General features: G+C 39.0%; 2 protein-coding genes across 2 annotated transcripts; one reads left to right on the top strand and one right to left on the bottom strand.

Moving 5' to 3' along the window:
* Nucleotides 1-7,321: 7,321 nt before the first annotated feature.
* Nucleotides 7,322-11,801, bottom strand: LOC127619817 (CMP-N-acetylneuraminate-beta-galactosamide-alpha-2,3-sialyltransferase 1-like). The gene is made up of 7 exons (XM_052092821.1): nucleotides 11,437-11,801; nucleotides 10,590-10,909; nucleotides 9,897-10,090; nucleotides 8,516-8,698; nucleotides 8,313-8,358; nucleotides 8,020-8,139; nucleotides 7,322-7,701 (listed from the first exon to the last, which is right to left on the bottom strand). Exons 2-7 carry the CDS (start codon nucleotides 10,860-10,862, stop codon nucleotides 7,534-7,536), a joined length of 984 nt encoding a protein of 327 aa, XP_051948781.1. The 5' UTR covers nucleotides 10,863-10,909; nucleotides 11,437-11,801; the 3' UTR covers nucleotides 7,322-7,533.
* An 11,199-nt stretch (nucleotides 11,802-23,000) lies between these two features.
* On the top strand, nucleotides 23,001-38,513 carry LOC127619816 (CMP-N-acetylneuraminate-beta-galactosamide-alpha-2,3-sialyltransferase 1). The gene is made up of 7 exons (XM_052092819.1): nucleotides 23,001-23,112; nucleotides 30,363-30,755; nucleotides 32,553-32,746; nucleotides 32,835-33,014; nucleotides 34,696-34,741; nucleotides 35,346-35,471; nucleotides 37,592-38,513. The coding sequence occupies exons 2-7, from the start codon at nucleotides 30,474-30,476 to the stop codon at nucleotides 37,757-37,759; spliced, it is 996 nt and encodes a 331-aa protein (XP_051948779.1). The 5' UTR covers nucleotides 23,001-23,112; nucleotides 30,363-30,473; the 3' UTR covers nucleotides 37,760-38,513.
* Nucleotides 38,514-72,089: the final 33,576 nt, after the last annotated feature.

Here is a 72,089-nt window from a genome sequence, read left to right as displayed (position 1 = left end):
AAATTCTCTCATGATTTACTCGCCCTCATACCATCCCGGATTTGTATGACTTTCTTTCTTCTGTTGAACACAAACAAAGATTTTTAGAAGAATGTCTCAGCTCTGCAGGTCCATACAATGCAAGTGAATGGTGGCCAGAACTTTGAAGCTCCAAAAGCACATAAAGGCAGCATATAAAGTAATCAATTTACAGTAAAAAAAAAAAGGATTGAAATATTGATCTGTTTCTCACCCACACCTATCATATCACTTTTGAAGACATGGATTTAAACACTGGAGGTTTATGGATTACTTTTATGCTACCTTTATATAATTTTTGGAGATTAAGAATTTTGGTACTCATTCACTTGCATTGCATGAACCTACAGAGCTGAAATATTCTACAAAAATATTTGTTTGTGTTCAGCAGAAAAAAAATAAAGCTACACACATCTGGGATGGAATGAGGTAGAATAAATGTAATTTTTTGGGTGAACTATACCTTTAAGATTCACCATTATGTTTATGCTTAGCATAAATAATATATGACTTATAATCCAAACAATATACTGTTTAACAATTCCATAACAAAATTTCAAATTGAATTGTGTAGTGTTTAAAAAATAATAATATTGTAAGTCTTATTCATTACATGTTGTTAATTTTATTTATTAAAGATTAGGGTACAATGGTATTGGGGAGGTCAGCAGGGGGGGCTTAAGCTGCGGTCTGTGTGGGTCCTAATGCCCCAGTATAGTGACAGGGTCAGTAAACTGTAAAAAAAGCACTGTCTTACAGATGAGATGTTAAACCGAGGTCCTGACACTATGTGGTCATTAAAAATCCTAGGGCACACCTTGTAAAGAGTAGGGGTGTACCCTGGTGTCCTAGCCAAAATTTCCCCCATTGGCCCTTATCTATCATGGCCTCCCAATTATCCCCATACCTGAATTGGATACATCAATCTTCTCTCCTCTCTACCAATAGCTGTAGTGTGGTGAGTGTAATGCGTACTATGGCTGCCGTTGCATCATCCAGGCGGATGCAGCACACTGGTGGTTGGAGGTTGAGGATTGTAAGGTCTGGACGTAACATTAGGAAGGAAGTAACAAGAGCTGGATCTAGGTTCAATGAATTATGGGAAGTGAAGTCCAGGGGGAACAGATGACAGGGGAGAAACACAAGGCAAACAACAGTGAATCATGACAGAACCCCCCCTCTAATAGGTGGCTCCTGAAGCCCAAAGAAGGCTGGCCAGGGATGCAGGGGCAAGATGGAGCCAGAGATCAAGGATACCAGAGCAGATCAGGTGGATGGCCAAGAGACCAGGGAGACCAGAACAGATCAGGCAGATGGTCAGGAGACTCAGATAACCAGAGCAGATAAGGCAGACGGCCAGAAGATCCAGGAGACCAGAGTATATCAGGCGGATGGCCAGGAGACCAAGGATACCAGAGCAGATCAGGTGGACAGCCATGAGACCCAGAAGACCACCTCAGAGTAGGGACTGTATCAGGAGGCCTGGTTGGCAACCACAGGGCTGAAACAGTGTCAGTAGGCCTGGGAGGTGGCCACAGACAAGAGACTAGAGCCGTGGAAGTCTCTGAGGGTGGAACCGTGGAAGGCAGAGCTGTAGTAGGTTCGTGGGGCGAAACTGTGGCAGGCTCGAGGGGGTGAAGCAGTGGAAGGCGGAGCCATGGGAGGCTCGTGGTGTGAAGCCATAGAAGGCGGAGCCATGAGAGGCTCGAGGGGTGAAGTCGTAGAGGGCGGAGCCATAGCATTCTTGAAGGACGAAGCCGTGGAAGGCTCCGGGGCAAAGCCGTAGAAGGTGGAGCCATGGCAGGCTTGAGGCGCGAAGCCGTAGAATGTAGATCTATGGCAGGCTCAAGGGGCAAAGCCATAGAAGGCAGAGCCGTGGCAGGCTCGAGGCTAAGGGTCCAGGATGACTGGGCATGAGCAGAGTCTCGGGAGCAACCTCTGTGGTCGTGAACATGAGCAGAGTCTTGGGAGCAACCTCTGTGGTCGTGGGCATGGACTGAGACTCAGGAACGACCTCTGTGGTCATGGGCGTTGACAGAGACTCGGGTACGACCGCTGTGGTCGTGGGCATTGACAGAGACTCAGGAATGACCTCTATGGTTGTGGGCATGGACTGAGACTCAGAAATTACCTCTGTGGTGTTGAACATGGGCAGAGACTTAGAAATGACCTTTGTGCTCGTGAACATGGGCAAAGACTTGGAAACAACCTCCGTGGTGTGGGCATTGGGTCGTTGGCCGTGGCAGGTGTGGGCATTGGCTCATTGGCCGTGGCCGCCGTGGACATTGGCATGTGTGGGCATTGGCTTGTTGCCTGTGGCCAATATGGCCAGTGGCTCATTATCCGTGGCTGCCGTTGGCCCGTTGGCCATGACAGGTGTGGACATTGGCTCATTGGCCGGCGTGGCCATCGGCTTGTTTGTATTAAGTCTTGTATTAAAGACTTATTTAAATAGACTACATATATTCTACATATAGTCTGGATCAAAACTCATAAGCTAAAATGCTCTCAGGATTTGGCTTCACAATTTTCAGATCTGATTTGAGTTTCAGATGCTTTAGTAGACAATATATCTTCTTGAGCTGCTAGAGCGTATGTGACCGCCTGGCCATTTCCATTCAACAGTTTTAATAATAAGTTAGCTACATAGAAATAGGATGTTAATTATGAAACGGATAGTTCAAGTCCTAGATGCTGATTGATTTGTAGCTACAGTATACAGCGCAGTGCCGGTCCTAGCCTTTTGGTGGGCCCTAAGCAAAAATGTGTTTGGGGGCCCCCTGTCAGTATGTTCGTAAAACTACTTATAATGTCATTGATGGTGTGGGGGCCCCCTGGCAGATCGGAAGCCCTAAGCAACTTGCTTAGTTTGCCTATTGGGAGGACCAGCACTAACACAGCGTTCCAGCTGTAACCGATAGGCCAAATTACTTTGCTGTACAGCCTATTTTACTGAGGATCACAACCTGAATAACATTCTGTTTTGTACATTTACAGAAATAAGTCTTATAATTATTTTATTTAATAAAATAAACTTTTTAATGATTTATTTTTAATAATAATTTGATGAAAGAAATAATAAAATAAACATTTTATTAAAGAAAAAGCTAAGGTCAAATTAATTCAAATCAGGGTGAGGCAAGATTGAACTTGATCTCTTTTTATCCAAACACTGATGTGATGGAACACATATGGAATGCAGAAATCAAAAGACTGTAGTGGTTGTTTAAATGAAAGCACTGAAGGGATTTGAACATACCTGTTAACTGAAGAGACTTGCTGGGGTGTTGTCACATCTGCTGTTGTCCAAGCACTTATGACTACAGAGAACCTCACCTGCATACCTCAAGTTCCTCTGAAATGACCTTTGCTCCTGAGTTATTGCACACCCAGCTTTGTTGGATCATAGATAAAGCAGATGTATCATAAATGTTGTCATCCTGTTAATGTTTACAGTAGAAACGTCTAGGTTACAGATGTAACCTCCATTCCCTGATGAAAGGAACGAGACGATGTGTCGAAGAAGTGACCCTAGGGGTCTCCCTTGAGAGCCTTTCGTATCTCTGATCTATGAGAAAAGGCCAATGAGAAATTGGCAGACAGAATTATGTTCCACCCCCAGACATACAGGTATAAAGGGAGGGAAATTAATCTGTTTCATTCAGGATTTTTCTGAGGAGCCGACAATGAGGTTCGGCCGCAATAGTGGCTCGGTTCAGCGACGTGGCCGGGAGGACACAACGTCTTGTTCCCTCCATCAGGGAATGGATGTTACATCCGTAACCTAGACGTTCCCCGTCTGTCGCTCACTTTCACGTTGTGTCAAAAAAGCGACACTAGTGGTCCAATTTAAATCATGCCAAGTCGTGTACGTGTACTGCTGACACAGGAGCGGTCAGGTATTTTACGTGCCAAAGTGACCGGCTGTGTCAGACTGCACGTACCCTTACCCAACGCCCCATAAAGTTGTCAAAGCCTTCTGGTTCTTTACCCCTGACAGGGGGGAACAAGGCGAAGTTCCAAGCATGGGAGCAGGGTGCGCCAGCCGCGCCTTTTCTCTCTCTATGTTTCTCTTATAGAGATAAAGTGGCTGGGGCCATCTTAATGCTATCATACGCATTGGGCAATCTTTCCCAGTTCCTATTCTTTCAGGGGGAAAAGACCATGCGGAGACTGGGGGAGGTAAAGCGTGGTGAATGCATCACAGGGGTTTTTAGGTCACATGTGGAAAGTGGCACGGTAGTAGATCCTGCCTCATTGGGAGGGAGGAGTTGCAACAGACACGGTGACCAGGGGGCAGTGGGAACTGCCCAAGGGAGATGCGGGTCCGCTCACAAGGGGACCATACCGTGGGAAATACACACAGGGAGATAAGTCCACGTAGGTGCCCGTCCTGTGGAGCACCTATTCCAGTACAGGTTAGATTGAGTGCCCACATTGGATTTGGTCGGTCAATTCTTCCGCTGAATTCACAGACCAGAGGGCTCGGGAAGAGTCATCCAGGGATCTGAGTTAGTGGGATCTCCTGGGATAAGAGTGCACGGTTTTACCTCAGCAGAGGGAAAGGGAGCTAGGTGCAAGCGGTCCACCCGGTCAGTTTGTCAGCATGTACTGAGTTCTACTGGCTCAGACCTGAGAAGTACGGGATGAAACAGATTCAACCCTGAGATTGTAAAATCTTACAAAGGTATTGGGTGTTGCCCAACCCGCTGCTCTGCATGTGTCTGCTAGGGAGGTGCCCTTGGCCAGTGCCCATGAGGACACAACACTTCTTGTTGAGTGTGCTTGGACCCGCAAGGGGGGGGGACACATCCTGGGCGTGATAGACCAATGTAATGGCGTCCACTACCCAGTGGGAAAGCCTCTGTTTGGAAACAGCATTCCCTATCCGCTGTCCACCAAATTAGACAAAGAGCTGCTCAGAACATCTAAAGCTCTGCATGCGGTCCAAGTAGATACACAAAGCACGTACCGGACACAGCAACGGAGGGGCTGGGCCAGCCTCCTCCCGGAGCAGTGCTTGGAACCTTGGGCAAGTAGCCCGGTCGCGGTCTTAGGATCACATGAGTGTCTGCCGGACCGAACTCCAGGCAGGTGTCGCTGACAGAGAACGCTTCTAGGTCCCTGACCCTTTTGATGGAGGAGAGCGCGATCAGGAGGACCGTCTTCAGGGAGAAGGCCCTGAGTCCGACTGATTCTAGCGGCTCGAAGGGGGGTCTCTGAAGGCCCGAGAGGACCATTGAGAGATCCCAGGAGGGGAACAGGCTTGGCCTGTCGGGAGGGATTTAATCTCCGGGCACCTCTTAGGAACCTGATAATTAAGTTGTGCTTACCCAAAGACTTGCCGTCTACTGTGTTGTGGAGGGCCGCGATAGCAGCTAAATACACTTTCAAGGTGGAGAGGGACAGCCTCCACTCCAACCTCTCCTGCAGGAATGAAAGCACTGATCTAACTGCGTACCTCTGTGGGTCTTCAGCCCTGGATGAATACGAATTTGCGAACAAGCGCAACTTCAGGGCGTAAAGTTGCCTGGTAGAGGGAGCTCTGGCTTGGTTGATCGTGTTTATGACAGCAGGTGGTAGATCAGCTAGATCTTCCACATCCTGTCCAGGGCCCAGACATGGAGGTTCCAGAGGTCTGGGTGCGGATGCCAGAGCGTACCCTGTCCCTGAAAAAGAAGGTCCTTCCTTAGGGGAATTTGACATAGAGGAGTACGAGATCCGAGAACCAAGTCCGAGTGGGCCAATAGGGAGCCACTAGAGTGACTTGTTCCCCGTCCTCCCTGACCTTGCACAGCACCTGTGCAAGCAGGCTCACTGGGGGAACTGCGTACTTGCGCAGCCCCATGAGCCAGCTATGTGCCAGCGCATCTGCCCCGAGGGGAGCCTCTGTTCGGGCGTACCAGAGCGGGCAGTGGGAGGTCTTTCTCACACCCGGCAGGGGGCAGGTTAGTGACAGAGGAGGAGATCCCGTGGAGACGTCCTCTGGACTCGTCAGAACCTGCCGGCCGGGGAACATTCGTGGGGATGAAGGCGAGAGATCTTCGTCCAGCATGCCGGAACTGTTGAGGTGTGGCGGCAGAGTGCCGTGAGAATGGCATTTGCAGGCCAGGTGACACAGAGACAAAGTAAATAGCTCTTTTTTGAGAATGTGGGTACTGCAGCAATGCTGTGGGGAGAACGGAGGGTTCAAGCATGTCGGACATCATGTAGGAAACAGACGCATTTAATGGTGTAACTGAGTCAGGTTTGTTCCTTGCTCGCACATGTTTTTTTCAGTTCTGCCCACAAATTTTAAATCATATTGAGGTCAGGGCTTTGTATTGGCCACTCCAATACCTTGACTTTGTTGTCATTAAGCAATTTTGCCACAACTTTCTAGGTATGCTTGGGGTCATTGTCCATTTGGGGGACCTATTTGTGACCGAACTTTAACTTCATGGATAATGTCTTGAGATATTGCTTCAATACATCCACATCATTTTCCATCGTGATGCCCTCTATTTTGTGAAGTGCACCAGTCCCTCCTGCAGCAAAGTACCCCATAACATGATGCTGCCACCCCCATGCATTTATTTACATTTACATGTACATTTACAAGATCTTTGTCCCCATGTGCATTTGCAAACTGTTGCGGGCTTTTTTTATGGTGGTTTTGGAGCATTGGATTCTTCCTTGCTGAGTAGCCATTCAGGTTATTTTGGTATGGGACTTGTTTTACTGTAGCTATAGATACTTGTCTACCTGTTTCCTTCAGCATCTTCACAAGGTCCTTTGCTGTTGTTCTGGAATTGATTTGCAATATTTTAATCAAACAACGTTCATTTCTAGGAGACAGAATGTGTCTCCTACCTGAGCGATATGATGGCTGCGTGGTCCCATGGTGTTTATAACTACGAAGTATTGTTTATACAGGTGAATGTGGTATCTTCAGGCATTTGGAAATTGCTCCCAATAATGACATGTGGAGGTCCACAATTTGTTTTCTGAAGTCTTGGCTGATTTATTTGCTTGGCTGTTTTTCCCAAAGAGGCACTGAGTTTGAAGGTAGGCCTTAAAAGCTACACCTCCAATTCAGTACAGCTTCTATCAGAAGCTAATTGGCTAATTGTCTAAAAGCTTGACATCATTTTCTGGAATTTTCCTTAAAGGCACAGTTAACTTGTAAGCATGTAAACTTTTGACCCACTGAAATTGTGATATAGTCAATTAAAAGCGAAACAATCAGACTGTAAACAATTGTTGGAAAAATTACTCACATTACCATATTCAAGAAAAACACGATTTTCTCATAATATAAATACTTTATTTAAATAGATCAAAAATGCTTTATATAACCTTCAACATTCCAGATGAAATCAGATTATACAGAAATTAATATAGGTCATTATCATTATATATAAAACAGTGGGGTCTTTGTTAGCCTTCATTCACTCACCTATTAAAATCATTTGCATTTGTATACTGAATCCATATGGCATGTTTTCATTAAAGGTAAACATTGTTTACCCTTCTTTAACCATATCCTTTATATATTGAAATTTTATTTCTCTGCACAAGTTCATGCATTGTATTGTTTTCAAAGTCTCCACCATGAGGGCCTCCTTTGTAGTGAGTGCGAGATCTGTCAAAGTAATGATGCCAGGTTCCATCGCTTTTTGCACCAAACCCAAAAACATTCACCTGTGTGAGAGACAGAGCAATCCATTTTTGTCATTGCGATACTCAGGATTAAACAGATACAATTGTAATAAATATTTTGCTATTGTAATTGCTTCTCATAGATAAATATTGTACCTCCTCTAACACTTTTTTCATGGTTAAGTGTAATTTTTGCACCACTATAGCATGATCAAACAGAATTGCGAAAACAATGATTGTCTCTTGAACACTCCCCCATCTGACATTGGTTGAAAACAAATTGGCAAAACAGATAGCCAGCCCCAAACGAGCACCACTCAAACAAACAAAGCAATGCACAGTTTTATTAGCACAGCTTACCTCATCACAGATGTGTAGGGCAAATATTAATGTAATGAAGCCAGTGGATGGATATCTTCCATGTCTCTGCAACCAGCTATCATAGACGTATTTAATAAATGCAGGATGGAGGATCATCACCTAGACAAAAACAAACCACACAAAAATCTGATGAAATACACTAATTCTATTCTAATGTAAATTGAATTATTTTCACTGTTGGGACAGTAATCTACCCATTGTAATTAATGTTTTATTCTTAAAGTTAATATTCATTGATTCATTAATTCAATTATATGGTCTGGTCGACTCACCTTATTCTCGTCAGCATTTATTGAAGATTTTACTCGTGTATATGTTCTGAGAAACAAAAAGACGAGAAACAAATTATACTCATTATGACTTTAAAAATGTATTTAAAGTTTCAATACTTTGTACATCAAATCTAAAACACATTCCACACAACTCATACAGTTGCATACAGGTACTTGAACTATATTAATTAAACAATGCTCACTTTGTGATGTGCTTGATGGTGAAGGCACTAATGAGCCACTGCATGTCCAGAAGCTTAAAGGGAAAAAGTACCAAGTGAGTTTTGTTGTTGTCCAAGTCCACAGCACTCTCAGGATAGAGAATGCGGTGTGTGGTCTTAGAACCCACATCCTTCTCAAAACCTTTTGTGGGACCTTTATTTATCCTGTAAGAAAAACACACAGGTATTAGGTGTTAAAACGTTGAAGACTGTTCCCCAAAGATATATGGCAAGAATAATACAGGAATCGAATAATGTTGCACCATAAAGGAGTTCATAGTGGCAAAATAATATGGAGATGACTGATGTAGTACTCTGTTGGCTGCATTTACATTTATGCATTTGGCAGACGCTTTTATCCAAAGCGACTTACAGTGCACTTTTTACAGGGACAATACTCCTGGAGCAACCTGGAGTTAAGTGCCTTGCTCAAGGGCCCAAAAGTGGCATCTTGGTGGTGCTGGGGCTTGAACCCCCCCAACCTTCTGGTCAGTAACCCTGAGCCTCAACCACTGAGCCACCACTGCCCCCTGGCTATATAAGCTATATAAGCTATATAGCTATATGTGAAGGGTCTCATAGCCAACTAAATACATATATCATCAATAAGAACCCCTACGTCCAGGGTAAACTAATGTAATCTCACTTAACATCAACGAGCCTTCTCACTTTTTAGTTCTTGAGCATATCTTTTCATCACTTATGTCTTTAGAATTAATTGGATTTCATGGCACCTGAGATGCACAATTTTAATGATGTACTACTAATGCAATCTGCTAAAGTAATTCAATTAATCCAATCGCTTTTCAACAATAAGCACTAATAGGGAATTTTGACGATACAGTAACAATGGGGCGGGGCTTAGTGAGGAATAGTCTTATCTTATCATTTGCCTTAACTCTTAAGACTAACAGTAAGCTTGCCACATGCTTGCCACTGAATACGGTCCCAGCAATTTCTACTTAACAGATATTTGCACTATCTTTTAAGATGTTTTGATTGCATTTGCTACAGTAAGAGCATAAATGTAAACGTAAGCCTTAAACCAAGCCATGATGCTTGGGTGTTGCCATTGGTTGCCGATGCTATGCCATTGTTAAGGTGTTCTGAGGTGTTTTTGGCAAATTGCATTTTGCGGAAACAAGCCAAAAGAGCCCACCTTCAAGTCTCTAAAATGTTCTGGTGTCTAGAAATGGCTTGGGTATCTTGAGATATCTTACATGTTTGTATCACAAATGGTGAGGGACGAGTTGATTAGTGGTTTATATATGTCCTTACCCTACAGTATGGTGCTTGGCTTCACAAGAACCACAAAATTTTACATGCAATTTATACGAGACGTAGACATAATTTGTTGGATTACCTAATGACAATTTCATGGAAATCAATGAGAGACCCATAGTTGGATCCAAGGAGATTTCCAGAGTTTCCCACCACAGCACAGGTTCGGCAGCGATCTGGACCACCATCCGAGTAGTGATCTTCATCAGGGAAGAGAGAAAACAGCTGGTCCACCACCTCTGTGTAGTTAACTTTGAGTGATGTATGTTGTAGACCCTGTACAAACATTCAGAAAGTTCAATATTACACTAAAGAAAACAAATATTCTTAGTTTGCTTGCTTGCATGCTTGTGGATTGGTTTAGGATAATCAAGATAAATTCTTGATTTGCATCCACATTTTAACATTTTGGAGCTCAACTGGACTCAGGAGCTTCTCGCCAGACTGCTTAACCAATGTTACTAAACATGTTTTGTTTCATAAATTATAACATATTTACATAATTATAACATATGGTAAATGGTAAATGGTCTGCACTTATATAGCGACTTTTTAAGCCTTAACGGTATTAAAAGGGCTTTACACTGTGACTCATTCACCCATTCACACACACATTCATACACCAATGACGACAGAGCTGCTATGTAAGGCGTAATAGGCCTATACCGCCCACGGCTATAGGTATATTATATTTACCAAGTTTGAACACACCTATTCATTCCTAGAGGGCATCATAGTAGTTAACAAAGTTGTATTATCATTGTGGTGGACTTACATTCCACCATCTGTAGGTGTCTCCAGGTAGCATACTGTTTTTTCTGTTGAGGAGAGTTGGAACGGTGGGGTTGTAACGATAAACGAACCAGTCATCCTCCATCAAGCCCATTACACAAGTCTTGCAAGAGCATGTATTTTCCCAGGATGAATCATAGAAATAATCCACAGTGAAACCCATTGGTGAGGTTTTGGTGTACAGAAACAGACCAATTGTCACAGAGCTCAAAAACAAGGTGATGGAGCGAAGTCGCAGTCTATTGATGCCATTCATCTTTGCACCCGTAATGTTCCCGGATAAATAGCTTATATTTGTTGTTACTAAAAGAGAAGAAAATGTGTTAGTATTTCATTTCAATAACTAACTGAATTATTTCAGCATGGATGTTAAATTTGACGTGCTTTATAATCAGATATAGGTAAAATATTTAAAAGTGATATAAAACATTCAACTAGACAGTATTATGAATGAACGAAAAAAAGAAAAGGAAAAATAATATAAATTAAAAACAGTGTTTAGCTAATATGAGGAAAATGATGAGAAGAACAAATTTAGTTTTGTATTTGCCAGTGGTTAAAATTAGTAAAAAAAAAAAAAAAATTTTTAAATCATTTTATGTTAAAAATTCATCGAGTGGACAACAGTAAGTTTACACTGATTTAATTTTAACAATAAAAAAATACAAAATAAAAAAAAAAATAATAAAAAGGTTACAGAACATTATTAGTCTATACACAATGTCTTATTAATAATAATGTATAAAAATAGCCTTAATATACTATTCTGAACATTTGATCCGAATTTTAATAAAAGTTCCCAAAATACCGAATGTTAAATGTGCACCTACCCCCGGTCGGATCACCAGTTTGACAGTTTCCCTAGTTCTTGCCGTTTTATTTATTTTCTATCAGGGTCCAAGAAAGGATCCTTCCTTGTTGGCATCTGACTCCTCAAAACATCCGACTCCTCCACGCAAATACAATGTCCATCACTCATCAAGTTAGACCGGTTTTAGACAATCCCTTCAGCAGCTGATGCTGGCAACATGCGGTTGTCACTGTTATTAAAGAATTAGACCCCCATCCAACCACATCTAATTATCTCAATTGTTTCTGGAATTAAAAATCAAATAATTGCGATCTCTCACAGAAACTGTGTTAGTAGCCTATACACACGTCATTGAAAGTGGATTGTAGCCTGTAGTGAATGTGTCACACTCTTCTCAACTCCAACCCACTTTCCGTCAAACCTCTTTGTCGTGAATATCATAATTCTTCATGGGAGGTTGACTGACGTGCCTTGTGGCTTAAAAATGTCCAGGTGAGGCTATTTTGCTTATAGCTCAATCGACAGCAGTTGTGGCTAAATGTTGATTAGACTACAGACACATTAACTTCGACTCATCCATCCTTTTCTTTAAAAGAAATCGAAGTTGCGGTGAGACACTTAAAGCATCTGGAAGTGCATTTTTGGAAGGTTTACAGGCAAAAATGTGACATTTCTTTTTTAAAGCACTTGCATTAATTCTTCGAATAAAACTCATGCATGATTTGAGCTATAAGGTTGTTTAGTCATCTATACAGTCATTTGACACTTTTAGGGTTTGTTGACATTGGCATGGGAATGAAGTTGTAAAATTGGCTATAAATGTACACATTTTACTACACATACATTTCCAACACTAACATCATGTTAGCACACAAATTGTCTTGTATACATTTGAAACCGTGGGAAGGCTCTTTAAACGTTTCCGTCTTGGCGCCATTCACTTCCATTGTAAGTGCCTCCGGCCACTGTAACCCATAGGCTAGCTATTCTTGCTTTTTTTAAAAAATTTTATGAAGGGCAAGATTAAATTATTTTGTGTGGTTATCAATATTATAGGCATAAATGCTGTCGATTGAGCGTACCTTGTATTGAACCCAGCATATTCCTTTAATGATTAGGCGAGGTGCATCTCATCTCAGAGACATGAAATAACAACATATTAAATAATAACGGACCTTATTATAACTAATTCAAAACCTTTTTAAAATGGCTATTCTGTTTAAAAATAAATAGCAAAACCCCAGTTACTCCAAGCAGATGAATAAATAGGCTACATAATGACCGTTGGCTTAAAAAACAAGGGAAAAATAGATTAAATAATAATAATAATAATAAATATTAAACTATGTTACTGGCACCAAAAGTATTTATGTTGTTATACAAACTGGCTCAAGCCTATTACAATATATATATATATATATATATATATATATATATATATAGGCCTATATATATATATTATAAATATTATAACCTAATGGTTTATTATATTTTATTACAAGAACTTAGGCTAATAAGAATAAGAGACTAAGACAAAATAAATTCAGCCAAGTGTGTCCAAACTTTTGACTGATTGTGTACATACTAGATTCGATTGTAAAATATCTGAGAACATATTAACCTTTGTGCGTCAATAAACAAAAAGTTGCACAGGAGAAAAATTGCGCCATCTGGTGGAAAACATCAAATGTAAATGTTGGAGCCAGGGCTCTGTAATGAAAGCATAATATCATAGAATTTATGATTTTAGTGTAACTATTTTGTGTACACAGTTTATTATAGATGTATTTTAGGAACGGAGGTTGAAATATCAAAATTTCCCCAAAAATGCACACCTTTCCAGGGCTGGACTGGGAAGAGAAATCGGCCTACCCCAATCGGTCGGATCACCAGTTTGACAGTTTCCCCAGTTCTTGCCGTTTTATTTATTTTCTATCGTTTAAATTTTACAGTGTTATTTGGTGGGAGGTAGGCCCTACTACACTGTTACAGGAAGTACCCCCTTTTTATTATTTCTGGTTCACTCCCCTTGTCCCCTCCCTCATCCAGGTGGAAGGGGATGACCTGCCAGCAGACAGGGCTTCAGGCATGCCCTCCCCCAGGGAAGGGGGGGTGGGGGGGGGGTGTACGTCATGCCAGGGGCTCCCCTGCCTGAGAGAATGTGGCAGAGTGGGGGGCAGCGCCGGGTCGTGATTCTACACATCCGGTCCCTTATCAGGCTAATCAAGCCTCAGAGAGGGATAAAGGCCGACTGCGGAGAATTGTGCGGAAGAGAGAGATCATTTACAGACATGTCCATTATGTGTGTGTTTAAGTTTATGTTCTGTTTAAGTTTATTATTAAAATAGAATTTATATTGTTAAGCTGGTTCTCGCCTCCTCCTTTCCATTGAACAACGTTACACTGTGTTTTACACCTGTCATTGAAAGTGGATTGTAGCCTGTGATTAATGTGTCACACTCTTCTCAACTCCAACCCACTTTCTGTCAAACCTCTTTGTCGTGCATATAATAATTCTTCATGGGAGGTTGATTGATGTGCCTTGTGGCTTTAAAATGTCCAGGAGAGGCTAATGCACGTTTTATCAGCTTTAAAGGAATATTTCAAACTCAATACAAGTTAGCTCAATCGACAGCACTTGTGGCAAAATGTTGATTAGACTACAGACACATTAACTTCGACTCATCCATCCTTTTCTTTAAAAGAAATCGAAGTTGCAGTGAGACACTTAAAGCAACTGGAAGTGTATTTTTGGAGGGACGTTATTACAACTAGGTTCGCCCCTGATCGGCCCCAAAGTGCGTCGGAAATACATCAGTGATGAAAATAAATTCAAATTATAGTCGTTTTTTTCTTTGATACAGCACAAAAAAATGATATTAATTAAAAAAAAAAATAAATGACGACTAAACAGGCCAATTGCTAGCAATGTAGACTTAGTCTTGTACTGTGTGACTTTCTGTGTGAAAAAAAACCCAAACATTTTAAAACCAAAAATTATACATTTTTTGAGCTTTATCGCATTTAAAGCCTTTATTCAGAAAATTATTTTATTCAGAGCATTTACTATTTTAAAGGATTAAAGAGAACAATTATATTTGTGACCTCAACAAACATGACCCCACATGACATGAGTCAACGTCAGAGTAAAGGTTAACACGCCCGTTTCTCCGCTCTAACCAGTTCAACGATATTTCAAACTCCCTTAAACATTCTTGAGGTAATCAGATCTGTGATCACAGACGTCCAGACCGCACCGGATCCATAGCAAAGCTGGACTGTTTTATTTCACGGCAAAGGGGCTTTCTGAAAAGTGAGTTTATCCTTCTTCCTTTCATCCATCTCAGTAAATGCAGTGATAATTCAGTAGATTTTTTTCCACTTATGAATGTTGCTTCGGTCGCCTTGAGTAATCACAGTAATAATAATAATAATAATAATAAATGACCATGCACCCTTTCCTGAAACGTGATTTTATGCTTAGTGTTATTGCTATAATGGTTTGTGATACAATTTTAAGATTTGATTAAGAGCACTGTTTTACATAGGTTACAGAATTAATAAGAAGATTCTACTATGAGACCCGAAGATTTGATTAGGTGTTAATGTAATGTATTTGTTTGGAAGGGAAACTTCCTTAGCTACAACAGACCACCTTTGCCTATTCCTCTTGGTCTCCTTCTCTTTTACCACTGTCTCATTATTTTTATTATACAGAATTAAATAGTTGTATTATAATACATGAAAATACAACATTGAAATGAAAGGCAGAGGAAGCTTGTTGCTCAACTGTTCAAACCAGATGGCTATATCTTCATATCAGACCTGTTTTACTTACTGATATACATCACACAGGAATATCATATGACATTTGGAGTGCTTTCTTGTTTTTAAACTGAAAATTGAATAATTACTGTCGTCAATAACATTTGACAAATGATGATGATATACAGAACACAATGTAAACTAAAATACCATTCAACTTTGATTAATTTAGCCTAAGATTTCAATGCACTTGAAATAGGCCTATATAACCTGTTAAGTATCTTCATGATTCATGCCCTATATGAAATATGCCCTTAAGCGTTCGTTTTGTTTGACAGCTGTGGAAAAAAATAAAACCTTCCACTTAATGATCTTAAGTTATTGTCAACAGAGCTCATTTCAGTTTGACTAATGGACTCAGGATTTTGTACTTCATGATTTTAGGACCTGTTGGAATGCATGATGGGAGAGGGACCGACTGGTCTGAATAACTCGCCCCTGCACGCGCTGCATTGTCTGTCCGTGCACCGTCAGTGTCCTCCTCTTTGCTCAGCGACTTATCAGTGCATGAGAAAAGGGACGTGTGGCGCGAGAACAGTGTAAATTGCGTGAGTCTCACGCTCAGTGCATGAGACTTGGCAGCCCTGTATGCTTTGGTCTATAACCTAGAAAATGACTGTTTTAGGCTAGGTATGCCATTTTTAATCTGCTGATTAAGAAGGCTATATTCAACGAGGTGCCGACTGCTTAACTATCTGTTATTCACATCATGTTTAGAATATATTAGGTTTATTGTAGGGTACATCACAGGGCTTTTTTTTCTGATCCTATAGCTACGTATGTATTTATGTATTTATTTTACATCGTAACTGTTATTGGTTAATGTTCTTTACCAACCGGCGTAGATTTGGTTTAGCCTACCTGTTCAACAATGTGACTGTTTTAATATGTTAAGTAACTTTAACTTTTTTTTTAATTCCATTTAGAGCAAAATGGGTTGATCTATTGGTCATGCACTATTCATTCTGTTGTTTTCAATACACATGCCTGTTAAAAATTAGCTAAGTTTGATTCAGTGAATGCATGTCATGCTCTATATTTTATGTAATGTAATTTTAAACGGGTCGCACAAACAATTTTCTTGGGACTTTTTTTTTTTAGAAAGGTTGATTTCTTTTTAGACTAGTCAACTTCCAAATTTTCGTTTAAATGTCATGTGAAATGAGTTGTTCCGCACATCCCTACCCGGCACCAGCTGCGGTAAGGAGGTGATTGGTGTTTGTCGATGTGTGCGTGCCGTGGCAGCCCATTGAGCAGATCCGTGAAGAATCCTCTGTGAAGTGTGTGTTCGTACGCTGTAAAAAATGTCTTTAAATTTACTGCCAAATTCCTGCAGCAATCTACTGTGATTCATAAATACAATAGTTTGCTGTTAAAATATTTTAATTCTGGGAGATCAAGAGCAAGCTCACTGTTAAGCAAGCTCACTAGTTTTATGGTAAATAGCTGTTGTATGCAAGAAACTATGGGAAAATTAACATTTAAAATCATGATATCGTCTTGGCGAAAGCTAGTGACATTTTGAAACTTATATTTTATAGACCCCCTCCCCCCCCCCCAAGTAAATGTTAGTTTTTGGCACATGGTTATTGTTCATGATGTTTCTGACCAACTCCTCTGTTCTTTATCATCTCACATCAGCCTTCACTTGTCTGTCTAATGAGAAGTCAAATAGTAAAACAAAAATGTACGTTTGAAGCAATGTACATGTTAAATGTACAATGTTGCCACGATTGATCAGTATATTTTTTTTTAATTACAAAACAACAACAGCATGCGCATAGTAAAATAACAGTATAGAACTGCATTGTGGGTTATAATGGTGAAATACCGATGAAGAACCGACAAACTCACTGGGACCGTGGCAGTAACCGATAAACCCCAGGAACGGAACCGACTGTGCATGAAAAGTGCACTTCTCCGCCTTGACGAACAGCCGATTCTAGCAGTCGCTGAAGCACCTGAGAAATCCATGGTCTCCCGACCAGCATGGGCTCTGCGTCGGACCATGATTCCGGTGACCTGGCCGAAACTGTGGACTGGGTATGATGGCCAGCTGCCCAGGTAGGTAGAGAGCGGCGGTGACAGCGACGGCATATGGCCTGACGTTGATCCACTCAGTTGGCCAGGTCCACCAAGTCATCGAAGCGGAAAGGCAGATCCAAGGATGATAACGTCCTGAATGTCGTCGGAAAGCCCATGCAGAAACCGGTCCTACGTGTCATGATTGTTCAACTCACAAGATGCAGCAAGGGTGCTAACTCGAAAGCATAGTCTCCAACCCCCCCGAGCTCCCTGAGACAATCTGGATAAAACTCTCGCCACCTCACAACCTTGAGCCGAGCGATCAAACACTCGGCGGAGCTCCGTGGCAAATGCGTGAAATTAAGTGCAACAGGGATGTCTGTTGTTCCACATGGCGGTTCCCCATTCACCGATAACACATGCCACCTTCATTGTCTCTGACGTGAAGAACAAGGAACATTGTGAAAGTAAAGTTCTGCATGACCCCGCCTCACCTGAGAACGGGGCTGGAGAATTGATACGAGCCTCTGAGCATCCAGAAATGTGGGGAAATGCCGGAGAAGGTGAGGGTGCTTTCTTGGTGGGACCGGCATTGGGAGGCTGGTGGAGATGTTGAATGACAGAGGTGAGCTCAGTGAGCTGCGATGCCATCATCTCCAGCGCCCGGTTAGAAGCGGAGATTTGATCATGCTGACGTCCCAGTAAAGCTCCCTTCTGAGACCGGGTGTAGCGAAGAGTGGATTCCTCTGCTGGGTCCATAATGGCTAGATTGTTCTGTCAGAGAGCGAGACAAAGAGACCCAAGAGCAGAGGATAAATTATAACTTCAAATGGGCTGGTGATGTGTGGAGAACCCAGCACCAGCTGCAGTAAAAAGGTGATTGGTGTTTATCAATGTGTGCATAATTAAATTGTATTTAATTATGTTCAAAATATACTTTAAGATCTGGCTGAAGAACAAATATGACATTACATCCTCAACTAACAAATAAGTTTTGATTAGCATTACTTACTCAGGGCTCCACCTCTCGAGCCTTCCAGGGCTCCGCCCCTCAAGCCTCTCGAGCCTTTCAGAGCTCCGCCTCTCGAGCCCCGGACCTCGGTGACCTCATAGCTGATTATTGCCATGGTTGTGGTAGTCAAGAGCAAATCCATTAGGGATCCACTGTTGAAGAGTCGTGGGTGCAGAGAAGAAGCGCACAGCAAACAGGAAGGTAACCACACTCCCAGAGATAAAACATACTCTGAGACTGAACTGGGGCTAAACATTTTTTATCAGTATTTATCTTACCTAACAGTTTTATTGTAACTAACATGTTAACATGTATAACAAAATGGATAATTATGTGTTTATTTACATTAAAATTGTATTTAATTATGTTCAACATATACTTTAAGATCTGGCTGAAGAACAAATATGACATTACATCCTCAACTAACAAATAAGTTTTGATTAGCATTACTTTGAAAATAAAAATTACATAAAAAGAAGGGTTATTGTTTATGAAAAACTGAAAAAGAATATTTAGATCAGCTAAAGTCAGTATCTTTGTCAGAATCAACATACATAAAAGAACAATGGCAATCTAATGTAGAACTGTCTTTTACCACATTATAAATGTCTGTTGTTCCTTTTTTTTCATTTTTATTATCCTCCCATTCAGTGAGGGCAAATCTGCCTTCCTTATCCTGCACACAATAATTTGCACACAGGAGCCAGATACATGTGCAGATAATAATCATTAGAAATAGTGAACAAACTGATTTGATGATGTTATCCAAGTAAGAAAGTATCCAATTAAAATAGTACTCAAGTAGTGAGTAACTCATTACTTACACAAATAACATAATAGATGTGTACTCTCCTATATTCCATTATATAATACACATTGAACATGTATTACAGAATTATTATTATTATTATTAATGGCAATTCTGTCATCATTCTCCATCATGTTGTTCCAAACCTGTATGACTTTCTTTCTTCCATGCAACACAATAAGGAGATATTAGAGATGTTTGCCTGAGTCACTATTTACTTTCAGTGACTATTATATATATATATATATATATATAGAGAAAGTGAATGGTGACCGAGACTGTCAGTCCCTAACATTCTGTCTAACATATTTTGTGTTCATATAACAAAGCCTCACACTGGTTTGGAACAACATCAGGGTAGAGAAATGATGACAGAATATTAAATTATCACTTTAAAGAGATAGTTTACCCAGAAATGAAAATTCTCTCATCATCTACTCACCCTCATGCCATCCCAGATGAGTATGACTTCATTTTTTCTGAAGAACACAAATACAGATTTTTTAAAGATTATTTTAGCTCTGTAGGTCAACATTTTGAAGGTCCAAAAAGCACATAAAGGCAGTGTAAAAGTAATCCATACAACTCCAGTGGTTTAATCCATGTCTTCAGAAGTAATATGATAGGTGTGGGTGAGAATTAGATCATTATTGTAATGTTTTGCTAGACAGCAGGGGGCGATATGAGGGGAAGAATGTGAATCAAAAACACAAGAATGCGAAAGTGATCTGTTTGTCTGTTTCTCCTCCACACCTATCACATCACTTCTGAAGATACTGATTTAACCACTAGAGTTTTATGGATTAGTTTTATGCTGACTTGTGTTTGTTTGTTTAGCTTTAAAATGTTGCTACCCATTCACTTGCATTGTATGGACCTACAGAGCTGAGAAATTCTTCTAAAAATCTTCATTTGAGTTCAGCAGATGAAAGAAAGCCATACACATAATTTTTGGGTGAACTATCCCTTTAAGGGCTCTTGTCAGATCTGGATGAACTTGTCAATAAGAAGAGAGGTTTGGAAACATTTCTAGTAATTATTACAGTGAAAACGTGAAAATGTCCAAGGACATTTTATATAATGCTGAAATATAATGCCTTCTTTTGCTTTCTGTCCTGTGTGGATTCATTTTTCAGTGTCGTAAGTATTTCAATTGTTAGTTCTGTACTGTAGTACCGCCGCTCTCTAAATGCAGAGTACACAACCTACGTAGGGCACCAACCCTGATCGTGGAAAACTCGCTGTGTCTGAAACCGCCCCCTATCCACTATAAAGTGCACTATTTCAAGTTTTCGCTATTTTGTAGGAGTGTCTGAATTTTGTGTGAGCCACTCATTCCCTACTTTTGTTCACGCATTCTTACCCACAATGCACTCTTATTTCAAGTGTACATTTCAAGTAGACTCGATGACGGTTAATTTCCCACAATCCACCATGGGGAAGACATACGAGCGGGGAGTTTATGGCTTCCTTCACTCCTGCAATGTTTTATTTCATGCTGAATGTAGTTAATAACTTTTTGACAAATCATTACTGGATTAAAATAACATAATAACATATATAGAGAAAACATACAGATACATTTTAAAATGTACTCTTTATTTGATCAAATGTGTTTACTATTTATATTAACACACAGTACATATTAAAAATGACAAACAGAATGAACATTTATTGTATTAATGTATTATTTAATAAGAATAACAAATAAGCAGGGTCGGCCCTAGGGGGCCTAAACAAAAATAGTGTATCGGGCCCTACGGGTTTCTGAACCTAGCATGATATGCACGAAGCACAAATCATGCCCACAATGATGGGACGATCCAGCACAAATTAAGCCCTAGAGTACAACAAAACATGATACCCCCTGCCCCCCATTGCCTATTAATAGAATATGTTTGCAGTGGATTAAAGAAAAAGCCATTGTTTTAGGGAACATGATTATTTATTTAAAAATATAGTAAAAAATATTTATATCTAGATAAAGCAGATTTAACAAAGTGCAAAGACCAACAGGCTATAAATCAAATGATTAAGTCCAAATACAAAAGTGCAATAAAAGAATAAACTCTTAAGATAAACTATAATACAAATGTGCAATAAAAGTACAATAAGAGATAAAAGACTTAAGACCTCAGAACTTCTGCTTCCTTGTCTTTCTAGAGGCACAGTCATCTATAAATGCATCATAACGCATTTGGTTGCCAACTTCTTGGTGTAACGAATGCGGGAAGCAGGAGAAGGCAGACAGGGGTTGCGGATCCAAGAGCAGGTTTTACTTAACAAACTAGCAAAACAAACAAACACAAGAACAAAAGAACAGTCCACGATGGGAAAAACTTAACTAAACACAAACGAACACACAGCGGGAAGAATGAACACGAAGGGCAGGAAACAAGGGCAAATGCACCACAGGAAACCAGACATGAACATTCAACAATCGACAGGGAGTGAACAAAAAGCAGGGCTTAAATACACAGGGAGTGATGACTGGATTAGACACAGGTGAGAACAATGAACCAAAATGGCAGTGCTGATGGCAGGTGGATAGTGGGAAATGTAGTTTTAGACAAGGACAGTGAAACACAGGGCGGACAACAAGGAAAACGTGACACGGAGCGTGAACGGTGACGGGTGAAATGGAAAACACGGAGCAGACAAGGAAACATGACATGAACGTGAATAGTGAGACACAGAACACAGGGTAGACAACAGAGGAACGTGATACTTGGTTGATGCTAAAAATAGCCAGTCCACTTAGGCGCTCCTGAGCCATGGATGACCCCAGGTAGGTGATGCGACAGTGACTGGAAGACTACATGCTATTCTCAGCGCTATCCAGAGGTTTGGGAACAATTCGGACAGCTCCTTTTGGTGGATAAAGGAAAGCAGCTCCATTGCTGTCATTTCTGTTTTTGGATGGTCGGGAAGGCTCAGGATCTCCCTCACTAGCTCTCTCACCATCAAGGTCAGCTGCATCTCCACATGTGAGTGTCTCAAGCTCTGCACACTGGTTTCCAAGGATGGTGTCATCAAGATGTTGGAAGTTCAGGAGCACACCAAATTTATCTCTGACTTCTCCTAGAGACTGGAAATGGTCATCCAAAGACTGGATGCCACTGTCCACCACAACATTGAAGTAGGCCGTTTCCAGTTTCTTCATGGCATAAGCCACTGGTTCATCAGCTGCCTCATAGGCTAAATGCCTCTTTGTGCTTCTCAACCTCTTTTGTTGAAGCACTGTCTCCACATTCATTGTTTTACAGAGATCTTTTGCTGTGGTCTGAGCATCTCTGAAGCCAGTGGCCCTGTAATTCACAAGTGATGCTCTGGTTTTGTCTATTAGACTGACCGCAATGTCCAGCTGCATGTTCACAGATTGAAGAAGCTTACTTGTAATAGTAATCTTGCTCAAAATGTCATACCAGACAACGGTGCATATTTGGAAACGAAATGATCCTATTTCTTCAGCTCGAGAGAGAGGGCCTCATGTCTCACAGATGGATCTTTTGCCTCATCTCTGACCTCAAGTAAGGCATCCCTGACTTTGTATGAATGGAAGCGTAAAGGCACAATGCTATTTAGCCATCTTTCCCACCTCTGCACCCAGCAGCTAAGTGACTGTGTGACTTTCTGTGTGAAAAAAAAACCAAACATTTTAAAACCAAAAATTATAAATTTTTTGAGCTTTATCGCATTTAAAGCCTTTATTCAGAAAATTATTTTATTCAGAGCATTTACTATTTTAAAGGACTAAAGAGAACAATTATGCATTTACTATTTTAAAGGACTAAAGAGAACAATTATATTTGTGACCTCAACAAACATGACCCCACATGACATGAGTCAACGTCAGAGTAAAGGTTAACACGCCCGTTTCTCCGCTCTAACCAGTTCAACGATATTTCAAACTCCCTTAAACATTCTTGAGGTAATCAGATCTGTGATCACAGACGTCCAGACCGCACCGGATCCATAGCAAAGCTGGACTGTTTTATTTCACGGCAAAAGGGGCTTTCTGAAAAGTGAGTTTATCCTTCTTCCTTTCATCCTTCTCAGTAAATGCAGTGATAATTCAGTAGATTTTTTTCCACTTATGAATGTTGCTTCGGTCGCCTTGAGTAATCACAGTAATAATAGTAATAATAATAAATGACCATGCACCCTTTCCTGAAACGTGATTTTATGCTTAGTGTTATTGCTATAATGGTTTGTGATACAATTTTAAGATTTGATTAAGAGCACTGTTTTATATAGGTTACAGAATTAATAAGAAGATTCTACTATGAGACCCGAAGATTTGATTAGGTGTTAATGTAATGTATTTGTTTGGAAGGGAAACTTCCTTAGCTACAACAGACCACCTTTGCCTATTCCTCTTGGTCTCCTTCTCTTTTACCGCTGTCTCATTATTTTTATTATACAGAATTAAATAGTTGTATTATAATACATGAAAATACAACATTGAAATGAAAGGCAGAGGAAGCTTGTTGCTCAACTGTTCAAACTAGATGGCTATATCTTGATATCAGACCTGTTTTACTTACTGATATACATCACACAGGAATATCATATGACATTTGGAGTGCTTTCTTGTTTTTAAACTGAAAATTGAATAATTACTGTCGTCAATAACATTTGACAAATGATGATGATATACAGAACACAATGTAAACTAAAATACCATTCAACTTTGATTAATTTAGCCTAAGATTTCAATGCACTTGAAATAGGCCTATATAACCTGTTAAGTATCTTCATGATTCATGCCCTATATGAAATATGCCCTTAAGCGTTCGTTTTGTTTGACAGCTGTGGAAAAAAATAAAACCTTCCACTTAATGATCTTAAGTTATTGTCAACAGAGCTCATTGTCAGTTTGACTAATGGACTCAGGATTTTGTACTTCATGATTTTAGGACCTGTTGGAATGCATGATGGGAGAGGGACCGACTGGTCTGAATAACTCGCCCCTGCACGCGCTGCATTGTCTGTCCGTGCACCGTCAGTGTCCTCCTCTTTGCTCAGCGACTTATCAGTGCATGAGAAAAGGGACGTGTGGCGCGAGAACAGTGTAAATTGCGTGAGTCTCACGCTCAGTGCATGAGACTTGGCAGCCCTGTATGCTTTGGTCTATAACCTAGAAAATGACTGTTTTAGGCTAGGTATGCCATTTTTAATCTGCTGATTAAGAAGGCTATATTCAATGAGGTGCCGACTGCTTAACTATCTGTTATTCACATCATGTTTAGAATATATTAGGTTTATTGTAGGGTACATCACAGGGCTTTTTTTTCTGATCCTATAGCTACTTATGTATTTATGTATTTATTTTAAAAAGAAGGGTTATTGTTTATGAAAAACTGAAAAAGAATATTTAGATCAGCTAAAGTCAGTATCTTTGTCAGAATCAACATACATAAAAGAACAATGGCAATCTAATGTAGAACTGTCTTTTACCACATTATAAATGTCTGTTGTTCCTTTGTTTTTCATTTTTATTATCCTCCCATTCAGTGAGGGCAAATCTGCCTTCCTTATCCTGCACACAATAATTTGCACACAGGAGCCAGATACATGTGCAGATAATAATCATTAGAAATAGTGAACAAACTGATTTGATGATGTTATCCAAGTAAGAAAGTATCCAATTAAAATAGTACTCAAGTAGTGAGTAACTCATTACTTACACAAATAACATAATAGATGTGTACTCTCCTATATTCCATTATATAATACACATTTAACATGTATTACAGAATTATTATTATTATTATTAATGGCAATTCTGTCATCATTCTCCATCATGTTGTTCCAAACCTGTATGACTTTCTTTCTTCCATGCAACACAATAAGGAGATATTAGAGATGTTTGCCTGAGTCACTATTTACTTTCAGTGAATATTATATATATATATATATATATATATATATATATATATATATATATATATATATATATATAGATAGAAAGTGAATGGTGACCGAGACTGTCAGTCCCTAACATTCTGTCTAACATATTTTGTGTTCCATATAACAAAGCCTCACACTGGTTTGGAACAACATCAGGGTAGAGAAATGATGACAGAATATTAAATTATCACTTTAAAGAGATAGGTTACCCAGAAATGAAAATTCTCTCATCATCTACTCACCCTCATGCCATCCCAGATGAGTATGACTTCATTTTTCTGAAGAACACAAATACAGATTTTTAAAAGATTATTTTAGCTCTGTAGGTCAACATTTTGAAGGTCCAAAAAGCACATAAAGGCAGTGTAAAAGTAATCCATACAACTCCAGTGGTTTAATCCATGTCTTCAGAAGTGATATGATAGGTGTGGGTGAGAAACAGATCAATATTTGTAATGTTTTGCTAGACAGCAGGGGGCGATATGAGGGGAAGAATGTGAATCAAAAACACAAGAAGAATGTGAAAGTGATCTGTTTGTCTGTTTCTCCTCCACACCTATCACATCACTTCTGAAGATACTGATTTAACCACTAGAGTTTTATGGATTAGTTTTATGCTGACTTGTGTTTGTTTGTTTAGCTTTAAAATGTTGCTACCCATTCACTTGCATTGTATGGACCTACAGAGCTGAGAAATTCTTCTAAAAATCTTCATTTGAGTTCAGCAGATGAAAGAAAGTCATACACATAATTTTTGGATGAACTATCCCTTTAAGGGCTCTTGTCAGATCTGGATGAACTTGTCAATAAGAAGAGAGGTTTGGAAACATGTCTAGTAATTATTACAGTGAAAACGTGAAAATGTCCAAGGACATTTTATATAATGCTGAAATATAATGCCTTCTTTTACTTTCTGTCCTGTTTGGATTCATTTTTCAGTGTCGTAAGTATTTCAATTGTTAGTTCTGTACTGTAGTACCGCCGCTCTCTAAATGCAGAGTACACAACCTATGTAGGGCACCAACCCTGATCGTGGAAAACTCGCTGTGTCTGAAACCGCCCCCTATCCACTATAAAGTGCACTATTTCAAGTTTTCGCTATTTTGTAGGAGTGTCTGAATTTTGTGTGAGCCACTCATTCCCTACTTTTTTCAGGCATTCTTACCCACAATGCACTCTTATTTCAAGTGTACAGTTCAAGTAGACTCGATGACGGTTAATTTCCCACAATCCACCATGGGGAAGACATACGAGCGGGGAGTTTATGGCTTCCTTCACTCCTGCAATGTTTTATTTCATGCTGAATGTAGTTAATAACTTTTTGACAAATCATTACTGGATTAAAATAACATAATAACATATATAGAGAAAACATACAGATACATTTTAAAATGTACTCTTTATTTGATCAAATGTGTTTACTATTTATATTAACACACAGTACATATTAAAAATGACAAACAGAATGAAGATTTATTGTATTAATGTATTATTTAATAAGAATAACAAATAAGCAGGGTCGGCCCTAGGGGGCCTAAACAAAAATAGTGTATCGGGCCCTACGGGTTTCTGAACCTAGCATGATATGCACGAAGCACAAATCATGCCCACAATGATGGGACGATCCAGCACAAATTAAGCCCTAGAGTACAACAAAACATGATACCCCTGCCCCCATTGCCTATTAATAGAATATGTTTGCAGTGGATTAAAGAAAAAGCCATTGTTTTAGGGAACATGATTATTTATTTAAAAATATAGTAAAAAATATTTATATCTAGATAAAGCAGATTTAACAAATTCAAAGAGCAGATTTAACAAAGTGCAAAGAACAACAGGCTATAAATCAAATGATTAAGTCCAAATACAAAAGTGCAATAAAAGAATAAACTCTTAAGATAAACTATAATACAAACGTGCAATAAAAAGTACAATAAGAGATAAAAGACTTAAGTCATAACCATGGGTTGGCTGGTGAGGTTTTCACACTGCACAGCTATCTACCAGCTGGCTCCTGTTACACTCACCCCCCTAAACCTCACTCCCATCCGGGTCACGGCACCAATGTAACTCTCTTGTTCAACCCGCTCCATACGGGACTCGAACCTAGGTCTCTGGCGTGGGAGGTGGGTGCTCTAACAAGGAGGCTAAAGGCTACAGCTGGCTCCCGTTACATAAGCGTTTACACTCATTTTAAAGCATTAGTTCACCCCAAAATGAAAATGTAGTAATTGTTAACCTGTGTTGTTATTACCATATTTGACTTTCTCTCTTTTTCTTAACACAAAGGGAGAAATTGTGAAAAAGTGTTCAATGATGATATACAATGGCATTTTATAGTGACTACCTCTTCAAGCTTCAGAAGCAGAAGTATAATTCAGAAGTCTAACAAATTATCCCATGAGACTCATGATTTTCATGAAAGCATATTTTTAACTTTGGTGAGAAGCAAACCAAAATCTAATGTATTATTTAGTGAAGATGTTCACTCACCATTGATCACCTGTGTTGTTCATGACAGGGCACCAAGCAACAGTTCAACTGCCCCCTTGCAACATTGGGGCTTTCAAGCGAAAACCTGTTTTGCTTATTTAAAAACAGGTCCACGACAGTGACAACAGAACAAAGCACAGCTGCACAGAAAACAGAGAACATAGCTTTCTAAACATGTCTGAAAAGTTTGTAGTAGAAGAATTGATGTATTTCTATGCCGAGCCTTTATTTTTAAAAAAGTGTTTGGACCGGTGCCAGTTCACAGTGGTCAGAGTGACCACATGCAGGGCCACTTATTTTGATTGAATCAAAACAAGCAAGTATACCTCCCCCCAACCCTCCAATGTTCAAGACAAACCAACGCTTTGACCATGTGATGCCGAATATTGAAAATAAGTTCTGTTTTCTGTTTTGTGTGAAGCTGTGTTGCGTTCTGTTGTCGCTATCGCTGTGGAGGATCTGTTTTTAGAAAAATTAGTTTTTGTTTAAATGCCCCAGTGTCACAAGGGGGCTGGGGGAACTGTTGCTCTCATGCCCTATCATGAATGCACACAGGAGATTAACGGTCAGTCCACAATTTCACTAAATAATGCATTAAATTTAGTTTTGTTTCTCACCAAACCTTATCGTTTGCTTTCATAATAATAGATGTAGTATAAATTATGTATAGATGTCTTTTATCAAAGAACCAGTTGACTATCTGATTTGTTAGCAACCATGATATATACAATAATATGGGGGCCTGGGTAGCTCAGCAATTAAATACACTGACTTCCACACCTGGAGTCGCAAGTTCGAATCCAGAGCGTACCGAGTGACTTTCTAAGCAACCAATTGGCCCGGTTAATAGGGTGGGTAGAGTCACATTGGATTAACCTCCACGTGGTTGCTCTAATGTGGTTCTTACTCTCGGTGGGGCACGTGGTGAGTTCTGTGCTGGATCTAGTGGCGCTGGAGCACTGTGTTAACTGGCAACCAAAAGAGATGGCTGAGGGGCCCAGTGCTATTGCCTGGTGTCGCAGACAGAAGAAGTACAGTGAGCTGAGGGCCAGTTGATGCTGTGCCCGGGGCTGGCAAGCCTGTCTCTCTCTCCTCCCTCTTCTTTCTCCTCACTCTTTCTATTCTTCCATACCTCGCCTCTCCCTCGTCCTGTTCCCACTCCCAGGCACGTGTGGGTCAGACCCAGAGACCATGCTGATGTACCAATGCTCCCTCCCTAGAAATGGTGGAGGGGAGTCACAGGTCGGCGAATTCCCCGAACTGAGTGTGGCGATAGGTTTATGGGTGTTCCAGTGAGGGGTCGAGGGAGTATTTAAGGAGAGGAGACAGTGGTAGATGAGAGAGAGAGAGACACACTGTGTGTTTGCTGAAAAGCAGAGTATGAGTTGGGGACCACTGAAAAGCAAAACTTTTGTGTGTGACACTGAAACACTCTGACAGTGTGATCTCAGTATGGGATAGGTGATTGTTATCATATTTCTGAAATGTACATTTACATTTACAGTTATGCATTTGGCAGATGCTTTTATCCAAAGTGACTTACAGTGCACTTATTACAGGGACAATCCCCCCAGAGCAACAGGGAGTTAAGTGTCTTGCTCAAGGACACAGTGGTGGTGGCTGTGGGGATCAAACCAGCGACCTTCTGATTAACAATTATGTGCCTTAGCCCACTACGCCACCACCACTAAATATATCTAAAATATCTAAATATACTAAATATCTAAAACACGTGTTTATATTAAATTAAAATGGATGGAAAGACACATCTTATGGGTGAAATTATATAACAGGTACATTGAGTGTCTTGTTCATCATCCATCCATCCATCCATCCATCCATCTTCAACTGCTTATCCGAAGTCGGGTCGCTGGGGCAGCTGCTCCAGCAGGGGGCCCCAAACTTCCCTATCCCGAGCCACATTAACCAGCTCTGACTGGGGGACCCCGAGGCGTTCCCAGGCCAGTGTGGAGATGTAATCTCTCCACCTAATCCTGGGTCTTCCCCGAGGCCTCCTCCCAGCTGGACGTGCCTGAAACACCTCCCTAGGGAGGCGGCCAGGGGGCATCCTTACCAGATGCCCAAACCACCTCAACTGACTCCTTTCGACGCAAAGGAGCAGTGGCTCTACTCCGATCTCCTCATGGATGACTGAGCTCCTCACCCTATCTCTAAGGGAGAAGCCTGCCACCCTTCTGAGGAAGCCCATTTCGGCCGCTTGTACTCGTGACCTATATCTCTCGGTCATGACCCAGCCTTCATGACCATAGGTGAGGGTAGGAACAAAAATTGACCGGTAGATCGAGAGCTTTGCCTTCCGGCTCAGCTCTCTTTTCGTGACAACGGTGCGATAGAGCGAGTGCAATACCGCCCCCGCTGCCCCGATTCTCCGGCCAACCTCCCGCTCCATTGTCCCCTCACTCGTGAACAAGACCCCGAGGTACTTGAACTCCTTCACTTGGGGCAATACCTCCTTCCTATAATACCTCTTGTTCATCATATTTATTTTAATTTAAAAGCAACAGTATTTTAATTATATACACTTATCTGCAATAAAGCACATAAATGTGAATCACGTGATATACCTATGAGATATAGGGTGGATATCACGTGATTCACATTTGTCACCTGACTGATCCACTACGAGAAGTGAGAACTGTCAGACTCGACAGTCTCTCATTCCTCCCCTGCATCTACTTAATTTATTTAAACTGATTTGTATAATTTAAGTTACCCTACTCAAAAAAATTCATTATTTTGAGCATTAAGGTTTACAGCGTTCATCTTGACAACGTTACCCATCTAGTTGTTCATTGTTAAATACTGTTATTGTAATTGTTTATATTGTTGATTTTTTTTAATTTTTCAGATTCTCAAAGCTGATCTCGTGATAAGGAGTACAAAGGTACCAGACGAATCAACGTATGCTTCTAAACGGATCCTAAACATCCATCCAACCAGCCTAACATCAGATTTCAAAATGCGGATTTTTAAACAAAAGAAGTTTTACATTGTGGTTCTGCTGAGCTTAATCTGCATTTGTACTGTGACTATACCTAAAGAATCTTATGAAAATATCATTGATTTTATGAACAATACCATGGCGGAGCGTATCTTTCATAAAGAACCCTGTGCATGTATGGAAAGATGTTTGACGGCAAATGATGATGAGTGGTTTATGGAAGTCTTCAGAAAAGATATTCCACCCCTTCTCTCTCTTGAAAACAGCGAGCTGCCTGACGACATATTTAAGTGGTGGCAGGTAGGCTATATAGTACATTCCAAACATTTTATACTCACATGTTGGTGTGGGTCAATTTCATTTTAAATGGACTGTTGTAAAGTTGTAATCGTAATATGACACTGCCAAAGACAAAAAGAGTAAATGAAGTGATCTAGCACAATGTCTTTCTGTCTTGGTAATACATTCAGGATGTGGTAGATAATCCTAGATTTTTACTTGATGAACCATAAGATGACATTGTTAACTTAATAAAAAAGATGTATTTACTATTACCTGGTAATCTGAACCTGCAACACATCGCGAAAGTTATGATAGCAAATTATATCAGCTTGGTTTGCATTGATTACACATTACTACATATGTCACTGGTCCTACTTGACCCACATTAGAGTCATACGTGCTTACAAGGAGTCTATAAAAGCCATGTCCTCTAGCCTCGGTTGCTAGTGCATCTCTTAAAGACGGAGTAAGTAATTTTAATCCAATACACTTTTTGTCAAATTTCACGAATATCTCTTCATGGTCCGCTAGCTGTCCGTTCTGTGTGTGCGCTGAACACAAATCTTGTGTTTGTACACAGCCCTGGCTCTGTAAATAGGAAAATAAACAAAGTGGATCGGACCAATCCACTCAACACTAATGTGTGGCATGAATTTGGGGGACGAGCTTCTGAAGGAGCACTGGGTGTGTTTGTTTGGCTGTTGAGTTCAAACATCTCAGGAATCGCTTACTCCACCTTTAAGGCTAGGAATGTGAGGTTTACATAATGCACAAATATCACGTACCAGCTGGATGCATTACACATGCATCATACATCAGTTGATGTCCAGACAGAAGATCTGTGACAGATCTTCAACAATGTGCTAAATAGTTGCTAAATAATGACTACAACTACCACAAGCAAGTATGAGTATGTGCCTGACAAAGAGGAAAACTGTTGTGGTCCTTAAATAGCAATTTAGTTTTACTTGAGGATTTTGACTATGGAGTCTACAATAGTTTGGTTTAGAAGAATAATGATACTTGCCAGAAAATAAGACTTATTTAGCTTGTTTATGCAGCGACAAGCATTTGCAACAAAACTACATTTCCCATGTGGTCTTAAAAGAATAATAAAATCGGTAGATAAAGCATTAATTAAACACCTAATGCATGGTTTTGCTTTTCATTTTGTTGCATTGGCGCTTAAAAAGCTTTCTGCCTACGCTAATATGTAAAAAAAATATATTTTTTTTGCAATTGCAAAGCAGGACTAAAATCACTTCAACACATATCACATCGTATTTACAATTTCCGATCTCATAAGTTGAACTTCCCTGCAGGATTTAAACACACCACACAACCTGAACAGCTCAATGTCGTGACGGAGCGAGAGTCTCCTAGGTGGCAGACGAAGTGTGAGAAATTATAATACAAATAGTTTAAAATGATAGAAAACTGACTGTTTGTATTGAAATCAGATGGAAAAACAAGTCTCTAGGAGTATCAGGAACTGTCAGTTTATATGTTGTAGGTCTACATCATGATTTTAAATAATTTTAGCATTTCAATAAAGTTATCACATTTTAATCTAACTTATTTGTAATAATTTGTAGTCATCTTGAGGCCCCTTGGAAGTTGGCTTTGGCCCCCTAGTGGGCTTCGGCCCCCATATAAGTCACCAGCCTACATAGTCAGGAGACAGCAAGGGAGCTCACTATGTTTTGGAACATACCAAAAGTGTTACCTGTGATTTTCAAATCTCCTTCTTACAATTATTTATTTGGTGATGATTTCTCAATCAGGACATCAGAGTCAATTTTTATCCATTTGCAGCGTTTACAGTCAACCAAGAGCAAGGCTAAATACTCTGACGTAATTAAGGAGCTGTTTGCAGTCATTCCTGGAGAAGGACACTACAGAGATGCCGGTCCAGATCGCTGCAGAACCTGTGCTGTGGTGGGAAACTCTGGCAACCTTTTAGGGTCACACTATGGTCCTCTTATAGACAACAATGATTTTGTTATCAGGTAAACTCTCACAAAAAGTAAGGAAGAAGTTAACTATTATAGATAATGTGGTAAGCACATTCAAGCATTACAATCCCCTTTTCGTCAGGATGAATAAGGCACCAATTGAAGGCTTTGAGAATGACGTGGGGTTCAAGACTACCCACCGGATCATGTACCCAGAAAGCGCCACCCATCTGGACAACACCACCCACCTGGTGCTATTGCCCTTTAAAACACTGGATATCCAGTGGGTCGCCAGTGCTCTATCCACTGGAACTATCAAACGGTCAGTGAGCAAACACACACGTATATCTAAATATAATAGATACAAATTCATACAATGAGATGTTCCTGATAATTTCGAATCTTTCATGAACATACAGCGGCAAGAAAAATGATGTTTTACCTGTATTACCTGAATTTATGTATAAGTTTGTCATAACATCTGGTTTGACCTTTATCTAAGTTACAATATTGAACAAGCACAATCTGTTTTAATTAATAAAACACAAATTATTGTATTGTTCTTGTACATATTAAATACATCATTCAAACATTCACAGTGAAGGTTTGGAAAAAGTATGCGAACCTCTAGGCTAATGACATCAACAAAAGCTAATTCGAGTCAGGAGTTGGCAAACCTGGCATCCAATTAATGAAACTAGTTTGGAGGTGTGGGTTGGAGCTACTTTGACTTTTAAAAAGCACTCAAACATTTAGAGCTTGCTATTCACATGAGGCATCTGCTCAGAAGACCTACGATCAAGAATTGTTGCTTTGCATAATGCTGGAAAGGGTAACGCTGTTGTTTTCGAAGAGCTTAGATGTTCATCTGTTCACAATTACACAGTCTGTTTATAAATGGAGATGATTTAGTACTGTAGATACTCTCCTTAGAAGTGACCGTCCAGCCAAGATGACTCATCACACAATGCTCAATGATGTAAAAAATTACCCTATGTGACAGCTAAAGGCTTGAAGGAATCATTGGAACTGGTTAACAGTTCTGTTCATGAGTCTACTATATGAAAAAATTAAACAGGCATGGTGTCCATGGCAGGACACGATGAAGGAATGCTTTCCAACTAAAACACTGCTGCGTGCCTGAGGTCTGCCAAAGACCACATTGACACTCCACAACTCTACTGGGAAAATGTTTTGTGGACTGATGAAACTAAGGTTGAATTGTTTGGGAAGAACAGGCAACACTACATATGGCGTAAAAATGGCGCCATATGTGGAATGACCTCAAGAGAGCTCTTCACACCAGATGTCCTAAAAATATGGCTGAGCTGAAGCAGGTCTGTAAGGAAGAATGGTCCAAAATTCCTTCTGAAAATTGTGTAGATGTTCTACATCTACCATAAACCCTTAGTTGAGGATATTGCTGCCAAAGGAGAATTGATCAGTTATTATATCCAAGGGTTCACTTACTTTTTCCAATGCACTGTGAATGTTTACTGGGATGTGTTTAATAATTGTTAGTGTGTTGTTAGCTTAAGCACATTGTGTTTGTCTGTACTTGTGACTTTGATGAAGATTATATTCTTGCTACCCAAAAGTATTTGGACACTTCAACAACACTTGAAAACTATGAATGCCATTGCATTAGATAACACAATATTTAAAAGCAAGTTGCGTTTATTTTAAAGAAAGCATTTGGACACATGTCCATAGTTAATGTGTTGAACTCCATCTGCTGCTAGCATACCTGTGTGAAAGTTTTACGAGGACTGACTTAATACATCCACTAAAAATGAATGAGGGAGGTGAAGTCTGAAAAGGTTTTGTGTTTGCAGATGCCCCTTGCTTTATATTTTACATCTGATATATCTAATGCAATGAAAACAATTTATTTTCAAGTGTATCCAAGTGTCCAAATACTTCTGAGGGACACTGTATATTGTCCACTTGTTGTACAGCAAGGAATGCTTTGACCCTTTTTTCTTTTTTCTATTTCTCAACAGAACCAGATTTAAGGTTATAGACAAGATACAAGCCAACAAGGACAATGTAAGATCACACAATATCTTTATTTCAACAATAAACAATTTCAATGTAATTAATAAAAAAAAAATACACCTACTGAACAGCAGGCAGGTCATGAGCCTTAAGGCTAAAGTTCCTCTTTAAAAGAGTTTTAAATCTTATTTTAGTATTTTATTTCCACATACTTTGTCTTTGGGTATGTTTGAGTAGTTTTAAGCAGAATTCCATAAAAAAAAAAAAAAAACATCCTTTGTCACTTGTAATAAATCTTAAGAAGAGCATGCTATAGACATGTCAGCCAGGGGCATAGATTTGAGGGAATGAAGTATTGAAGTATTGTGCTTTGTGTCACTGCTTAAAGGCTGCACCCTGGAGACATAATGTAATAATTCCATTGTAAAACTTGTTGCTATGGGAAGCTTTTAGCAACACAAAAGTACTTTATGGGTAGTTCACCCAACAATGAAAATTCAGTCATTGTTTACTCATCCTTATATTGTTATAACCCCTAATTACTTTTAATTTTTCTTAACATAGCCGGAAACGATTTGCTAGATATATGATTCTGAAGTGTGTTCAAGGTTCACTCAGTAAATTTTGGTTGATGTTGTGTAAAACTTTCTTTTAGGCGATGGTTATTCACCCTGCTTTTATGCGTTACGTGCACAATACGTGGCTGCACATCAAGTCTCCAAGATCTTATCCATCCACAGGTTTCCTTGTGCTGATGTTTGCCTTACACATCTGTGATGAGGTAAATCTTTTAATTCATTAATGCCCAAATTTGTAGCCAGAGATGTCTTAATTGGAATTATTTCCACAGTCGTTCAGACAATGATGTTGCAAAGTTTATGCAGCTTTGTATTTTATAAAGTGTTCTTTTCATTTAAAGAAAATACAAATTCTGTCATAATTTACTCGTTTAGTTCCAATGCCGTATGGCTTTTTTCTTACATGGAACACAAAAGGAGATGTCAAGCAGCATGTTAGCCTCAGTCACCATTTGCTTTCTTTGTATGGAAAATGATGCAGTGACTACATTTACATGGACACCAGAAAGCGGCTTGTTGCAAGAAAGCAGGTTATTCTGAGAAGGCAATGTTCCGGTGTACATGTGCCATACTCTTTACTCCCGTACATATGTGTCTCAGTCAGTAAGCAGCTTTCTACACAGCAATGTAATTTCCCTGCAACGCTTGTGTAAATAATAGGGCTGTCAATCGATTAAAATTTTGAATCGAATTAATTACACGGTGTCCCGATTAATTAATCACGATTAATCACATTTAATTGCACATACAAATATTTGCTGATAAAGCCCCTCACATAACAATAATTCAATATACAATGTTGAAATATTTATACATAGTTATCTATAAATATTTAAGAATGATAATTATATAAATAATATTTATTTATGTATAAATATATATATATATATATATATATATATATATATATATATATATATATATATATATATATATATATATATATATATAATAAAAATATTCAGATAATTAAAATGCTTTACATTCTTGTGGCAGAAGAGTTAATCATTGATAAGACAATACAAAAAGTGTCTTTAGAATACAATGTGTTGTTTACTATCATATTATTGATCATAAGTCAATCATTGCCACACAGTTCACAGCAATCATTACACAAGTGAATTTGTCAATCAGTTGGAGATTTATTATGAGGGCTTGTTTAAGGACCCGTCAATGTACACCTGCGTCAGACATGCTTGTGTAACGTCTCGGGTGCGTCGCGTCATAAACTTAACATTTTATGTCACTGTGTCAAGTTAAATATAGTTTAATACTTAGAACACATCTTGAGATCAATTAAAGTTCGGATTTGCACTCCAGCATATGTTTCGAACGCAAGAATGTAACGCATGTTTGTGTTGTGTGTCTGCTGTAGTGTTGTTTTCTTCACTGTATAAACTATGTGTTGCCACACAGCTGAAATTTCAATTACTGCCCTCTGGAGTAAACAGGTGGTACTACAAGCTTGCATTTCTCAGGAATCTTCCTTATTATGGTCCGGGGGCATTGCGATTAATTGCGTAAAATTTTTTAACACGTATGATTATAAGAAAAAAAATCATCACACTGAATTAACGTGTTAAATCGTCAGCCCTAGTAAATAACAAACATGGTATCCATATCTGTATTCTCTATTGCTTTGCTTTATTTACAGATATTTCAGAGTTGTTCCTGTGTTTGTTTCCTTAACTTTCCATTGCGATATGCAGCAGAATTGCACTGTAAAAGTGCTTACATAAAACTCTGGGATTCCCCCAATGTATGAGCGCATATAAGCGAACATGAGGGACCATCAAAATGTTACATTGGTGTGTGTAAATGGATATAGTTTATAGTGTATGTGCATTTCCCACTGCAGTCTCAGAAATGCTTACTTCTTTCCACTGTGTTGACATGTTTTTGGCTCCATCTTTGATCTGATCCACGCACATGCACACTCTTCAAAAACCCCTTAGAACAGCGCTCATGTGTTTACATGGCCACATTAAGCCGCATTCGCCGGGAGAAACATAAGTGTGTTAAACTGCTTTATCTTAAGTCCATAAATGATGTAAGGAAATCTCCATTCTGGTTTACATGATGTTTCAGAATGACACTTTCTACAAAAACCCTGGAATAAACATGTTTTCTTAAGTGCATGCAAACGTGGTCATTTAAAGAGAACGGTGACTGAGGCTAACATTCTGTCTAACATCTCCTTTTGGGGTCCACTAAAGAAATTAAGTCATACGAGTTTGGATCGACATGAGGGCTAGTAAATGATAACATTGTGCTGTGTACTAATGTCAGTTATTCTTTTGTGGATTGTTTTTCTTCTGATTAGGTCAATGTGTTTGGGTTTGGCGCAAACAGTAAAGGGACTTGGCACCACTATTTCGAGAAGTTGCCCAAGAATTTCAAACGCACTGGAAAACACAATGGAAACTCAGAGTACAAAATTATCTTGGATCTTCACAAAAAGAACATAATTACTCTTTACCCTGGATGGTGAGAAGGACTATATGAGTCTGAGTCTGGCCAGTAATATGAATGTGTAATTAAATTAACTTGAACTCTATTTATGTCATTGAATGTTCTGTTGTTTCTTTCTTTCTTTCTTTCTTTCTTTCTTTCTTTCTTTCTTTCTTTCTTTCTTTCTTTCTTTCTTTCTTTCTATCTATCTGTCTGTCTGTCTGTCTGTCTGTCTGTCTGTATAAATATATATGGTGTCAAATTTCATAGTCAAAATCTGTGATTAATCGCGATTAACTACAAGAAATATGCGATTAATCATGATTTTAAAAAGCCATAATATATGCTGTATATATATATATATATATATATATATATATATATATAAAATTATAAAAAGAAATGCAAATGGTAGACCGGTCAGTGCAAATGACTTAATAGTATAAACAGAAAATACAGAAGGTGCTTAACAATGAATGAGGTAGAAATGGCAGGTAATTATTACAGTGCAAATGATTTGTAATAAATGTCTGAATATGTACAATGGTCATGCAATGTTGAAACATACAGCAATGATAGGGAAAAAAGCATGTTTAAGAGTCAAGTATAACAGAAGTAGTACAGTAATGAAATATAGTGTAATAAGTTTTTAAATGTGCAGTTTATTTTTTTTTCTTTTTTTTTTTTTTTTCAGTTTTCCCTCTTTGGGTTGTAATGTTGCCTCAGGCTGACAGCTGAGGGGGGAAATCGGTTTATGAGTCTGCTGGTTCACAGTGGAGACTCCTGTAGTGTTTTCCAGATAAAATAAAAATGTATGCTTACATTAAACATACAGTACTGTAGCACCATTTTTAAATGACACAATGTTGTCCAAACTGTGATATCTGTCTAAAAAGAACAATAGGAAACAATTTCAGCTGTTACCTTGACATCAAAGACACTGTTCAGATGGCAAGGCTTCTGATAATATTTCAAATTAAGTAAACTAATGTACTTTATTCATACTAATTTTTTTAATTATACTCGAATAAAACCAGTTAGGTCACCAAAACTGAAAATTAGGTGAGATGTTATGCTCAGTCAGCATTCACATACATAACATATTTTTTAAGTGAATGGTGACTGATTCTGTCAATCAACATCTCCTTGTATGTCCAATGGATGAAAGTCTTACAGGTGTAGAACAACATGAGGCTGAGTAAATAATGACAGAATTTTCAATTTAGGCTGAACTATCCCTTTAATTTTATATTTGATAAATTACATAAAATAGTGTAGGTGGCAATCTTTTGATCATATGAAGTTATCAGCTTTGTTTACTTTAAACATTCAGAACAGTTTTTAGGGAGTGTCTGTCATATTTTGTTTTTATAAGCGCTCTCACCTTTCTCCAGATTTTAACTGCTGACACTCAGTGAGGTTGGTGCATTACAGCATACTTGTGTAATAGACAGCATACTTGTGAATTACAGCATTGATATAAAATTATGAACTGAAATGTGAGATTACACAATATAATTTTATGATCTTCCCTATTGAGCATTTACATTTAATCATTTAGCAAATGCTTCTGTCCAAAGTAACTAACAAGTGAAGAAAAATGTGCATAATTTTGATAATACAGAGTCCAAGAGTGTTATTACCAAATTTCAAGAGTAAAATTGAATAAAGAAGAAACACATAAAGTCTGAACAAATGTCTTAATGTATAGAATAAAAAATGTGTTTACAATCTGATACTGTTGAAGAAGCTTTTAATATCCACAAATAACTTTTTATTGTCTAGATCTTTAGAAAAGATTAGAAAAACATTTCTATTAGGAAGACTAGGAGACTTGAGTGAGATTTAAGATGACATTTATTTGATGAATATAAAACAGAAATGTAATGTCTCTCTTCTTCTGGCGGCCCGAAGAAGTTGTACTCGGAACCATCGTATCCTGCCGGAGATAGGAGGCAGGGGCGATGAGCCTAACCCCATGCAGGATGGGACTCAACTGGTGGTGGTGGGGTGGTGGAGGTTGCCTGTGTTAGTGCACTGACACATCAATGTGATAGATTGTGAGCAGACTTATAAAGCAATGGCTTACATATGATTGGCTAGGAATTACCCAGCTAATGGTGCAATGATGTACAGCTGCTAGTCTTCCCGCTAGAACTACGCTGCATGTACATATCTGTACTGCTACTGCTACTTTTTAATAAAAAAAAAATAAAAATAAATAAAAAAAGTACATCATAAAATTAAGGTTCTTTTGGTGAATCTAATAAGGTGCTACCACGAACCATTGAAGAAGTTTATGAGTGTGGATATGAGGAGATGAATGCTTCCATAGATCCAATTTCTACAACATTTGATGACAAAAAGAATGCCAAACACATTATTTTATGATTCTGAAACACTTTCGACTCAACACTATGTACGGTATTTAATGCCGCCAGTCAGGGCTGGACTGGGAAGAGGAATTTACATAGAAACTTGCCCAACAGTTGAGTGTATTTGACATTTTAACAAGATTCTTGTCGCCGATTTTTCAAAAGACAAAGAGAACATTCTTTTTGATATATCAATCCCTTCCAAAATCAGGTTTTTCCACATTTCTGTTTGTTTGTTTCATAAGTATTGTATCACACGTGTCATCTTTTTTGCCAAGAGCAACATGACAGAAGTGTTTGAACATTCAGAGAAACCAGTTTTGCATGTTGAAGAAGGCTCTACATCATTATCTGTTCATCTGAAAAAATGAAGTGGGCGCCCAATAATAGCTTTATGGAATAACACAGGAATGCAGGTATTGTGGATTGTGGTTTCTAAGATGCAATCCAAATGAGCTCAACTTTGCTAACAGTGTCAAATGTGACATAAAAAAGCACCCTGAGCTGACCGTGCAATTGCACAGATTCTTACCCTCAATCCTCGAATTCGGTCGAGCAATGATGCGCAATTCCAGGCACAGAAGTGAACACTATTCTTGCGTACTGTGACGCGATGAGGGGGAAGTTTTCAAGTTATGCAATTATATCTTACCTAGCATTCCCATCTCAATTGGTAAGCCATTTATTCAGTATGTATATGATTAATATAACATGAACAAAACATGTACAAATATAACATGTTTAATATAAGGGAGTTGTTTTATAAAGATAGTTGTGTTAAACAGACATATTTTATTTATGCGTCAGAGGGGGGTATGCGAAAGGATGTTGAATGTTTGAAGGGGTACGCCACTGTAAAAAGTTTGGGAACCACTGCTCTAGAGCAAAGGTGCCCAAACTAGGGTTCAGGAGGGGGAGGGTTGGGGTGTGTTGTATGGCATTGATTCAGATCTTCGTTTTGAATTAATCTTTTTATTTTTAATTTTTTTTGTTTTTCATTACATAAACAATAGCTTATTTGAAAAGTAGAGAGTATTAAGTGCTTTAATTTTTAAAAATGCATATGCCTACTCCAGTGACCTTTAAATAAGTGCTGCCTAGAATTGCTGCCTAGGCTCCATTGGCCATCCTAGGTGCCACCCCAAAATCTTCACTGTGATTGGCCTGTTCCAAAGTCAGAGGTGGGCATTCAATTCCGCCAGACTGAAACTAGTTGGTTTAAAACGGAGTGGGAACTGTAGTAGTAGGCTACAGGAAATTAGGTGGACTCGCGGAACAGTGTGTACAGTCATCTGAAATGTGATATGGCGTGAACACGCACTATACGTTGTGCAGCATTTAATATCCACGTGAATGCAACCACTGAAGCACACCTGTGAAGCGGGTTTGATAAAGTCAGGTGAAGGAGCATTTCAAAATAAACAACAGCTCCATTCACTCCAAACAACGCACAACATTACGACAAGCACTATAAGTGAACAGACCAGTACTCTCAAAAATAACTTTTCTGCCCTGCCAGCTAGACAAAAACGACAAAAAATCCAAACAGCGACTTTTTTTTTGGTCAGGCGGTTGTATTTAGATTTTTCTGGGTTACCCCCTCACCATATAAATTTTTTACCTATTAACATATACATTTATTTATTCTTTTACACACAAAAAAAGTGCCTATTTCTTTTCACAAAAATGGTGTTGCGTCATCAATATTTAATACAAATTATTTATTTATTCTTTTCTCTGTCATCACTTTGGGACCAGAAAAAAAAAAGGAGGGAAAGGGATGCATTTTAGCCCTGTTGTATTCTACTTTATCTCAGACAACATTGAAATCTTTGTGATTTTACAAAAAATGTAATTAATAATAAGCTTTTTTTAAGTTGTACTCACAAGACCTCCTTTTTAAGTGTAGTTGAGGAGCAGAAGGGAACATTTGAGAGAAAAACAATATGCACACATTGATGACACTGGAAGTCGGCATGTTTCTTCGGAGAGTTCTACATAGTACAATAGGTTCGGCCACATTATGCCGGTGTCCTGCAAATATATGCTAGCTATCAGGATGTGCTACCAACACTATATTTGTATAGCTTTAGTGTTGTGGTTATGGTTACAACCTCATACCATATCACACTATCTGATAGTTATACTGGTAGCACATCCTGATACACTGACATACACAGAATGGGGGCTGCAGGTGCGCATGGCGTAAAGGTGCCCTTTTAAGTTAGTATATATAAGAGTTCGGAATTGCACACTACCCATACTACTAATGCCATATATCATTTCTATTGCAGAAAGAGTAAGAGTAGTTTGGCAGTATGCAATTTGGAACTTAGTGACTGTTTTTGATTTTATTATGAGATCAGTCACATACTGTAACCATTTTACAAATATCCGTCCATCCATCCATCCATCCATCCATCCATCCATCCATCCATCCATCCATCCATCCATCCATCTTCAACTGCTTATCCGAAGTCGGGTCGCGGGTGCAGCAGCTCCAGTAGGCGGCCTTAAACTTCCCTATCCATTCCCTCCACCTAGTCCTGGGTCTTCCCGAGGCCTCCTCCCAGCTGGACGTGCCTGAAACTAGTTCTTTTGTTCATGACCCAGCCATCATGACCATAGGTGAGGGTAGGAGCGAAAATTGACCGGTAGATCGACAGCTCTCTTTTCGTGACAACGGTGTGATAGAGCGAGTACATTACCGCCCCCGCTGCCCCGATTCTCTGGCCATTTTACAAATAACTAAGCATGATTTATATTTAACTGGAGAGGCAAGTAAAAATGTCCTAGTTGAGCTATAGTGTGCAATTTTATTGCAATGGAATAAGCTTGTAAATGTAGTTGGTTATGTAATGCAAAAATGTAAACTTATCACCTTGTGTTGTATGGGAGTTTGAGTTGAGAGAGATTGACGTGGATTTGTAGGTATTAGGATAAGAACAGTATCAAATATTTACTAGGAATAAGGATATAACTTTGAAAAACTTTCCCTACTACATGCAAACTTCCTCTAACTCAGAAGCGATTGTAGTTTATATGGTGCCCTTTCAGCATGTGCTGCTCCCTTTGCAAGATGCCGCCCCATGCGGCTGCCCATGTCATCCGTGCCTACATCCGACTAACTCAAGTTATTGTTACCATTCTGTGAGGAGCTCCTTGTGTATGTGTGTTGATGGACTTCGGAATTCTGTTTTGTACTAATAAACAGTCTTTACAATTGCAAACATATAATTGCAATCTATCTCAAATACATTTTTTACTCAAACTGTTTTTTTATTTATTTTTTTAAGCACATATGGAGAACACATTTAAACATTACTTTACTAACATAACACATCCAATCTCAAATTGGACTCATAAAAATGATTTTTTAGCAGTTTTAATGAAGTTATTTAATAAAGCTAGCTGAAATACAGTAGCCCATTTTAGCTAATGAGGGTTCGCTAAAAAGAGCCAGCAACTAAATAGCCTTTTTCATCAAACAATTAGGTTGATTTGCAGACCAATGAATTCAGTTAAATATGCCAGGTATATGCTACTATTGCGACAACTGTTTAAAATACTTTGCATTGATATGATATTGAATCTTAAAGAACTATGACACTCCTTATGACACTGCATAAAACTTGATCTGATGGCTCACTTTAGCTGACAACACCATATATTAACATGATTCTATGAGACCAGGTTGTTTTTTTTAATATTAACTCAAAAATATGACTGCAATGCATTTGCATTACTTTAATTGCCAGTAATAATAATACTTATTATTATTATAATGGTATTAAACAAAGCAAAAGCAGAATACAAAACCGCTATTCTTGTTTTTCTGCTTTGTCCTTTCAAGGTTTTCGGTACTTAACATGCGTGAAAACTCTTGAAAGTTTGCACACACATCAGAGTCGTCTGCCATTTGTTGAAAGGAGGGTCTTGCAGGGGTGCTCTGTAGTGCCACCTAGAAGAAGGGCATGTTTGTGGGTCTCTGTAGCACATCCCTTTTAAGCTACAATCACCAACCTTTGTACATGTATAGATCTCATCAAGCCGGATAACTTTCACACTGACAGTCACAAGCTTCGCCCAGCAGGAAGTCTGCCATTTTGGATTGTTTGAAAAATGCATGTTCTGTAATTTGAAATACTCCTAATGATTTTATGTTACAGGTACCAAATGCAGGCAAAATCATTTTTGATATTTCGAATGGTGTTGCCTTGGTGGATCAATAAATTAAATTAATGTCAATAAATGGGTAAAAGAAAGTGTCTTTTTTCCCATTATTCTTCTGTGTGCATCGTGTGATTTACATAACAATTTAGTCAAATGTTTGGCCTTGTGGGCTGATCACATTGATGTGGCTATTGTGGGTCATGTCGTAGCACACCAACTGGCGGAAGGAAGTGTGGCACGTTTAACAGACTTTGAAATATCCCTCTTATGTTTACCTGATTTGCTTCAAATTCTTTAGGATAATATTAAGACAGTGCAGATTTAAAATTCTGAAGGGATTCTTGATTTCTTAAACAGTGTTGCAATACATTAAATGTCATCATTCCTTGGCGAGACAGATTATGTGTATTCACATGTTTTTGAGGTACTTGGCATACTTGAATTTTCATAATATTTTGCACACACATTAGAGTTGTTGGCCATTAGGCCTGGGAAAACGTTAATGCATGGGCATAGCTGAGGAACTCTGAAGCACCAACTTTTGCAAAAGTGGTGTGGTCAATTTCTTCTACGGTCACACACTTGCTACATATATTGTACATACAGGACAACTTTCAAAATGACAGCCATTAACTCTGCCCAACAGGAAGTCAGCCATTTTGGATTGAATGTGCATTTTTTTTTAATTACATGCACTGAACATTTGAATCCTCCTCCTATGGGATTCATGTGACTGGCACCATTCTTAGGCAATATTATATCAAGACATTGAAGATGCTAAATTGCAAACAGATTTTTGTTTTATTGAATGGTACTGCCATGGCGATGTAATAAATTACGGGCAAGAATGTGAAACAGGAAGTTCCTTATGTCTTCTGTGTGCATTGTATGATTTTGATGAAAATTCAGCTGTACATTTGGTAATAGGGCTGATCACATTTATGTGGCTATAATGGGTCATAGCGCCCCCAACTGGCACCAGGAAGTAAGGCAATTTCATCAGACTTTGAAATAGCCTTCTTGTGTTTACATGGAAACACATTAATTGTTATTATTGATTTTTTATATATATTTGGGTGTTTTGAGGCAATTTCATGAAATTTTGCACACATCATAGTCGTTGGCCATTATCGCTGGGCAAAAGTATCGGGGGGTGGACTCAGTAGCACCCCCTTTAAAATGGGTGTGTAAGACGGCCTCTGTAGCATCCCTATCTTCATCTACAGTCACCAAAATTGGTACATATATAGTTCTCATCAGGCCGGACATCTTTCATATAGTTATTATCTCTACCAAACAAGAAGTCGTTCATTTTGTATGTTTTCAATATTGCAGTCTCTGAACTTTTAAATACTCCTCCTAGGGGATTCATGAGACTGTCACCACATTTAGACAACATTATGCCAAGACACTGAAGATGATAAATTGTGGACAGATTTTTGATATATTGAACGGTGTTGCCATGGTGAGGCATTAAATGGTTAAAAATGTTAAACAGGAAGTGTCTCGTATATTCTTTGTGCAATGTGCGGTTTACAATAGACAGATTTAGATCTGTATGTTTATTACATATTTACACAAAGTACACAGATGCTTGCAGCTATATTTTATTTGACTGTTCCAACCTCATGGTTATTATGACGCAGGTACGATGCCCTTACCTTCTTTCAAACAATACTGGCAATGATTCAGTTGATGTGGCAATTTGACAAAGATAATCACAAGATGACACAGTATAGCACAGGTGGAAGTATTCAATTATCAGGATATTACGTGTCGAGCATAAAGGCGTATTTGTCTGTACACACAACACATTGTCATTCTTGCAAAACCTTACAATTCTTGCTCTTTTTGTATTTTGTATTGTGAAGGGCTCTTAACATCAAAGTGTTCTTAACATTGACAGCATAGCAAACAATTATGTTATGTCTACTTGAAAGTGTATATATATATATATATATATATATATAATAACTTGCTACCCATTAAGAGTACTCTTAATTGAGTATTGAAAGATTATAGTATTAATGAATCTTTACTCTTGTTCTATCTAATTCGGATTCATCAGTGCTCTAACCTCAGGAGACGTCAAACTGTGTGTTGATGAATTACTGTTTAATCGGTGTAAAGAGGAGACTGTGGTAGGTTGTCACACTCCAGTAAAATATCTCTGGTTGGGGTGAGTTGTGTAAGTCAATTTCTTTAGAGACACAGAACTTAGTCTTGGCTACAAAAAAGCTTTTGAAAGTTTCCACTATTATTCAGAAAGAAAGTAGATACAGTTCATTGAACACACATAGATCATTTGTCAACTTTGGGCAAGTTGTCACAATGGGAACTTGTTGAGTAGGCTATTACAATAACATGTATCTTTAAATATCTGAATATCTCTGTTTCTGTACAACATATCTGCATTTGAAATGTATTATAGTGTGTAATGGCATTTCTGAAAGCGTTTAAACAGTAAATAAATAATAATAAATAAAAATGCATACATATATACATATATATCACAAAACAGAAAAAATGGAAATGGTAACAGACAATATTAAACAGAATTTTGGGACAGCATTTGTAACAAAAATGTGTATAAAACTACAACTTATAACAACACATGTTTCAACCTGTAAGTGACAAGCAGTTTATTGGTTACAGCAACAGTATGGAAGCCATCAACCTCAAACAATAACAAATTGCGCCACCCAGTGTTTGTCTGTGAAACACTATGATGGCCTCGTTGATCTTATTCACAACAGCGACGTCGATTGTTTTTGGCGGGAATGACAATGAGGCTGTGAGGGTTATAAGTGGTCTTTTCAATGGGTTGCTGTCTAAAGATTTTGGATCGTTCCACTGGAAAAATACAAACAAAAAACATTGAAAAATATGTTTCCAATACATTTCAGAAGACCAAAAAAAAAATTACAAAATACAGACAACATAAGTTGGGAAAAATTTGATGTGATCTAGATGCTTTTTGATAGCTTTATAAAGTGCATGCCATTGAAGAGATGGAAAGCCTATCCCTCACAGCTTCGTTTTCATTTCCTTCAAAAGTCAAAGAACACGCAATGTTCTCTGGAACTGAAGCACAATCATTTGAAAAGTTAATATGTACTGTGTAAATACTGGTGGTGTGTATCTGAAAAGCTTTTAGTGCTATGTGTTTGAGACAAACGTGTAACCTGTGTCCATTCTAAGACAATCCACAATCTTCAGTTTTACTGAGTACAAAACCATCTTTTTTAAGACCTTTTTAAGACCAGCAACTTACATTTTAAGTAATCAATTGAAGGGACCATAATACGTCAATATGTTCTCTAAATATAAATGTCTAGGTAGCACATGAAGATTTATAGCAATACTTCAAAGTTTAAAAATGCAACTTTCAATCGATCTCCATTGCTTTTTAACAAATTTTCCAAAAAAGGATCTTAAGGCTTAAATACTTCAACCACCAGAATGTGGAAATAACTTGTTCCTTCTGATTAGACCCAGTTATTGACAGATGAAGCAGCACATACCACAAAATATACTGTATACTGTTCAATGAATATTTAGTAATCTAATGTAAACCATGTTAGTGGTGGAGCTTGGGGGTGGACAGGGTGGCCGTGGCCTCCACTGAAGCCTTGCCACCCAAAAGGCCACCCCACTCGCAATTGCTGTTTTAGTAATTTTTTTGGCAAAATTTAGTTCTTTAGAGGTGAAATCATCTCTGTACAAATGTACAAACTTAACATGTGCGCACAAGTTCGCCAAACCTCTCTGTCCCGGGTGTCATTGTATCCACTCACCAAACCCGCCCCCACAGTCCGACGATATAAAAGTGCTGCCCGAACATTTCTGTGCCACCACAGACTGATTGCTTGCCCCTGCCTGGCCACCCCTTTGAAAAACTCCTGGCTCCGCCCCTGAGCCGTGTGGTGCAGAAATTAGGCCTACAGTCTTCACTCTAAGATAACTTAAACAAGGTGACCAGCAGGAACGGACTGGCCATTGGGAAGTTCAGGAATTTTCCTGGTGGGCCGGCCACAAAACAGGGCAGAATAGGCCGCCACGTTATGAACAGGATGATGTGTGTAAATAAGTACATTTTGTATTATCTTTTCGAGGGCAGTACTACATAAATATATATATATATATATAATCTTTTATCTCTCATAGGCATATTTGTATGTATTCTGAAAGGGGTGTGGAAACTTATAAAACAAAAGGGGTATGCAACCATCTGCACTTAACTTTTTAGGCTATATATTTTGTGAAAATTTATATTTTATTTAAGATTTATTTTTTCACAATTTAACCACATTTAAGCTTTTTTTAAATGTACAAATGCCATGTAGCATATTCTATCCATATGATGTCATAATGCATGAGTAATTATGAAATTACTCAAAATTCGCAACATTGTAACATAAAATTCTAAATACTACGCCCACATCTCAACATATAAGTGCTTGTTAGTGCAGTGTAGCAGTTTGAATCTATCTGTCGGTCTGTCTGTCTTCATGCAGTCTGTCCATCTATCTAGAGGTGTGTGTTTTGTAGCTGAGGGCCGCCAGCAGCAGCAAACATCGAACTGAAAGCTTGGATAGTATATTGCAGCTTCCAGTCGGGGATGTTTACAGATGCAAGGGGCCGTTCACAAATGTGGGACACACATTGCTGTATCGATATTACTTCTACTTCACCAGGGTCAGGAATTAATGAGGGCTTGGGGCAGAAATGCCACTTAAACTGACAACATGTGGTAACCGTATGTCCCTGTAGAAGGTGTAACTCGATTGGACTGATTTAGACAAATGAATGGATTTCACAATACTTGTAAACTTAAGCATATTAATTATAATTTAGTTTTTTGGAAAGTTTCACTCAAAATCCACTTAGTTCAAAACCTTTGAATGGCCATGACACTTCTGTTCATACACAAATATTCACCCTTACTCAGGCAGATGCTGGAAGTGTCCAGTTCCCACAACCTTTGTCCTGCTCAGGGTGGGCAGAGGGGCTTGTGAGGTCACAAAGGTCAGCAGAACTCTTGTTGTTTCACAAAGAAGGTTATGTTTATCCCTCCTCCCAATCTCTCTCTCTCTCTCTATCCAGCAGATGGGACGACAGATTTAAAAACAAAAATAATTTACAAATCAGCAGCACAAAGTGTGACTATTGTGATAGCTACATCTGTTGGATTCAGACAAGAGAGGGTTCTCACCTTTAGGTATTGACTTTTCACCTGCACACACTGTAAAAAGTGAAAACTTGCCATTGTCACAGACCTGATCTGATCCTTTAAATAGCTTTTATTGAACAGTGTAAAAACAAAACAGGGCTGTCAGATATGTAAAATCAGGTGTCTTTTAGATAAAAAATGTGCTAAAACTTTACATCATTGAAGATTCTGAGATTTCAGCAAAAGATGTAAATACTTCCTTCAGGACATAAATTAAATAAAAGTAATAGGTTGTTGTAATTAATATATATATATATATACACACACACACACCTGTGAAATAATTTTAGGATCTCCCTATTTTAAAGCGACACTTGTGTAAAGGGAAAAACAACATTCTGTTGATGAAAGAATTGTTACTATTACAATAATTATTATAATATTGGTTTGTTGTTCTGAAAATCCACTTACCTGCTCTCTCTTTGCAAAAGAAAAATTCTAGGGCCAAAACTCAGCAACAAGAATGCAAGATGTCCAGCAGGCTGTCCATGGATGGAGATGAGTGTCCTTGCATGAACTTCAAAATTAAATGCAACCCAATAATGATGCAACAACCAAGAGCCCTCAAAGGCAATACGTGACAGTGCATCACAAACTTAACAAGCTTTGTTTTTGTTTTTTTACTTTGCGGCAGAATGAATGTTTTCACTTATTGTCATCATTAATGTCATACATATCATTATAAAGAAAATTAACAATGTTTCAGCATAACAGTGGGGAGTCCATTCCTCATTGAACTCCTATAATTTACCATCATCTGCAATTAAATAGTCATTATCAGTCATTAAAGCACAGGTATTTCACATAAGCGTTAGGCTACTAACTTCCTTCTGGCTCTTTGTTCATTATTTCGATAATAAATCTAATAATAAACATTCACACCGGCATTACACGTGGCGTTCCCGGCATACCTCACTCTTGTCTTGGCGAGAGAATAAATTAATTATCCTGGAGTCATAATAAACTTTTATTGTCGGTTATATGGTTCATCTGGTCTTGCTTCATGTCCAGTTCGACCTTTAGTTACTCGACACCGACGTTGACGTCACTGTCAAGGAAACGAAACCACGCCCATCGATTTTAGGACCGCCCCCTAGACGCGTTGTCACTGCAGGAAGACTTCTGAGATTTTAGAGAAGATTGTTGGTAGTTTCTCACTCTCATTTAAAGATATTAAATATGGCATGAATAAATATAAATGTTTATTACACTTTCTGGTTAATAGCCCTCATATTATTATGTATAGCTATATTTACGTTTATAAACGTAGTTACAGTAATATATACAATCAATTATAAAATAAAAAGGAATGAATAAAAGCTATTTTAAAAGCAAAATAAATAAATAAATAAGTAAATAAAACCACTTAAAAAAAGCATTGCATAAGCCCAAGTATTAAAAAATATTGTTCTATAAAGATTGCGCTCAAAAAGAGCATTTAAAGGGATAGTTCACCTAAAAATGAAAATCTCTTTCATATTTTACTCACCCTCATGCCATCCCAGATATGTCTTACTTTCTTCTGCAAAAACAAAAAAAGATTTTTAGAAGGATATTTAATCACTAACGGTCCATACAATGCACGTGAATGGGGGTCAGACCTTTTAAAGCTCCAAAAACCACATAAAGGCAGCATAAAAGTAATCCATTGGTTTAATCCATGTCTTTAGAAGTGATATGATATGTATTGATGAGAAAAATATCAATATTTAAGTCCTTTTTACTATAAATCTCCACTTTAACTTTCACATTCTAAGAGTGAAAGTGGAGATTTTATGCTACCTTTATGTGGTTTTTGGAGTTTTTAAAGGTCTGACCACCTTTCACTTACATTATAAGGACCTACAGAGCTGAGATATTCTTCTAAGAAAGAAATTAATATACATTTGGGATGGCAAGAGGTTGAATAAATGATGAAAATTTTCATTTTTAGGTGAACTATTCCTTCCCTCAAGTCAAAGATAAGATTGCATCAGAATCTTATCACTCTCTGATTAATATCAATGTATTTTTCAGACATGGCAAACATTTTTAAACACCCACACATTTCCAGATATTTTATAATCATTGTTAAATATAAGTTGCAACAGAATTCTGGAAGATGCCCTTCAATGCACTATTTCCCATGATAAAGTAATGGAGAGCAATGTATATAAATCCACTAGATGGCAGCAGACTTCTTCCCTTGCCTTAGAACAACAGCCTCTCCATAGATAAAAGCACAAAATAAACCCTGTTTAGTCTGGACATCAAACACTAATGCTTGATAATATGTATGCATCTGTACATTTGTACTTGACCTTCACTATAATATCAGTGACCTTGTGATGAGACAGATCACTTTGTGACCTGGTGAGGATCTTTATGAGGGCCACTATACACAGTAACTTAAGGGTACAGTAGATTTATAGTGCAGTTTAGAGCAGTTCCTAAAATATAACGGCAGCTATATCATGTATAAAGACCCATTTATTGTGTGTGGGGAAAATAGTAAATGTGATATTACAAAGCCCCCCCCCCCAATATTTTTCATATTATATTTAATTGAATTAATTTGGTTTTCACTTTAGTACAATGACTATATAAAAGTCCCCCTTTTATATAGTCATTGTACTAAACTGAAAACCAAATTAATTCAATTAAAATATAATATGAAAAATATTTACGTTGTATTAAATTGACAGTGTATCTTTTATTTTAACCCACTATTGATGTTTTCACATTTTTTTGTATAGAGCACTTTTCACAATTAATAATGTTCCAAAACAGCTTTATGAAGAATATTGGCTTAAAGCCCCCTACGTCAAACTCGGTAAATGTGCTAATTGTGTTAAAGATATTTAACTAAAATCTTTACTATACACATTAACTTTGACTGACCTAAAAAGATACCTTTTGCAAAATATCTCAAATGTTCTGTGGACCCCTTAGTGTGACTCCCTGGTGATCTCAGGACCCCAGCTTGAAAACCCCTGTTGTAGTGCTTGCATCCCTTTGAATTCACCTGCTGTAATCACCCATGCAAAATTCAGACATCAAATGAGCTCCCAAATTGGTAAGACACATCTTGCCCACCCACTTGTGTAAGGTATTGTCTATGTATCTATATTTGCATATTAAATGTAGTCATCTGAGACTGGTGACATTAAATATGCAGCCTTCAGTTCCTGAGTGAGTGAGAGAAGTTCAGGTCATCAGATGATTAACATTTTACAGCATTAGAACAGATTTACTCATGGGATAATGTAGATGGCAAATTACAGTTCAGTGTCTGTAGGAGGCAGCATCAATATGTGGATCTTTTTAGCCTGAAACTTTTAAGGCGGTACTAGTTTCTTGAAGTTTTAGCATAATTTAACATATGAAAATTGCCACAGAAATTGCCAAGTAATAATGCTGTAGATGGTTTTTAATTTAACGTTTATATACACTCTCATCCCTTCCATTCATAAACAGCTGTGATTAACTGTTATAAAAAGCACTCTTTAACTGTGTGCTTTCCTGCTATTGCTATTCAGGTGTCCATACTCTTCTTGTGATGGTATGATATGAATGTGCATTATGCATATGGAGATTTCTGTCCTGAAAACATAAATAAAACATAACTTTAACTCATTTATCAGAGTTTTATGTTGCTTGGCAACATCTCACTTTCAATGGCCGTTATAAATGACAGGGAGATATTAATAAGTAATTCATTTTATACGTTAATTTGGCTGATCACTAAACAACAGAAAACAGGCCAAACAGATGGTGTCTAATTTCAGTAAGAGAGAACCTTTGAGAATTTAAAAGAAATAGTTCACCCAAAAATGGAAATCCTCTCATCATTTCCTCAACCACAGGACCATCCCAGATGTGTATGATTTTCTTTCATCTGCAGAACACAAACAAAGATTTTTAGAAGAGTATCTCAGCTTTGCTGGTCCACACAATGCAAGTGAATGGTGACCAGAACTTTGAATCTAAAAAATAAATAAATAACATAAAGGCAGCATATAAGTAATCAATAAGACTCCAGTGGTTTAAACCATGTCTTCTGAAGCGACCCATTCGGTTTAGGGTGAGAACAGACAAAATATAACACATTTTTGTCTATACATCTTGCCATTGCAGTCTCTAGGCACTATCATAATTTCAACCTCGATGACACTTCCTAGCGCTTGACACATCCGCTGAGCGCTAGATGGTGCAAGTTGGTGATAGAAAGTGTAATTGAGCTTGAAATCATGATTGCCATATTGGTTTGTTTTCACCACTTTGCATTTTATTGTCATTTGTTTCGTTTAATATTTAGTCCTTTCAGATGGAAAACATTTATACATATAAATGATGTGATCCAAAGTGCATTTGAACAGCGGTGAAACACTTTCTTATGATGTGTTACATTCATACGAGCAGACAGAGAAGTACGTTTGAAGTAAGTTTGGAGCAGAAGAAATTAAAATAAATCTTGTGTAAATTGTTAGCTTTACGCTAAGCTAAAATGCTATTTCTAGCCATTTTACATGCACATGTTACCAGACACGATTATATTTATTTATCAATAAAATTCATGTTAGATAATAATTTCTTTTTTTCTAGTAAGACCTTTCATATTAGGGCAAAAATCATATTCTTGATAATATTTTTTTGTATTGTTTTCCTTTAAAATATAAAAAAAATACTTAAAACAAGATCAGTATGATTGATCTTGTTTTAGAAACAACACTGCATGAGATATTTTGTTTTTTCAGAGAATGTATTTTTAACATGTGTATTTTGAGTTTTTATAGTCAAAACAAGTGAAAAAAAATCTACCAGTGCTGAAGAAGTAATCCAAAGTATTTAGAGTACATTACTGACCTTGAGTAATCTAACTGAATATGTTACAAATTACATCTTACAGCATGTAATCTGTAATCTGTAGTGGAATACATATCAAAAGTTACCCTCCCAACCCTGTTTATGGATTACTTTTATGCTGCCTTTACATAATTTTTGTAGCGTCAAATCTTTTGCACCCATTCACTTGCATTGGATGGACCAACAGAGCTGAAATATTTTTCTAAAAATCATAATTTGTGTTCTGCAGAAGTAAGAAAGTCATGCACATGATATGGCATGAGGGTGTAAGTGATGCAACTATCCCTTTAATTCTTTAACAGGCTTCATCATTCTTCATGTGATTGTGTGACTACAGTGTATGTAAGCAGTAGTTCTATGCATAGTCTATTGAATTTTCATCTTAATTGTTATTTTGAGCCAAAATCTTAAATTGCAAATGCAGTTGCAGACATGGGCAACTAATGAAAACAAACAAACAATTGAAGATGCTTTGATAAAAATACACTGGGCATGTGCATGTCGAAATTGCTCATATGATGTTTCTCCTTTTTGATAAGAAGAATACCGCAACAGCACAAAGATGACCCTGATGTCTGCAAGCACATAACCTGACGAGCTCTCTGGAGGTAACGCGTGCATTATTGAAAAGGAAACCATTCAGCACGGATGGATTTGAGTTTCTCTCATGTTGAGAATTTCTGATAATACAAATCATCTACCTCTGCTTGTGTTTCTGAATAAGTCTCCGTCAATCAAAACACTTAAGATATTTTTGTGATGTCTAAAACTGCCACATAAATTGATGGAAATCAAACACTCTCCATTTCTGCTGTATCCATTTATATAGTTCTGACCCCGAAAATGTGGGCTGAGATTTTGAAATAACAATAGTTTCATATGGAGACATAACCAAACACGTGAAAGGGTTTGTTTTATTGTATATCTATCTATCGTTCTGTCTGTCTGTCTATTTATCTATCATGCATTTATGTTAGCAGATGCCTTCATAACAATGTCATATAAAATATTATATCATAATGATTTTTATTAAACATAAATAATAACTAACAGTTTGAAGAATAGTGAGAAAATAATCATACAAATGTTACACATCCATCATTTTACTGTCCTCTGGATCTTTGCAGCTATGGTGAGAGAAGCCATTTATATGTCATTATATCCTGTATCATGAAAGAGAAGGGAAAAAGAGAGGAAAGGTATGTGAGGAGTGAGAGGGAGAGAGAATATCTGAAGAGAGATCAATTTGAAATGTAATGGAGTGAAACCTTGAGATTGATTTTATTGCCATTTTGCGGTGGTCAGTAATTTTCCTGCCCATTGAGTGAGACCAATTTTGTGTGTGTGTGGGTGAAACGTTCCCTTCCTTCACTTTAAAATCTGGACTTGTCTCAACAGGTGAGATATGAGCCAATCAGCATAAGCTCCAGTGAACAGTCAGTATGAGCTCTCTTTTACACACACAGGGCACCATTATATTTTTAGCAGTGAAACGTGCAGCTTCCCGCTTGTTTAGCTGGTTTAAACATAGGAACAATTGATATAAACTGAGGCTTTGAACCTGCTATTACACACTCTTTTGTATTACTTTTACAGGGATCCAACTCATTGTGCTCAGAGTTTCTCAAACAACAACCTAAAGTATGTTTCAGAAGATGAAACGGTCTAAGATTAAATAATAGGGTTGAGACATTAAGCCAACATGAAATCAAAATTGATACTTTTTACTTCCTTAAAGGGACAGTTCACCCAAAAATGACAATTCTGTCACTATGGACTCACACTCATGTTGTTCCAAACCTGTATGAAGTTATTTTATTCCGTGGATCACCAAAGGAGATGCTAGGCAGATGTTGGGGACTGATGGGCTCAGTCACCATTGCATCTTTTGATTTTTTTTTCTTCATATAAGTGAATAGTGAATGGTGAATGGTGACTGAGACTGAACAGACTACCTAACATCTCCTTTTGTTTTCAATGGAAGAAAGAAAGCTATGTGGGTTTGGAACAACATTAAGGTGTGTAAATAATGGTTCCCCTTCTGTCGCTCTCTCCACGTTGTGTCAGAGAAGCGACACTAGGGGTCTCTCTTGAGCGCCGATATCCACCTCTGATCTATGAAAAAAGGCCAATGAGAGTTGGCAGCCGGTATTTGCATGTCCCGCCCCCGGACATACGGATATTTAAGCGGCGCAAATACGGGAGTTCATTCAGAAAATTTCTTTGGAGCCGATGGTCTGTCTGCAGTTTGCTGCGAGTTAAACACCACTAACGTTCCTGTTTCCTCTGACGATCTGCATGCTGTTGAATTTGACAGCGCACAACAGCGGCTTTCTCCTTCACATTGCACGGCGTGCATTGTTGCCCCTGAGCGCTTCGACAGCGCAGACAAATACACACATTGTGTATTTAAAAGAGCAAATTCCTATTAAAAGAGTAATTTCTCTAAAAGAGCAAAACACAGCGGCGTTGAACGTCCTTTTCAGGACGCATCTTTTTCAAGATGCCCTTCCGCCCCTGTGTTGTTCCTGGATGCGGTAGAGAGCTCTCCGCTTCAGACGGCCACAGGCGCTGTCTCGTGTGTTTGGGCCGCGATCACACCGAGGCGCCGTTTGTGGATGGCTCATGTTCTCACTGCGAGAACATGACCATGACCACGTTGCGGTCGCGGCTTGCTTTCAACAGAGAGCAAGCCACCCCAGCTGCAACCCGCATTGCTCCTTCTTCCCACGGGATTGAGGACGATGCGGTTGGCGCTGGGGTCGATTTGGGAGCGGCAGCGGGTGCAGTTTCGCCGGGTAGCCCCCCGCGAACCTCCTGTTCCACGACACGCTCGCTGGTCCCCGTCTACACTCGCGGCAATAGCGGCTCGCCTCACGGCCCGGCTGTCTATCCTCCCGAGCCCGAAGCAGATGAGCTCGCCACTGCATCGGAGAATGTGATGTCTGATGCCGAGGACTCCCCTGGACTGCCGCCTTCGGGCCAGCAGGCCCAGGCTGAGGCCGACGCTCAGATGTCTGACATGCTTTCCCGGGCCACCGTGAGCGTGGGGTTGGATTGGAACCCTCCATCCTCCCCACAGCCTTCACGGTTGGATGACTGGTTTCTGGGGGCAGCGCCGCTCGCTGGCCTCGCGATCCCCGGTCCCGTTTTTCCCGGTGGTGCATGACGAGCTGACGTCTACGTGGAGAGCCCCGCTCTCCGCTCGTCTAGGTGCCACCCGCTCCACTCTCACCACCCTCGACGGCGGAGAGCGCCACGGATACGGGCGATTCCCCAGGTCGATAGGGCAGTTGCGTACCATCTATGCCCCGGTAGCCCTACCTCCTGGTGTGGCCGCCCTGTACTCCCATCCAAGCCCTGTAGGACAACATCCTCGCTCAACGCGAAGGCCTACAGTGCGGCTGGATGCGCTGCCTCTGCCCTGCATGCGATGGCCCTCCTGCAAGTCCACCAGGCCAAAGCACTCAGAAGCATGCACAGGGGTGGACCTGATCCTGATGTGCTGCAGGAACTGCGCTCAGTGACCGACCTCGCCCTGAGAGCGATGAAGGCCACAGCGCAGGCACTCAGACAGGCGATGGCCACCCTAGTGGTCCAGGAACGCCATCTCTGGCTCAATCTGGTCGAGATGCGTGAGGCTGACAAGAACCGCTTCCTGGACGCACCTGTCTCCCAGATTGGCCTTTTCAGCGACACCGTCGAGGACTTCGCCCAACAGTTCTCCGCGGTGAAGAAGCAGACGGAGGCCATCTCTCACATCATGCCCCGCCGCACACCTGCCGCTACGGGCCCTGCCCCGTCTGCTCGCAGAGGGCGTCCCCCTGCGGCGAAGAAACCAGCTCCTGCTCCGCCCCAACCCGGGCCCAGCTCTCAGCCCCAGCGTCGAGCACCCCTGTCTCACGAACCCCCTCTAGGACCCGGAAGGCTCCCAAGCGTTCCTGAGACAGCCGACCCAGAGCCGAAGACGTTAGCTCCGGAGGTGGTAGGACCGCTCCCGGAGGGCGGGAGGAGAATCCTTTGTTTTTTCATTTGCCACACCCCCTGATGGGGGCTGTGGTACCCACATTCTCAATAAAAGAGCTATTTCCTTTGCCTCTGGGTCACCTGGCCCGCAAATGCCATTCTCACGGCAATCTGCTTTCAGATTACGACAGTCCCGGTACACCGGACGCGGCGATCCCGCCTTCCGCCTGCCCACGACTGTCCCCCAGCCGGCCGGTTCAGACGAGTCCAGAGGACGCCAACATCACACCTCCTCCTCAGTCACGAACCCGCCCCCTGCCGGGCGCGCGGAGCAAGGTAAGTGCTTTGAGTCTATTCACAGCACCTCAGCCTCAGGCCGCAACGAAGCCGCCCGACGCTGCATTACCTGTTCCGCCCCGCTGCGAGGCCCCGCCGGGTACGTCCAAAATACTCGTCCCTTTCGTGCCCCTAGCGCAGAGCTGGGAAGCGTGGCTTTCGCTTCCCAACGCGTCACGCTGGCTGCACCGGGCCATTCGACTCGGTTACGCAATTCAGTTTGCCCGGCTCCCGCCCCCCTTCAGGGGCGTCCGCTTTTCCGCAGAAAAAGATATTTTTCTTTCAGGTTTTAATGTTGTGGCTGATTGGTATATTCAGCTGGGACAGGAGAAATGATTTTAACACCAAAAAAGTTACATACTTCAGCTTTAACAACCTGTATTCTACATACTGACCAGGTTGTGTAGTTGTACAATTCTTTTTTGGAACACAGAGGATCCACTTTTAAACTCAAAATGAGAACTGCTCAACTAGACTGATGTCCCAGGAGACATCCTGCCCTCTGTCTGAGCACCTCGGCACTGTGCTGCCAGATTTATGTTTTATATTAAGTAAAGGCGAAGTTACTCATGTTGTCTCACTCTATCAATAGCAGATACATTAGTGATATCTACTATGTGCAAGAACACTATTCATTTACCCCTACCTGTCCCTGCAGAGGTGCATGCAAGCTTGTATGAGGTAAAGAGCTGTATCCACTTACTCCTCAACGGGACCCAGGCGTCAGGCTCTGGGTAATCAATGCTCATCGAACAGGAGGGAAGGAGAGAGGATGTATGGGGACGCGAAAATGGGATGTTTGCCAGATAGGAAAGGAACCAGCAGAAGAGCAGAGATAGAGAAAGAGAAACTGAAGTATGAACGAGAAGGAGAAAATGAGAGGAAAGCTTACATACTTGGTTTACCTCATCATACACAGCCATACTTTTGACTATCAGCATGAAATCTGGTTCTTATTGCAGCTTATTCTGGTCACGATCCACCAAGTTAGACTGTAAGAAAATGTAAAGCGACCAATCAATGCTTATGTTTTACTGGATTAGGTAAATGCAAAATTGGATATATCTCTGGGAACTAAGTGGAATATACATAGGTCATTCCGTGTCAACTCAACCTGAGGTCCTCGGCTCAAATTATTATAAACATTTTTCTGGTGAAATAAATACATAAATGACAATGAAAGCCAAATTATACAGGCCATTATTTACTGAATAATCCAATATTTTGTAGAGGGGGGTCAAAAATGACAATTTTCGCCTATGATTTGGTGCAAAACTACTGGTAGAAAAATAACCTTAGAAAGGTTTTACTTTATTTTACTTATTTTATTTTACTTTTACACAGAGAAAGGTAAGTATATTATTAAAATCAGTTGACTTCTTGTTGACTTCAGTTGGCATTATATGACAATGGTGCATGTCCAAACTTGAAAAAAAAGCACTTTTTATTGTTGTTTTTCCAATTGCCTACACTGCCAAAAAACATAAAATAAAAAATCTTAATTAACATTTTAGTCTTGTTTTACAGTAAAAATATCTAAACATTCTTAAAACAAGACAAATTTACAACCAAAATGGCATAATATATTTTGTCTTGTTTTTAGATAAATCTGACAACATTTAAATGGCTAGTTCACCCAAAAATGAAAATTATCCCATAATTTACTTACCCTCATGCCATCCTTGTTGTGTATGACTTTTTTCTTTCAGCCAAACACAATCGGAGTTATATAAAAAAATATCCAGCTCTTCTAAGCTTGATATGGGAGTGAATGGTACCTTAGATTTTGAAGCCCAAAAAAGCGCATCCATCCATCATAAAAGTAATCCATATGGCCCCAGGGGGTTAATAAAGGCCTTTTGAAGCGAAGCAATGCGTTTTTGTAAGAAAAATATCCATATTTATAACTTTTTAAACTATAATCACTGGCTTCCGGTAACAGCCGTTCTCGCGTACACGAGAGAGTCGTGTTCCGGCATATGATGTAGGTGTTGCGTAAGCTCTGGTGAGAAGTGTCAAACGCAGAAGCGTGCGTTGTTTACGGCAAAGGAAAGCGGTGAAAAGAAGTGAGTTGTTTTAGTTATACAGTAGCTTTGTATTAGTCTTAAAATGGTGCGTTCTTGCGTCTATCCAGTCATTCCAAGCATCCATTCATGGCAGCAAACACTCTCAGCCTCTGCTGGCATTACCTTGCATTTCCTGCATGAGCACCACCATCTCTCCCGAACTCTCCATCAACAAGATTTTTTTGTTTGTGCCGCTGCTTCACCCTCCTCCATCTCCCGGAGTTCCTGGTCGGTGTACTCCGGTTCAAACAACTAAGGCTAGGCAAAAAACTCAATCTCCTCTTCTTTTTTATCGAAATCTTCTGACATTTTTCTTGAAAAATCCTCGTTGTTGACTTGGCGTTTTGTTTTGCTCTATCCTCTGCGCTTCCGCTTTCGTCACTTCTCGCCAGAGCTTACGCTACATCCTATGCCGGAACTCGACTCTCTTGTGAACACGCGAATGGCCGTTAACGGAAGCCAGTGATTATATTTTATAAAGTTATAAATATGGATATTATTCTTTCAAAAACGCTTCACTTCAGTAGGCCTTTATTAACCCCCTGGAGCCGTATGGATTACATTTTTGATGGATGGATGCGCTTTTTTGGGCTTCAAAATCGAAGGTACCATTCATTCCGATTATAAAACCAGGATATTTTTTTATTTAATTCTGATTGTGTTTGGCTGAAAGAAGAAAGTCATATACACCTAGGATGGCTTGAGGGTGAGTAACTTATGGGATCATTTTCATTTTTTGGTGAACTAACCCTTTAATGAGGGTTATGCCTAAAACAAGGAAAACCTATTTTCAAATGGGTTAAGAAAAATAATCTTATTTCAATGGGAAAACAGGTTTATTTATTTTTTTTTACCCAACTGGCAGATGTGTTCTTGTTGTAAGCATAAAGTGACAATTTTTCAGATGTCTTTGAGAATAAGACTTAATATCTTATGCCATTTTGCTTGTCAAGTAAATATATCTTGTTTTTAAGAATATTCAAACAAAATACTAGTTACTGGAGCAGCTCCGTGTCAGTCTCTCACTTTCAAACCGTTGTCGCTGGCCGCCTTTATACCTCGCGCGCACCCATCAGGCTGATTGGGGACCGGGCGTGCGTTGTTCTAGCCCGGCCCCACCCTCCTCCGTTCTACAATATCTTAATATCCTTTTAGATTCTGATTCAGAACAAACTTCCCTTCGGTTAAATGGCAAAGATATGGGGCTTTCATGGGCCCAGGCATAAATCTAAATTTTTTACCCATTTTCAATGGTAAAAAAGTACATAGCAGTTAAAGAATCCTAATATAAAGTCAGACCATTTTTCTTGTCCAACAAAACAAAGGTCTGAACTACAAATAATGTTAAAACTAGAAATGTACCTTTGTTTATTCACACAAAACAATATACTTTTCCGAGAGTCCAAAATACACTATTATTGAGAGTGAGTAAATGATCCCAGAATTGTCATTTTTGAGTAAACTATCCCTTTAAATATGACATCTACCCTAAGATCCAATGTTGCCCAGAAGAGTGTCTGTTAGTCTAGAGACCTCTAGTGGACGATGTGGGTACTACGGGGAGATGGAAAGCTTTAAGAGAACAGAAATGACACAAGGACAGATAAGCAGGTAGGTTGTTCTCTTCCTTTTCACTCCGTGTATTGCACGCCACCATAGCCAGGATGAAAGGCCGCTACGATAATGGACTCTGCTGGTTTCTACCAGCATGAAAGTGAAGCCGCGACCTCTATTAGAGTTCACTCTTACGACCAGTGAAGTCTGGGAGAGCTGTATGAGTATGTGTGTGTGTTTGTGTGTGTGTATGTATTCTGAACACAGCTATTTGAAGTTGCGGGTAATAAATGCCAAGGTTTTCCTCACTAACAAATCCCACTCAATGACCTTTAGCCACAACAACTGCCCAACCTGCTATTCCTCATGCACACACACACACACACACACACACACACACACACACACACACACACACACACACACACACACACACACACACACTAAGATTTGGGACATTATTTCCATGACAATTAAAAGGATAGGTAACCCAAAAATGAAACTTCTGTCACTATTTACTACCCCTCATGTCATTTTAAACATGTATGTCTTTATTTAATCTGTGGAACGCAAAAGATGTTTTTTCGTACAATTAGAAGTGAATGGTGGCTAGGCATGTTGAGACTATTAAATATTCACAATTATTTGATCAAACTGCATTTAAAAAATAAAATAAAAATTCAATTACATTTCAATCACATTTTGCTGTCCAAATAAGGGAATTTATGTGAATACAGAAAAGCCATGAACGGCGCTTTGTGTGTCTTATTCAGTTGAGCTCCAACCGACTCACTGAGCCGCAACGCTCTGATGCATGTACCGTCTGTGGTGGTCTGTAACAAACTCCTGAATAATCAGAGAGGATTATGATCGCGAATGCAAAGCACTCCATTTTCACTTTAATCTAATGTTCCCTTAATGGCAAATGTTCTCTCCAATTTTACGTTTAGACACACAGTGTTAACGAAATGCAGTGACACAAGGGAGGAGATGCCAGCTTTACTTCTGTGGAGATGGTAGAATGAAGAAACATGCTTTTAGATATACAAAGAATCTCAAAAGTCTTTTGAGATTTTAAGGTTTTAAGATTTTAGGACAGAAATATTTAACTATTGCATGTTATAATATAATATAATATAATATAATATAATCATATACAACAGTTAGTTCCGTTCCTCGAATCTGACTGGACCATCAGCACTCGGATGCTTCACTATGTGTGTATCACTCCGCTTGTGTTCATGCCTTTCTAAAATTAAGTGTAAGAGCAGTGCAGATGTGTTAAGAGCTACTTTTTGTATTTTTTTTTTTACATCACATATGTTAGCCAGCAGGTGCCTGGCAGAAGATCATTTTTGTGTGTAATATGAGCCAGTTAGGTGACGTGAAGTGAATCTGCATCAGCCGTTTACGTACAACAGCTCTTCTTGATTGCTCGTATTACTACTACACTACTAAAGCTAGGAAATAGCTTTAAACGGCTTTAAAGAACAACTTAAGCATTACGGCTCATCACAGCTGAGAGACACAGCAGACTGATTAATTACACAATGGGTGCTGTTTAAAATGGCGGTGGACATTGCGGTTTCTATGGTGATTGACTCTTGCGCACCGGCTACAGCAAAATAGGGAGATATACCTCCGATTGGACGCTGTTTTTCCACTGAGAAAGCTGATTTTCAGAAAGCTGACAGTATCTCTGCTTGGGTGTGGCAACAGGTGATCACACACGCTGCATCTCTCTCTCGTTCTCTCTCTCTTACGCTCTCTCTCACTCTCTCTCTCACTCACCCACACCCACACACCTTTACACCTATCCTTGTTTATCCAATAACTTTTTGAATTATTAACGGAGGCTTGGACGCATCATTTGGATTGAACCAGCAACGGCAGTTTCTGATCCATCGCATAAGAAAGTAGTTCCATGCACAAATGCATTTTTATGATCATAGTCAGTTTTTAGTCTAAATGTACTTGTTCTTTGAACTGTTTTATTATATTATATTATACACTCACCTAAAGGATTATTAGGAACACATACTAATACTGTGTTTGACCCACTTTCGCCTTCAGAACTGCCTTAATTCTACGTGGCATTGATTCAACAAGTTGCTGAAAGCATTCTTTAGAAATGTTGGCCCATATTGATAGGATAGCATCTTGCAGTTGATGGAGATTTGTGGGATGCACATCCAGGGCAGGAAGCTCCCGTTCCACCACATCCCAAAGATGCTCTATTGGGTTGAGATCTGGTGACTGTGGGGGCCATTTTAGTACAGTGAACTCATTGTCATGTTCAAGAAACCAATTTGAAATGATTCGAGCTTTGTGACATGGTGCATTATCCTGCTGGAAGTAGCCATCAGAGGATGGGTACATGGTGGCCATAAAGGGATGGACATGGTCAGAAACAATGCTCAGGTAGGCCGTGGCATTTAAACGATGCCCAATTGGCACTAAGGGGCCTAAAGTGTGCCAAGAAAACATCCCCCACACCATTACACCACCACCACCAGCCTGCACAGTGGTAACAAGGCATGATGGATCCATGTTCTCATTCTGTTTACGCCAAATTCTGACTCTACCATCTGAATGTCTCAACAGAAATCGAGACTCATCAGACCAGGCAACATTTTTCCAGTCTTCAACTGTCCAATTTTGGTGAGCTCTTGCAAATTGTAGCCTCTTTTTCCTATTTGTAGTGGAGATGAGTGGTACCAGGTGGGGTCTTCTGCTGTTGTAGCCCATCCGCCTCAAGGTTGTGCGTGTTGTGGCTTCACAAATGCTTTGCTGCATACCTCGGTTGTAACGAGTGGTTATTTCAGGCAAAGTTGCTCTTCTATCAGCTTGAATCAGTCGGCCCATTCTCCTCTGACCTCTAGCATCAACAAGGCATTTTCAGCCCACAGGACTGCCGCATACTGGATGTTTTTCCCTTTTCACACCATTCTTTGTAAACCCTAGAAATGGTTGTGCGTGAAAATCCCAGTAACTGAGCAGATTGTGAAATACTCAGACCGGCCCATCTGGCACCAACAACCATGCAACGCTCAAAATTGCTTAAATCACCTTTCTTTCCCATTCTGACATTCAGTTTGGAGTTCAGGAGATTGTCTTGACCAGGACCACACCCCTAAATGCATTGAAGCAACTGCCATGTGATTGGTTGATTAGATAATTGTATTAATGAGAAACTGAACAGGTGTTCCTAATAATCCTTTAGGTGAGTGTATATAAGCAATATCACACTCACAATCGTGCTATACGGCCCTATATCAGCACTGCTGTAATTACCTACGGCACTCGGCCGCAGTGCTGATGTAGGGCCATATCGCACTCTTGCTTGTGTGATATTGCTTAGATATAATATAATGTAATAAAATATAATATAATATAATATATAAATACACCTTAAGAAGTGAAACATTTAATATTCCTAATCGTGAATGCGTTTCTACAGACAATTACTTGTCATAATTGCAAATTATTTGTTTTACAATTAATCATCAGCCAAACTTCATAATCATGACAGCACTAATGGTGACTGAGGCTAACATTCTGCTGAAAGAAGTTTAGAAAATACTTTAATAATTTAAAGATAATGATTTATAATATCAATTGTAAAGTTTGCATATGTCATGTTGTTTTTGCTGCACAGAATGCATTTTACACTGATTAAAAACTACACACTGATACAATATAAAATCATTGGGTCCGGACTGTATTAAATTAATGGAAATGAGATATTGTTTTCACATTACAGTAAAAAGAAATTCGCCATGTCAATTTATTTTTTATCAGTAAAGCACTTTTAACAATACACATTTTAGTACTTTTAAAGTAGTTTTACATTTTACATTTACACTTACATTGTAATGTTGTAATGTTTTAAAGAAGGCCATGCCTTTATGTCCACAGTAAACAGCTTTATATAACATCAAAAAGCAAATGTGGCAAGGAAGATGTTAGTTCACAGAAACAAAAACTTTGAGAGGAACCTAACTCAGCTGGGGGAGCCAGAATTGTGGGGTAAAATTGTGCTTTAAAAAAATATATAAAATAATAAAAAATAAAAAAAAAAAAAATATATATATATATATGCATGCAAAATAAAACTTCTTATTTTTTGTTTTAAATATGACCTGGACATTTCTTTGTGAGATTCAACAAGTTGTTGATTTTTTTTTCACAGCCCTGTGAAAGTAACACAGATTACAATGTCACAATTCTGTAAAATAAGTTAGAGGTATCATGTGATGTTGGAGGTGTGGCATAGTGGTCAGCACAAATGCTCTTGACACTTTAAGCTCTGGTGCTCATGTGGGTGACGCAGGTCTGAATCTGGCATCTTTTGCATGTTCTGATTCTCTTCCTAGACGTTTTACCGATTACTAAACACCAGTAACTCTTCGGCTCAGCACATTTCCTTCTCTTAAATTTAGCTGAATCCGTCCAGATAACTCCTCCAGTCCATTCATGGGGTGCGATTGAGAGTTCTGTATATCACTGACAGACTGCAGCATTTTTATCAAGACAGTGTGGAGAGGTGATAGATTGAGTGGAAGAAACAGAGCAGGAGTCGTGGAATAGTACAGAGAGATGATCCATATCAGCAATCAATAGCTCCTGCACTCTTCATCTCAGCAGCTTGCCCTCATGGTGTGTGTGTGTGTGTGTGTGTGTGTGTGTGTGACAGTAACAGTGGTAAAGATCCCTTTAACCTTGTATATGGACAGGTTGTTGGAGCCCCTGTAGTCTGATTTTAATCACATCCTGGGGTTATTTGGACGTACAAGAATGAGATACAGTTATCAGGCTAGAAGTTTTCACCCACTCATTTTTAAAACAGGCAACAGTGTATAGATGGCAGCACTTACTTTAAAAAGAAGAAAGCTGTAGAAAACAGAGATGGTATCAGATGTAATATGGATGGTTCGTTGATATATTCTATGGTATTTATGGCATATACATTGCATTCCAAAGGTACGTCTAAGAATACAACAGAAGCACTGTGGTATATGTCTATAAACATTGTTTTTTGAAAGTGTAAGGTGGTTTGATGGTTCTAGTGTGTATGTATTTCTTGTAATTTTAGTGTGTGGTCGCACGTGTGATTTTTATCACGTTCATGACGATCATCTGTAATGATTTTTCTATTGCTGTCATAACACAATATTGATTTGACAGTCTTCATTTCAGCATGCCAAGTGGTCCACACGTTTAATGAGATATTTTCAGCCTGGAGCCAAACTGTGTGATCACTGTTTCTCTGTGGAATGTTTCGGCACATTGATGAAATAATCACGTCACACAAACAGACAGTTAATACTTTTTTATCTAAATGTCATATAACCAGTTCTTAGATTTACCAACACCTGCTGGAAAATACAGTTTAAGCTTGTAGCTGTTTTTTTTATATATTTATTTTTTGGAACATGGAAGTTTGTTGGTAGCTAGTCTAATCTGGTCATTAGCTGGATGATCATCCACGTTGTTCCAGAAACCAGTTTAACCACCTTAAGATGGAAAGACCTGCTGATAGATGGTCTACCAGCTTGGACCATCTAATTACAATCTTAAACTAGCTAATGACCAGCTTGGACCAGCTAATTACCATCTTAAACTTGCTAAAGTTTAAAAACAGAGCGCTAATTCACTTTAAAGTGCATGGCAGACACACAAACTACATATTTGTTTAGTTAAAGAGCAGCCTTTTGCGGTTTAAAACTCACTTTTTTAAACTTCTTTTAATATGGCTTTTCCAGACTATGAAGCTACTGTCATAGCAACACAGAAAGACTTCAAAATAAATGCTCTGCCAAAATAAAAGCACAATTTAAATGGAAAAAGTATGAAAGAAATAGATCATTACTGTATAGTTGTGTAATATTCACAGTTATACTACTAGTAATAAATATTACTAGTAAGCAATATCTCACATATGATTGATGCTCTGTTATGAAGCTCCATATTTGACAAAAATAACTAGACTGTTTTGTTTTGGACTGTGCTGTGAGGTTCTGTATGAAAGCACTTCATTTGATAAAATTAATAACATTTTATGTTGAAAATTAATTGTTTTATTTTTCATTTGATTAAAGTTTTATTGAATCCATTTATTTAAACACAATTTCGAAGATAAAATTGAAATAAACTGCTGATATGGATTAAAAAAAAAAAATAATCCAAATAACAGATAAAGGACGCTGTATTGGCGAGTACCGATAAGAAAGCATCGGTTCTCTTACTCGTTCTCAAAAAAATTGTATAGGGACATCCCGAGTATTTGGTGTAGTAAAACACTGTTCGAGTGTGAATGGGAAGCGTAAATGTTGCAAAAACAATGCATTCTCAATGTGAACTAGCCTAACGCCTTGTTCACACTTCCAGTGACATTGTTGTTGGATGTCGCTAGTAGGGATGCACCGATCCGATACCTGGATTTCCGATTTCTGAATCAGATCGGAAGAGAAAAAGTGGTATCTGTGCATCCCTCGACACTAGTGGGTGTTCCTACTGCTGTCGTTTTACGTTATTGGTGGACTGCACAACTGGCAATAACTTGAGAAAATCTGATCACAGATAAATTGTCCTGCAGGTAAAACTAAGATATCTTATTCTATATTCTATATTCTAATTTGACAAGGAATCAGTTCTCTTGCCTCTACAAATGATCATTCTGATAGGGAGAGAGTTTTTCTATAAACTGCAGCAATGCTCAATACATCAGATCATGAACAAGATTAATGCTCTATCAACATATGAAGCAAACTCACTCAGACTGATGACAGTTTCTGGCAAGGTTTTCCATGCATCATTTTTTAATTACATCCAGGCATGATACAGACAAATAATACAAAACAGTGAAATCGCTCACAACATTATAACTTCTTAGTTACTTTTACACATAAAACACGTTCAAAATAATGCAATGAATGCAATAAAATAAAATAAAATAAAAATCAGGGTCACTTGGTGCGTTATGTCCCACACAATAGATGGGGTAGAGCAGTGGCTTGGTGCAGGGGCCACATCAGGCTTCAAAGGAATAATTCACACAAAATGAAAATTCTCTCATCATTTAGTCACCCTTATGCCATCCTGGATGTGTATGACTTTCTTTCTTCAGCAGAACACAAACTAAGATTTTTAGAAGAATATTTCTGCTCTTTTGGTCCATACAACGCAAGTGAATGGGTGTCAAAATTTTGACCCATTCCAAATCAAATAAGTCAGCATAAAGGTAGCTTAATCCATGTGACTCCAGTTGTTAAATCCATGTCTTCAGAAGTAATATGATAGGTTGGGTGAGAAACAGATCAATATTTAAGTAAATGTTTTCTATAAATTCTCCTCCCTGCTCAGTCAATCTCAACTTTAACTTTCACTTTCATCTTCTTTTGTTTTTGGTGGTTCACATTCTTCATGCATATCGCCATCAACTGAGCAGGGATGAGAATTTCTAGCAAAAACTGACATACAGTTTGATCTGTTTCTCACCCACACCTATCATATCACTTCTGAAGTCATGGATTTAACCACTGGAGTCACATGGATTACTTTTATGCTGAATTATGCATTTGATGGAATTATGAAGTATACCTGCACCAACCTGCATTAGCGCTCAAACGTTAACCGACAGCCACCTGTCAATCAAACCAGTGGTTGTCTTCCTATCACGATTGATGTAATGAACACCCCTGTTCTAGATGTAGAACATAGGCTAAGTGTAGAAAATTACACAAAAGTTTATCATTAATATAGATCTCTCTTTTTTATTTTTCAGATAAACATCAAGATTGTTTTATCGCCCGGCCCTATTGATAACATTGCGTTAACCTCTCACATGAACCCAATAATCTCAGTGATAAATAGCTAATTTACAGGCTACATTATAGACACACAGAATCTAGTAAGCAGAAATATGAAATTTACCTCAATACATTTCCTCAAATTATATCAGGATTAATGCTGATATCTGGCTTGAGCAAGTTAAACTCACATGACACAATCATGCAATTGGACTTTTTCATTGCAAAAAGCCCTTTCAGGTGTGGCCGAGATGTTCAAGTGTGTGATTTGATTTGACGGGAGTCACGAGACTCTCCCTAGCCAATTATGTTGATAGATATAAATAAATTCAGGACAGGGAAGTAGTGAACACAGACGGTGGGAAAATAGCGCAGTAAAAGTACAGTTACCACACTTAAAATGAACTCAAGTAAAAGTATACAATTTGTAAACTACTTAAAAAGGTACAATTCATGGGAAAAAATACTTCATTACAGTAACGTGAGTATTTGTAATTTGTTACTTTACACCCATGCTAGAATGTCACAGGAAAAGGTTGACATGAGCTCTGCTCTCTTCACTTTCGTTGCTATTTGCTCAAGAATGCCGCTCGTCATTTGAAAAAATGTTTACTTTTCTCAACTTTGTTGTGTTGCCCACAAAACCCACATCTTGTCACCAACGGTTTCTGTCGCTAATGTCACCGGAAGTTGCTCTGCTCTCGCTGAGTATCATTAGCAGTGTAAACGGGGCTTAAGACAGCATCCTTAATGAAACGGAACTTAATAAGATACTGATTTGGAACACTCACCACATAGGCAGCAACTGAGTGTGTCATCCTAAAAGTCAGTCCTCATGGAAACCGCATGGGAAACTCAACTCACAATTTATATCATTACAGTTTGATGTTAGCATGTTGCTAAGCTAACTATGCAATAATCTAAAAAGCAGTAGAACTACATATAACACACAAATATTGCGTAGAATAGTCTATTTTTATTCTGACTAAACGTTTTTAAAAAATTCCACTTTATCCACCTTTTGGACAATCACTGAGAATACTGTAATACATTATTGGATACCTTACAAAAAAATCTAGGTTTCTGAAAAACTTGCTGCAAATTAATGTCTCACTCATTATTTTCCTAATCAGCCTGCGATTCGCTGGAAAATTTTGTCAGTAGTTTGCAGCTCTTCACCAGTATTGGTGAACCTGCACCAAATCTTTGGTGACAATGAAGGGATTTCTGCAAAGCTCTTTTGCATGTCAAAATAATGAGTGGTTAATTTGCGGCAAGTCTGCAGCAAGTTTGCCAGAACTCTCGATTTCGGTAAGGGATTGCCTTCTTTGCTAAGTATAGACTACATGCGATGCGACCTTAGGGGCTGTCCCTTTAATGCAAGTCAATCCACTCGCCGGCCATCTTAGAAACACTTCCGTTCAGCTGTTATCCTTATATCCAAGTACAAATGGTAACTTATATAGCGCCTTTTTAACCTTAATGGTATTCAAAGCACTTTACACTGTGACACATTCACCCATTCATACACACATTCATACACCAATGGCGGCAGAGCTGCCATTCAAGGTGCTTACCTGCCATTGGGATCAACTTGGGGTTCAGAGTCTTGCCCAAGGACACTTCGGCATGTGGAGTCGTGTGGGCTGAGATTCCAACCACCAATCCTGCAATTAGTGGCTGACCCACTCTACCAACAGCCGCCCCTACAACTCCTATGTACTTCAATGGAGAATGCAGTGGTCGAATACATACATCTAGTACATGTTTACAAATAGTTGCAAATTGATGCAAAAATGCATTAGTTGTGAACAGCCCCTTAGAATTTTGCCAAATGGGATTATCTTTTATTATTAATCATTTTGTAGTATGCTTGCTTAACTACAGTATGCCAAAATCTTTTGTATCTCTGCATTTTATGTTTGGTTAATGCTTGATCAGCTTCATGTCTTTTATGAAACATCAGCCATCTATTTCTAATAAATACACACCCTACAGTGTTTTAAGGCAT

This window comes from Xyrauchen texanus, chromosome 26 (genome assembly GCF_025860055.1).
Source record: "Xyrauchen texanus isolate HMW12.3.18 chromosome 26, RBS_HiC_50CHRs, whole genome shotgun sequence".
In the NCBI taxonomy this organism is placed as follows: Eukaryota; Metazoa; Chordata; class Actinopteri; order Cypriniformes; family Catostomidae; genus Xyrauchen; species Xyrauchen texanus.
This window is presented reverse-complemented; position numbering and strand designations above follow the sequence as displayed.

Coding starts and splice junctions, on each gene's coding strand:
- LOC127619816 (XM_052092819.1), top strand. CDS start 30,474: ATGCGGATTTTTAAACAAAAGAAGTTTTACATTGTGGTTCTGCTGAGC. Junction 32,747..32,834: donor AACAATGATTTTGTTATCAG/GTAAACTCTCAC, acceptor CCTTTTCGTCAG/GATGAATAAGGCACCAATTG. Junction 33,015..34,695: donor TCCACTGGAACTATCAAACG/GTCAGTGAGCAA, acceptor ATTTCTCAACAG/AACCAGATTTAAGGTTATAG.
- LOC127619817 (XM_052092821.1), bottom strand. CDS start 10,862: ATGAATGGCATCAATAGACTGCGACTTCGCTCCATCACCTTGTTTTTG. Junction 10,091..10,589: donor ACACCTACAGATGGTGGAAT/GTAAGTCCACCA, acceptor ATGTTTGTACAG/GGTCTACAACATACATCACT. Junction 7,702..8,019: donor CCCTACACATCTGTGATGAG/GTAAGCTGTGCT, acceptor TCTCTCACACAG/GTGAATGTTTTTGGGTTTGG.